This window comes from Eubalaena glacialis, chromosome 17 (genome assembly GCF_028564815.1).
Source record: "Eubalaena glacialis isolate mEubGla1 chromosome 17, mEubGla1.1.hap2.+ XY, whole genome shotgun sequence".
NCBI lineage: Eukaryota > Metazoa > Chordata > Mammalia > Artiodactyla > Balaenidae > Eubalaena > Eubalaena glacialis.
Window position 1 is genome coordinate 42,415,339 of NC_083732.1, and position 65,992 is coordinate 42,481,330.

Here is a 65,992-nt window from a genome sequence, read left to right on the forward strand (position 1 = left end):
CAAAAAGGAACCATTTTGATAAATGTCATAGCACTATTCTTAACAAGGCCTGTCCTCAGGGGAAACTAGTTAACCAAAGCCTAACCTGCTGGGGTATTATTAGAGCCTACCTGACCTGAGGGAAGGGAAATACTAATTCCAGTCAACTCTAGCCATTCTCTCCAACTTAAGGGAGAGCCTAGAAGCACAGGCCCACTAAAAGACTGACACCTATTTATAGGACTATAAATTGCTTCCCTGCTCCTGAAACCTCACCACACATGACTAAAGGCCTATTTACAGTAGTTTTTTTTTTTTTTTTTTAACACAGTACATCATGTTTGGCTATCAAGAAAAAATTACAAGGCATACCAAAAGGCATAAAACATAATTTCAAGAGACACAGCAAGCATCAAAACCAAACATGACAGGGATGTTGAAATTATCAGACCAGGAATTTAAAACAACTATAATTAACATACTAAGGGCTTCAATGGATAAAGTAGATGGCATGCAAGAACAGATGGGCAGTGTAAACAGTGAGATGAAAATCCTAAGAAATAACAAAATAGAAATGTTAGAGCTCATCAAAAAGATGAGTTTGTGCAGGAATAGTTAGAGGAATTGCAAGTCAGGGTAAGCAAACTGTAGCAAGCTACAGGTGAGCCCATTGAGGGTTTGGAGTAGGCTGTATTTAGGCAAAGGGAATGTAAAGAAGAGAAAGTTCAGTTAGAGTCCATTAAAGTAAAGAATAGATACTAGCCATGAAAACTTCCTGAGCTGACAAAATCAGTCCAGTCACACAAACCAAGCTCAATTCAGCCCACTTTGTGAGATCAACACAACCTGGGTTATCACCTATTCATGTCTCCAGCAAAACTTTCCAAAATTGGTATAAGACAACTTTGATCAATCCCCATCATCTGAGAAAATTCTGACACTATCAGTTTTCTGTAAAGCAGGCATTTATGGGAAACCTGTCTCTTAGTCCTTAAGTTTTGTCTTCCTGAGGGCACATGTGTGAGATTCTCCATTTTATATCCTCTGGTTCTATTTTAGATTAAAATTCTTTCACAAGATCAGAAACACTGTAACAGAATTGAAGAATGCCTTTGATGAGCTTATTAGTAGATGGGACATGGCTGAGGAAAGAATCTCAGAGCTTGAAGATATCTCAATAGAAATCCCCAAAAATAAAAAACAAAGAGAAGAAAAACAAAAACAAACAAAAAAACACAGATATCCAAGTACAGTGGGACAAATGCAAAAAGTGTAGTTTACATATAATAAGAATATCAGAAGGAGAAGAGAAAAAGGACCAGAAGAAACATTTGAAACGTTAATGACTGAGAATTTCCCCCCAACTAATGTCAGACACTCTGGTATGTGTTTTTTTGTTTTGTTTTGTTTTTTGTTTTTCCAACAAAACCAAGCAATTAACTCAATTCTGATGCTATCTACCTGGAGATAACATCAGATCTCACAGGTTAAGAGCTCAGTCTCACATGATTTCTCCCACTCACTTCAGAGGTCAATTACAATTCCAGGTTGTTACCTGTGCTTCTGACCTACAGGCTATAAATCAGAGGTTTCTCCAACTTCCTCCTCAGGTTCAATTAATTTTCTAGAGCAGCTCACAGAATTCAGAAAAACAGTTTACTTACTAGATTACCAGTTTGTTAAAAAAAGATATAACTCAGAAACAGCCAGTTGGAAGAGATGCATATCCAGTCAACTGGTTATAATAGACATGTATAGATTACTTCATCCAACAACAGCTGATTACAATTCTTCTAAAGCTCACAGGGACCATTTCAACAAAATAGACTACATTTGGGGCCAAAAAACACACCTTAAAAATTTATAAAAATAGGAATCACATATTGTCTTCTCTCAGACCAAAATGGAATTAAATTAGAATTAAATTAGAAATCAATAACAGAAAGATAACTGAAAAATCCCAAAACACAGAGATTAAACAACACACTTCTAAAGGACATATGCGTCAGAGAAGAAATCTCAAGAGAAATTTTAAAATATTGAGTTAGCCAAAAAGTTCATTCAGTTTTAAGTAAAAGTAAAAGACACATTTTCACCAAGAATTTTATTGAACAACATATTCATGAATCAAATGAACTTTTTGGCCAACCCAATATTTTGAACTAGAAGAAAATGAAAAAAACAAGGTATCAAAATTGTTACAATGCAGCAAAAGTAGTGCTTAGAGAAAAATTTTATATATTAGAAAAGAAGAAAGATCTAAAATCAGTAACCTAAGTTTCCACCTTAGGAAACTAGAAAAAGAACAGCAAAATAAATCCAAAGTAAGCAGAAATAACAATTAGAGCAGAAATCAATGAAGTTGAAAACAGGAAATCAATAAAGAAGATTAACAAAACCAAAAGCCAGTTCTTTGAAAAAGATCAATAAAATTGATAAGCTTCTAGCCAGCTAACTGATAAAAAAGAAAGAGGACACAAATTACTAACATCAGAAGTGAGAGAGGGAACATCACTACAGATCTCATAGACATTACAAGGATAATAGAGGAATGCTATGAACAACTCTATGCCCACAAATTTGATAAGCTGAATGAAATGAACCAATTCCTTGAAAGACATAATCTGCCAAGACTCACACAAGAAGAAACAGACAATCTGAATGGGCATTTATCTATTACAGAAATTGAATCAATAATGAACAACCTTCCAAAACAGAAAGCACCAGACCCAGACAAGTTCACTGGTAAAATCTACCAAACCTATAAGGAAGAAAGTATACCAATTATTACATCTATGTCTCTTTCAGAAGACAGAAGCAGAGGGAATTCTTCCTAACTCATTCCATAAGAACACCAGCACCCAGAAATAAACCCATGCATATATGGTCAACTAATATTTGACATGGGAGCTAAGAATACAGAATGCGGAAAGGTAGTCTCTTCAACAAATGGTGTTGGGAAAACTGAATACCAAAAGCAAAAGCATGAAATTGAACTTCTATCTTATACCACTCACAAAAATTAACTTGAAATGGATTAAGGACTTGAACATAAGACCTGAAACTGTAAAAACCCTAGAAGAAAACAGAGAGAATTTCTTGCATATGACACCAAAAGCACAAGACAAGGATGAACTAACTGCCCCTAAGTTGTTGAACACTATGTGTAGGTTGTGACAAAAATTCATATGGCAAAAAATAACTCATTTTTTGAAATAAGCCTGCTTTAGAATTCAAAATGTCACCAGGAAAGGGAAGTCAAACTAAACAAAACATTCTCAGTTTCTTTCCTAAAAATGTAACTATTTGGAATCCAACTCTGATTTCACAACTTCAAATTACCTCTATGCTTTAAAACCATTCTCCCGGAGAAAGGGAGGTTTAATGTATGTTGATACCCCATGTGCTTCTGAGTGTTCAAAAATCTACAGACATTTTGGACACCGATAGCAGCATATGATGAATTTATAGATGCAAAGGCTTGATTGATAAATAAGCTGGTCTACAAAACAAACCTGCTTTGGAGAACTAGAAACAAAGTCCTACAAGTCAAAAAGCTTGTTGTTGTTAGTAAGTAAAGAAAGGCTTTAGTTGAGAGGATATTTAACTTGATGTCATCACATTGGAATGACATCAAGAATCAAGAATTGTGAACTTGAGAAGAGCAAGTCAAAATGATGTCATCTTTGCCTTAGTTTTATAACTACATAAAAGAAAAGGATGTTCTAAAGGTCGCAGTCTGCTCATATAAGCATAATTGGAAAAGAAGAGTGAAAGAGTAAAAATATCCTACTGTGTAATGGGAAAGAAAGAAACATCATCGTTATTTTATTAAATATAGAATATTATCCAAGTCCTATTGCATTTACATTCTCCTTTTGCAAAGTCTTACACGTATGTATTTTAAGAATCTTAAGAACATGCAATGTAAGAGAAAATTCAATATCCAATAAACAGTTGAAAATATAGCTCATATAAGTTCTGTATCAGAGGACAGAAACACTATAAACATATTGATATACCTTTTTCTATTAGTAGTACAGTATTAAATACTGTACCATTGCCACTATTAGTACAATACTATTTTGGTTTTGTTCAAACAATAGCATTTATGTAACAGGAAAGTAAATAATACAGAAAAAATAGATCATTTCAAATAGACACCGATTTTTCATATTTTATGTTAAAGTAGTAATTTTGTGAGTAATTATTATCTATTGCATGATGGCTCTTGTCATGTGTGGCTGTGTCCTGTGTTAGCTTTTTAAGCCTGCCAGTCCTGAGCCCTCCCCAGGACCCTGAAGGAGGAGGCTTTCGGCAGGAGACACAAGCCCCGCCCCCATAGTAAGCCCCGCCCCCTGAACACCGGCTTTTCCCTGACAGGCCCTGCCTCCGAAGTGTACAAGTTCCGTCCTTTGTGAACCAGACAGGCCGGTGCCGTGTAGTCTCGGAGGAGGACTCGCCTTTTCCGGTTCAGGTTGTCACGGCGCCCGGGCTTGCCTCGTTTTTTCCGGTCTCAGTCCGGCGTGGCAGGGTAGACAGGCCGCCTTTAGCCCTTTCAAGCCCTTTCTGTCATGCCTGCGCCCAACCTTTTTCCGGCAGCAACCTGTCATGGCGTCGCCGTGAGTCGCCACTTCCGTGAGTAGCCACTTCCGGATCCAGCCCACTACGTGTCCCTGGCTGTTCTGATTCCGCGATGCTCTGGTGGCGCCCAAGGCTCAGCGGAAGTAAAACGTCAAAAGTGAGGCGGTGCCTCTGCGGAAACCAGCGCGGCGCTGGGAAAGATGGGGGCGGTGTTGGCTGGGTCCGGGGGCAGCGGCCTGTCTTGAGGGGCTCGGCCTTGCTAGGCCTGGCCCACCCCGTCGAGCAGCCCAAGCCCAGGTTGCAGCCGCGTACCCTCTTTGCAGCGCGCGTGCTCCTTGTCGCTGGACCTGCACTCACAGTGAGTGAGTTGGTCGCCGCCCTGTGGCCGAACCGGTGGCTGGCGCTGCTGCGGCGCCTCACGGTGCTGCCATTCGAGGGGCTGCTCTACCTGGCCAGGCTGGGCGCCGCGGCCACTGGTTGCCGGGGCTGGCAGCTGGACGTAGGTCTCCGAGGCCGCGTTGCTCGTGCTCGCCACCATGTGCCTCGCGCTCTCACTCACCGTTCTCTCGGCGCATTGGTACGAGCACGCGCAGTGCGCGCTCACCTGCACCCCGGTAAGTGCTTGCGCACGAGCCCAATCCCCAGCAAGGTCGGGCTTTGCTACTGAGCTGTGTCTGTCCCCAACCCAGCCTGGGCCTCGCATTTTCTGGGCCTAGGTCTCCAGCGGCGCTCTCCACCCTTTTGCGCTGGCTAAATCCCGACCCCACTGCTGACTTGCTGTGCCACCCTGGCGCCGGTTACTTCCCTTCTCTGGAATTCCTTCCTGGTGTGGTCATTTAGACTCGATAGTTTAGCGCAGGGCCCAGGTATATGTTGCTGTTTGATAGGATTTGTTAATGCTGGGTCCCATAGTAGCGGGTACTCGGTTTTTCCTGGAAGCGGTCCTGTCTTCTTTGTAGTCTTATCTCCTATCTTGCTTTTCAAATTGTGAGGCTAGACCTGCAGGGTAGGTTTCCCTATCTATGAAACTTTGTTTGAGAACTGAGCATTAGTCCTACTGTACAATGCTCAGAGGCTCACCCTTTCATTCCCCCACGCTGTGTGGACGAAAGCTAGTTTGAAATGCAGTTAAGGCAGCGTTTAGGATGAGCAGGAGCTATTTGTGAGCAAGTGACTTAACTGCTTGGAGTCTTCATGCCTTTCTGCAAGACGAGAGTGATTTAGTTAAGACTGCCATCAGGATACAACAGCAAGATAGTGCATGTGACCCTTAGCCCTGAAATATGGATGAGTGAGAGCTGCCTTGGGTCAGCAGTTGATATCAGGCCCTCTGGGTCTGCCTCAGATGACACCAGCAGGTTTGGAGCCATGGGCACTGAGTTCAGCCTTTAGTCAGCCTCCCCTCAGATCCCAGGCATGTGTTTGCTGAAAGAAGAGGGAAAGGAAACAGCACCAAGGGCTGCAGAAAGAGACAGGAATCCCTCACCCCCTCAAAAGTGGACTGAATCCTCTTTGTCTTCTGAGAGAGTGAAATCTTCCTTATCCCAACAAGCCTTATCCCTGGGGAGGGGCTCAAACTTTTGGGCTTGGTGGCTTCAAGTCAGTACAATGAAAGACCCCAGCGAGGGACAAAAGAATGGAGGGGAGTTGTTGGGGGGGGCTGCCTGTTGGCCTGCAACTAAAAAGTATGACTGTTAAACTTCTCTCCAAGGATGAAGAACAAAGAAGAGCTAATCAGCTGTGAGGTTAGGACAGGAAGATCTGAGTTTGCATCAGGGATCTTAGCTGGGGTCCTTAGTGAGAACTGTAACAGCTACCTCAGAGTACCATTGTGATTATTCTGCAAAGGGCCTGCCATGGGGCTGGCCCCATGTAGTGCTTTGCACTTTTCTTTCATAGGTTACCAGAGTTTGTAAATTTGTCTATTTTCATTATTTTCTGCTTTGGTGGCCCATGAACTCTCAGAGGGGCAGGGCCTTGTTTCTCAGGGTCAGAGCTGTGCCTCCCCTCCCACCCCCATCCCCCAAACACCCATGGCAGCAGAGGGTGGGATGGATGCAACTCACAGGATTGAGGGAGCACTAATTGAACTCCATTCAGTGCCTCCATGTCTTAGGTGCTTGGGAAATAGCAGTGAACAAAACAGACAAACCCATGGCTTTTATGGTGTTAGTGGGGAAGATAGAACTCATAGTCAGCAGTCAATGCTAAAGAGAGAAAATCAGGACAAGGATAGGAATGTTGTGAGGGAACTCTAGATGGAGCATCCAGGGGCAGCTTCCTGAGAAGGCGACCTTTGAGCAAAGGCCTGAAGCCAGCTGTGTGACTGTTCCAGGTGGAGAAAACAGAACATGCCAAGTCCCTTAGCTGAGTTCAGAACAATCCTCAAGTCTCATTGTCTGTCATTACTTAAGGACATAAGGAAGAATAGTGATGGGTTGGGGGGAAGAGGCAGCAGGCCAGGTGATCTGTGACAGGGCTCATGTGGATTGAGAGCGAACCTCATGCCAGGTACTGTTCTTCCTGTTTGAGTTCATGTCATAAGCAGAGCTCTGGGCATTGGGTGTTATTTGTGACCCCAGCTTTTATGATATAAGCTGGACCAGAGGCATGGTGAGGTGCTGTCCCTTGGTCCAGTGACAGACTGGGGAGTGACCAAGCCAACACCTAGAGCCCAGAACATGTTCCAGAACATGTCCCGAGAGCTGCAGCCCCAGCAGCCTCCCCACTGGGGACCATGGAGCTGGGCTTGAGAAGGGTTCAGCAGCAGCACTTTGCCTCTCAAAGGAATAGGACCCCAGCAAAGTGAGCTTCATGAAGGTGGTGCCAACTGCCAACAATGGTTCCACTGAGCTTGTGGCCCTGCACGTCAATGAGGTAGGGACTGCCTGCCAGACCCCCCTGGCATGGGCTTGAGTGGGATTCCCAGGCACTGACACCCCCAGGCCAGGGGACTCTGCCACAGCCTTCTCCCACAGGGCGAAGATGGACAGGAGATCTCCATGCCATGGAGAAGAAGCAATCCCTCCACAAGGCCTTTCCCTTGGGAAATGTGTTCTCATACTACCAGAGCAACAGAGAAGTTCAGGAAAACTCAGAGGTCTGCGAAGCTGAGTAGTTTGAGAGCAACAAGTGAGTCCTGACATCCCCATGAGTCGCCCCTGCTGACAGTGGCTCCTTTCCCATTTGTGCTTTGTTGCACTCCTGAGTCAGGGTGCCTGGGAAGTGATTTGGAGACGTCCACCTTTCCAACAGAACATCTCATGTGAATGTGGTGGGCACCCTTTGAGAAATGTGCTCTAGTCTGCTCTCCCTGGAACTTGCCTGCTGACAGGAAAGGCTGGGAGTCCTTTCCCTTGGCATGTGTACTCTTCACTGGAACCTGGCTCTTGAGAGTTGGCTGCTCATTCTGGTCTTGTTGTTTTTGTAACTCTCCTCTTCATTTTAAATTCTTTGTTTAAATGTTAAGTTTTCACCATTCCTCTCATATATATCCCAGCACTTTATGAGTGATGATGAAAAAGATGTTGGTGATCAGGATAGCTCTTATTTGTACCAGGTAGAATGCAGGTGCTCTGTATGTGCTTCTCCTTTAATCTTCACCAAAACCACCAGTGCTGACACAAGGCTGGGAGGGGAGAGGGCTGGGCTTCAGAGCCCCCATCCTGGTCATGATAGCACTCATCCTCAACCCCAAAACCTTCAGAAACTCTAGAAAATCTTTTCCTGATCTAATTGCTTTTCAAAAATTACAAATATGTTACCACAACTGGCAATCTAATAGGAAGATTTGTAAGAAATATTTACTGATCCTCCGTTATCCACCCAGGTCAGCCATGGTGGCAGCCTGGGATGTCCCTTTTCACACCATCCTTGCTCATGCAATGACACCTCACACAATACAGGGGCTCCTATAGTCGTGATTTCTAAATTGCCTCTCCTAAGCATAGTTATTAAATTTGCCCAAGTTTTCAGAAACCCTTTTGATTTTCCAGTATGTTCCCAGCGTATCCCTCTTAGTGCCGTTTTCACACTGCCTCTCTCCCCACACCTCTTTTTTCCACTTAAAGATTAAAAAATAGCTTAAGTAGATTTTTGAGAGTTATCCCAATACTTAGAACATAGTTTGCACACCAGAATGTTTAATGAATGTTGCACAATCCTATGGAGGATATTTAATCTCAATATCTGCACCAATGGCATACACGTCTCATTCCTTAGAATCTGTGAAGGAAAAAGTCATTCTGATAAAATCTCCAAACTTCCTATTAAGACATCTTCAGACTTGTCATGTAAATGTCTAATGGAAAGGACTGGAGGGCCCCCTAGATTTTATAATTGTTTCTTGTTCTTGTTATTAGACTCACACTGCTACCATTCACCTGAAATGTCTGTCAGATGGTGTTTTGTGAATTCGACATTTATGTTCTTCATGACATTTCTGCATTACTGCTCTTGAATGATTAAATTTTTGGATTTTTACCTACTTGGCTTTCAAAATACATTATGGATCATTCACATTTCTTAGTCTTAATTATGATTTTGGTATTTTACATTCAAAGCTAGTCCATTTACCTTAAACAAAATGATGTGATCTCAGAAATTCTTTTAATTGGGAAACTGATTTGCATGAGGTGAGGTACTTCTGGTCAACTCAGATACACACTTGTTAAGTTAGTCGATTCTGTAATAACAATTAACTTGTCTAATCTGAAAATCAGTAACATTTCTCCACTCAGCCTCCACTGTTTAGACAAATATATCAAAAGAATCTGGAAATATTGGTTCCCAGACAAAGCAATAAGATTGCTTCTTGCTTTTAATAGAGAAGTCTACTGAGTTCATGAAAGACAGTGTCTTCTAATCAGCATTCACCACTTCCTTTGCCAGGAAATTTCATTTCCTGTCCATCATTTCAGAGGGACATTTTTTGGTAAAGTCATTTAATGTATATAGACATAGTGGCCTCTCTGGAGTAGGATTAGCCAACATAGAGCTACTGTTGCTGTCTTTAATCTGTAGCTGCTACTGCTGATGGGTTGAACTGAGGAAGGGAATCATGGGTAAGGATGGAGCTGCCCTGGCTGATTCTCACCTGTCTGGCGCACAGCTCATGAATGCATTTTACAGCACACCAAGTGCATCTTTAACCTCCCTAATTTGTGGGAATTTTATTGTGACCTTCCAACTCTGCTGCACACAATGATTTTACCTCATACCTAGTCCCCCAAGTCCTCTGCCTGACTCTTAACTCTCCGAATCCTGCTTCTTTGGAAACACCAGGTTCCAAAATGGACCAACCAGGCCTACTGCAAGCTCCTTCTTTATTTGACCTTACTACTGATAATTTAGGATTTCCATCTATTAGAAAACAGGTTTAAGTCTGATTTGTAGGTAAACTAGGTAGCAGTTAAAGATGAGTTCTGGGTTGTAAACAAGTCTCTTGTTGCCTCCCTCCACTGCCCCCTGCCCCCAAAATAGCACAATGTTGAAAATGCAGCTTGTGCTCAAGAAATACATATTAAATGAACAGTAACAAAAATAATAATTTGAAATCCCCAAGAGATTGAAAAGGTTGCTCTTAATGTTAATGTGGAAAAAGTCTTTTAAAGTAATGAGGGAGCCTGACCACAGGCAACACAATGATGTGTAACTGGGAGGAACAGACGCTCTCATAGGTCCCAAATCTTTGGCATACTATATGTATGTTATTAAGGAGAAGCAAGAAGATACAATCTGCTAGAGATTGTGCTTTTCCCCAAATACATGGTGTGGAGAAAAACTTCACTGCTTACTAATCCAATGTAGTTTACTCCATTTTCTTAATTTGTGATTGTTGCATAACAGAAGTAAATTTCAGTCTTATTGCAGTTTCTGTCCTCCAGGAAAGAAAAATGAGGCAGAGGAACAACCACCCTAAATAGCTGGTGGGAGGTATAAGGCTGATTTGATTTTTTGGAATGGTGCTTACGGAGTTTTGTTAAATCTAAACCATGATTTTTTGGTTTCAAACAACCAATAAATACAGTGCCTCCCTTTGATGTCTTTCTACCTTGCCTAGGCCCTGCCCCCTGCTGACCCTGTCTTTACCGTCATCAAGACCTGTAGTCCCTCTGTTACCTCTTGGTCTCCTAAGCCATCAGAGCCTTTCTGACCACACTCAGTTCCCTTGTTACTTATCAACTATGTGTCTTAGGCAAATGGTTTACCACTCTGAGGTTTAGTTTCCAAATCTGTAAAACAGTGATAAATATAATATCTATGTCAGACAGATTGGGAGAATCACCTTATCCTATGGAGTAAAAGTCCATCTTTAATGCCTTGCACAAGCACCTTATAATTACTCACCTCATTGGCCTCCAGCCCTTGCCAGTCCCAGGGAGAAATCAGCCCTCTTGCTTTCTCTGCTCCTGCTCACATTGTCTACATTCCCCTAGCATCTGAAACTTTTCTGTAGACATTCCTCCAAGGGTAGAAGAAAATGAACAGATACATGTAGCAGTCCTTTGAGTGTTGGGGGTTATAATCAAGAGCAGCTTACCACAAGCACTTAATTTGTTTGAAGTTTCTCATTTATCTTAAAAAATTTACGCTGATTTTCATTCTATCTATATTAAAATATTTTAAAAACATTCAGTTAAGCACTTAAAATTTCATTCAAATGTTTCAAGTAAAACTGATACTAGAGGAAGATGTTCTGTTATTCCTACAGCTTTGTTTATTCTAGGCACACAGCTGATTTACCCAAGGGTACCTGAATTTGCAAAGCATAGCCTAGCTGATTGTTCTATTACAGACTTGTAAGATATGCAGTCTCACCCCAGCCTTCATTCCACTCAACAATTTTTTCAGTCATTAATTGACTTTCTATCATATTCACAAATATTATCCTGAACATTTCCCCTCTTTGAACTCTAGTCTTCTATCTTACTCACTGAAACAATAGATGCCATCTGACATCCCTCAATTTCCATTTCCAAATTTAACAAATTAGCACTTAGTCCCACTTTTCCCTTTTCTAAATTCATGAACGTCCCTTTCCTCTGTTACAGTTTAACCTCCCTTGAGCCCTCTTGCCTCTTATGACCTTGTGCTTCTATCCTCCTTCTTTCTTTTGTTTTTTCAGTTTCTTTCCCTAATTGTTCCCAAATGCTTCTAGCCCAAGCCTTTGTACCGTAACCTAAGTTTGCCCAACTTCTCTGCCCACTAGGCAAGCCTCTTGTCTTTTGCTCCATAGTATTTCTAGATTTCCACCGAGATTTGGAGTATGTACAACAAATTATGAAAAGGCCTCATCACCAACCCAGGGCATGCAGTTTCCTCTCTAAGGTCAATAATTGTTTTTCAATTTGTGCAAGAAAAACAGCACCGAATTGGTTAAGAACTATAAAGAAGTGATTTTTTTTTTTTTTTTTTTTTTTGGCCGTGCTGTGTGACATGCGGGATCTTAGTTCCTCAACCAGGGATCAAACCCATCCCCCCTGCATTGGAAGCACAGAGTCTTAACCACTGGACAGCCAGGGAAGTCCAGTGATTTTTAACTGATAGTTTCAAATATGACCAAAATCCCATTTAAATCAAAATGTTCCTATTAGAAAGCTTTAGATGACAGTAAATCTTCACCTATCTGAAATATTGAGGGGAAAACTTTAAAGGATTTAAAGGATTTTCAATCAGTAATTTCTGAATTACACAAAGCAACTCCTGGTCGAAATTGGAAGACTTACTGGAGTACTGTGTGTTTAAACCAGGAACACTTGCCACAAAGAACAAAATAGCATCTTGCTCTAAGTTATTTTAAATAAAGCCAGAAAACATCTTTAAGTTTTCTTTTCCTGAGTATGTTGTTCAATGAATTATTAGCCTTGCTGAGATGAACCAGATCCATGGGACCCTGAAATCACCATGGTTAAGTAAAAAGTGGCTTTCAGGTGCCTTGGGATGAGCTCCAGGCAGGAGTCAGAAATCTGAGCAGTAGCATAACTGGGTCATGAGCCTAAGAATCTGTCTAAAATATACACTGTGCCAATTCATGATCATTAGCTTCACTTTCTTGAGAGTGAAATTTGAAAAGGAAAGTAGCTGAATCCAAAGGTCTTTCATGTCATCTATTTAGAATAAGAAGTTATGAATATAAATTCCTATGAGCCACAGAAAGGTACACCAGATAGGGTAGTAATATTCTAACGGTTTTACATGGTAAACACAAAAATAACTATAATAAGTGTGCATATTTATTTGACATTCTTTGATAATTTTTCATTTCTTTCACCTTTGCATAGGGCTATTTGGCATTTTCTAGACTTATTTCACCCAGATACTAGAAATGAGCAGCTACACAGACCTGGTGTACAAGAAATAAGATCTAATCTACAAAATAAATTTGCATTCTGCAGCCTGACCCTCAGCACTAAAAGGTAAGTGGGGGGAGGAGGGGGCATAGTCAAGGACACTCAAGAACTCTTCCTACTATTTCTTTTAAACATAGGACCCCCAGCTGTATTATGCCAACTGAACAAAGAATATTAAAAGGCAAAGTTTGTGGCCCACATTAACTAACACATTTCTTGAAAAGAAGGGTTGCATATTTTTTTGAAGTTGCGTTACTGGGCTTCCAGCCCCTCATTAGTAAAACTGAGTGGAATCTCTAAGGGAGTTATTTTCTGAAAGACATTGATAAAGAAGATGGTGACATTTCAAGTATTTGGGGCCCATTCCATTTAAGGTTAAAAATATGTGTTCATTGGTTTCCTGTGGTTGCTATAATGAATTAACACACACTTGGTGCTTAAAACAACATATATTTACTTAGAATTCTGGAAGTCAGAAGTCTGAAATTTGGTTTCACTGGGCTAAAGTCAACATGTAAACAGGGCTGTACTCCCTTTTGGAAGCTCTGGGTGGAAGAATCCCTTTCCTTGTCTCCTCTATTGCTAGAGCTTCATAGCATCATCAGATCCATCACATCACCTGATCCTTTGCAGTCAAATCTCCCTCTGTCCCTTTTAAAGACAGTTGTAATAATACTAATGACCCACCCAGATAATCCAGGATAATCTATGTCAAAATCCTTAATCATAACTGCAAAGTCCCTTTTACTGTATAAGGTAACATTCACAGTCTCAAGGATTAGGAAATGGACATAATTGGTCATTATTCAGGCTACTACAATGAGTGTCAGTTTAAGTTGCTTGACTTAAATACTATAATGTAAGCTAAAAGAAAGAAAGCATAGTGTGGTGGCCAGATCCATATGCCCCACAGATGGTAAGACCCTCTTGTCATTGTCCATTGTCTGAGCCTAGAGCTGTTGAAATTTCTCCACAGAGCAAATTCAGACCTTAAATTGCTTTGACTCCAGATCTCCAGCTTTGTAAAGGGGCAAGACAACTGGGTCACACCAGGGACAAAATCAATCATTCTGAGATGCTGAGAAGAAATCAGAAGGCATACTTACAGCTGATTCCAATTAGACACAATTATCCACCCTCTCCTAAAAGACCTTGTATCCAGAGATAAGCTGCCATCAACAGCACTATGGAGGGAAGAATAAGTGACATTAATGAAATGACAAGGATGGCTGTAAAGGGGGCAAGACATTTTGTGAAAAGCCAGAAATACTCTCCTAAAGAAGAAAAATAACAATATTGATCTGGAGATTTCCAAACTGGGCAGTGACAATGATTGAGTTAGCAATAGCAATGATTCTTTGGAAAGGCTGGGTAGGAACACTTGAAATTCCAACAGACCTAAGTTTGAATACCACTCCACCATTCATCAGCTGGGTTACCTTGAACAAATTACTTAACTTTTCAGATCCTCTGTTTCCTTACCTTAAAGCAAGATTTTTTTTAAAAAATCTATTTCGTACTGTTATTGTGAAAATGACATGAGATCATAAATTATCTGAGTGCCTGGAACTCAAGGCTGCTCATGGAGCCCTAGGTACAGATGCAGTAGTAGCTGAGGGAGAGGGGGTATGACATGGAGCTGTGACACAGCTTGTGAACATTGAGCTGCATGCAGTGACTGTAAACATCCACCTACTTTGCCAGCTGCTTGGATATGTTGGTTGATGTGCCCTGGCACACTGCTGTGCATCATCTGGAGAATTACTAAGGTTCAGGTGAATTCTTGAATTTCATGCTATGCTCTCTGCACACATGTTCTGTGGCATCACTGTCGATGCTCTGTATTTCTGGACTTCTTGCGTCTTTGGCTTAATGGGCTTCAGTGCAGGGATGCAAGTTGCAGTTTGTATCACCAGACTCAGACCTCATTGATATTTGGTATTGACTCATTGACTCGCTTCATTTTGACATCAAGACACCTGCTTACTTGCAGCTCTGCTGCCACAATTATCATTCAACTTCCCTGCTTAAGCTTTTGCCACTATCAGTCCTCCTCTTAACTGTTTTTTGTTTCTTCCTAGGACATTAATATACTATCTCTGCTTGTTTCAGTTTTTACACAAAAAAAAGGTGAGCCTTTTCTAGACGTCATGAACCAATCACAGAAAGTAATGTTATTGATGAACTGATGAAACACCATATGGGAAAAATCTTTGTGTCTTTGATGCTTTCTCTTGTATAAGAGTTTTCCTGGATCTCAAAGGGATGATTCCGTGCCCATACCCTCCTACTCCAACACTTTTTTCCAAATTAATAGCTATTCAGTACTCGACTACCCAAACGCTGTTCTCCAGCTAGTAATTCTAATTTTTCTGACACTATCGCAAATTATGACTAACTTCAAAGGGCATATACTATCATTTTGTTTAAAAATTGATTTTTCTTTTCGGAAAGGCTTTGAAACCACTTACGAATTACATTCAGATGAGACAAGTAAGGATACAACAAGAGAAAACAACTAAAGGATGTTTTGCAAATGTTTTCATTTCAGGAGTAGATGTTTTCAGATACACGTGTTCAGTTTTGGGCAATACACTTGGTTCCAAGCTTTCTGGGTGCTAGAGTAAGAAGAGAAGCACATTGAGGCACTATTAAAAAGGAAAACATAAAAGCATACTAAGGCAAAACTTTTCTTGCAACTAAATCCACATGGGAATTTATTATAATAGTCTTTATCATAGTGTGTGGCTATCTTAACAATAGCTTTATAAAATATAAAGGATTATTTAAACAGAACATTTTTCATATTAACCCTCTGAAGGCATAGAGACATATATTTCATCCTAAATCAATGAAGATCTTTCTTGAAGGACCATGTATTAGTTTGCTAGGGCTGTCATAACAAAGCACCACAAACTAGGCTGCTCAAACAGAAATTTATTGTCAGAAGTCTGATATCAAGGTTATTGGCAGGATTGGTTTCTTATGAAGGCTGTGAGGGATAATCTTCATGTGTCTCTTCTAGCTTCTGGTGGTTTGCAGGAAATCTGGCATTTCTTGACTTGTAGATGTATCACCTCCGCCTATCTTCATGTTCACGTGGTATTACCCTTGTGTGCGTGTCTCTGTGTCCAAATTACCCCTTTTTACAAGGACACGAGTTCGTGTTGGATTAGAAGACCACCTTATATGACCTCATTTTATCTTAATTAATTACATGTGCAGTGACTGTTTCTAAATAAGGTCACATTCTGAGGTTACTGGAGGTTAGATCTTCAACATATAAATTTGTAGGGGACATAGTTCAACCCATAATAGACCCAGATGATGTGGGATAAATATTTTAGTTGCAAATGAGCTGTCCCAACACAGATTCAGGCCTGGGACATTTCATTGAATAGACTATAGCATTGTCCAATGTCATAAGCAAACTTTGTGAAGTCCAGGATCATATTTAATTCCTGACCAAGCTGTCTATTGTCTACTTGTGTGCAGAAAGTCTTTGCTATTGAAAACCTAATGAATCAAAGTTTAACTATGAAAGATTCTGAAGTCTTTTTCTAGTAGTGATGATTCAGTGGATACATTCATGCTCTTTTCCTTGAAGCTGTAACTCAATACCCCAAGATTGTTTGTAAGCTTCTCTAACCTATTGAATCTTACCAGATGTCCTAAAAATATATGTCACTAGGGCACGTGAAAGAGTAGGACTACATCTATGTGCAGTTACCACCACTATCAGGAAATGTAATTATTTTATGACCTCCTGACATTTTCTTCATAAGAAGACAGTATTATTATTGTGGGAGAAGAAAGATAATCCAGTTCTTCCAGGAATTCTAGGAGGACCACATATTTCCGAGAAGTTTTTTAAAAAAATGATGTCTGACTTCTAGGTCATTTCTAAAGCTAGAAGACAAGGTAACCAGGAAATAACAAATAATCAGGCAATGGGTGAATAGATAAAACAGAAGAAAAAAAAAAAAAAAGTCCTCATGAAGTACTCAGTGTCCTGGAAAGTACTATAGTGTAGTGATTTAAAGCAGGGTTGTTGCCAGATTCTGACATTGTTATTTTCACGCTGCTGCCACTATCATAATCATAACCATTGTATCAACATAATGTTCTAATTTTCTTCTTAAAAGAAGAAAGCATATTCTTTTGAAGAATATGTTCAGGGGAAGCCAGATATTCCCTGTGCTCTTCTGTAGCTGTATGTCTAGTTGAAGCTTCAGGTTTTAAATTTAAGTAGACCTGGACTGAATCCTGTCCCTACCATTTATAACAAATGACTTTCACAACTTCAGGTTTCTTAGCTAAAAAATGGGTGTAAATACCCATTTTCTATCCTGTTAGATTGTTAGCATAGTTCCTGCGCATAGCAAATGCCAATATATTTCAGGAATTATTATTTTGAGCAACTTCCTCTTCTCTAAAATAAAGAAAAATTCTAACTGTTGCAGAGGCTACTTGCCCTATTTTATTGGTGGAGAATATAGGGGGTATGTCTTCACATCAAAATTAATATTTAATTAAAACTTTTTTGGTACATAACTAGTATCACTTGCACTCAAGCAACCTAAGCGTTCTCGTTAAACATTTATTAGCAGGCAAAAAGTTATGCTAAGAAACTAAACCTTTAGAGAATTTTCTGTTTAGGGAATATATTATTCTGACTCATTATGGTAATATCTTACTCTTTAGCCAAGTAAACAGTAAACAACTCATAGAAATAAGTGAGAAAATTATTAAACATATGCTAGAATATTATATGGAAAGACTTGTGAATGTTTTATGTATTTCTACATAAGTTTATTACATTGACAGTATTTTCCCTGAGGTGCTACATATATAGTGCCATGACAACGTATCTCCATTTTATAAGGAGTTCAGTTGTAAGCATGAAACAAGGATTGCTTTGGTTAGAACACTATGTATAGGCTTTTTTATTTAAGAGAAAACATTTTTATGTGATATTCCTTGTCTTCACTACAGTCACTGGTTTAGAGAGAGGTTTTTCATCTAGCCATAATTTGGATTGACAGTTTGCTCTGTTAAACCCTGGCATGTAATCTGAAAAAAGTGTTGAACACAGTATATGATATACTGACTTCTCCTTGTTTAAGTACAACTTTCTGAGAGTTTCACAGAAAGGTACTTTTTTTACTTTACTTTGATTACTAATTTTTAGGTCATATGTCTTTTTATTCAAAGTTCAAATTATGGAAGCTTGACAGGAGCCAGCACAAAATAGAACTCAGAAGTTAATCCTTAAGATATTCTTTTATCTATATTATTCCTCAACTAGAAATATTTGAAAGGCTCTTTTTTTTCATACCTGTTATCCAGCACTTTGTTGTATAGAGATGGCTTAGAATAAATGTGTTAGTCCCTGGTGATCTGGTGAATTTGAGGAAAAAGTAACATGACAAGGGTGGGGCAGGAAAGGGATGGAAGAGAGGAAGTGAGGGTTTTAGAAGTAAGAATCATAACAAATCTCAATTTTTTTTGAAAGTTTCAGTGTATAATTAACTAAATTTTTAAAAGTATGTTCCCCAGCCATCAGTAGGACATTCATTGAGATTTAATCCATTAATATTCCATCCTCTTTTCTCACAGCCCTTCTCTACCAGGGAAGAGGGCATTTGACATAGGAAAAATAATATACAAGGAGTTCTACAGCCTCACAATTTGAAGAAAAAAATTGTTATGGAAAGTTCAGAAATGCTTTTTAAAATATTCTAGATTCTAAAACTCAAAAATGTCAAATCCTTGTGAACATCAAGTTGTCATGCCAATGGCAGAGTAGAGAGCTCATTGAATTTAGGATTGTAAATACTAAAAAACTTCTTTCGGAGTTATGTTGTAATTGATTATTATATAGAACACAATTGCTTAGCATAAAGTCAATATGGATATCAAAAAAACATTGGAGGACTTTAATGAAATCTTTCATTGGCCATGGCAGAAAGGCAGTATTCAGACTTGCATGGTGGAGAATCTGGTGTACCCATGCAATGTTAATGTCAGATAGGGGTCACACAGATTGCATGTGTGATTGCACAGCCATGTAATCAAGGATCAAAGACAAGATAATCAGGATATTTCATATGTCATTTTACAATATGCTGGATCTTTTTGGAAGCAGCAGTGTGGATTGCAATGCATATTGATATAAGCTTCAGGGGATCTGCATCTAAACCCTGACTTTACCACTTAAGAGTTATATAAATTTGAACAACTCATTTAACCTCATTAAACCTCAGTTTCTTCATTGAGAAAGTGAGGATAACACTAGACCCTTGTTTTCCATCTCATAGAATTTTTCTGAGGATTAAATGATTGCAGGTAAACTACAAAGCTTTGTAAAATTTAAATGGTTGCTATTGCTACAGGAAATATTTGTCAGATTCACTTATAAAATAACTTGATGTTTTTTACCTTTCAGTGTAAGTCCATTTATAAAACATATGCTTATTGATTCAAGTTGGTGATCAGTTTTTTAAAATTTCACCTTAATAAAGTGCTGAATCATTGTGCAAACATTTCAGACCAATGCCTCTGAGCATAATCATTCATAACAGTTTTCTTTAGAACTTTAAATTGAGTGCCACTGTCTATTTGGGAATGCAATGCTAACATCTTAATTTATTTTCAACTAGTAGTTAATTTCCTTTAGAATGTATATTATCAACACTACCTAGTCCTGAGAGTTTCCAGACTTTTAGAAACACATACTAGGCTGCCAAAATCTCAGCGTCCTTCTGTGGCAGCTCAACTCACTGATCATTTTCTCCTCAGCATCCTACAGGACAGGGGACTAAAATCATCTGCTTAGAAATAGTTAAGTTAGATAAGATGGTCCCCCCAAAGATACTATAAATAACAATAGATTTCTTATATGACAACTGTATCCAAGTAATGAGTTATACATAAAAAAAAAGCAAAAACTCATTCACCAACAACCCCGATTATAAAATATTTAGGAATAAACTCAAACTTTTTCAAGTAACATTGTAGAAGTCTTGGATTAATAGTAATACGTGATATATTACCGAATCAGAAAACTCACTGTCAAATGATGTTTAGCTGGAGAGTAATACTTCAGCATAGTTAAGAAATTTTTTAAAAAGGAGCTTCCTACTGGATATAAGAATGTAGTATAATGCTATAGACATTTAAAAATCTGGTACTGGTACTAGAATAGATAAATATATTAGTAGCACAGAATAGAGAGAACAGAAACAAACTCATATGTGTGGGAAATCATATATAACAAAGGTGACACTTAAAAACAAGTGTCCAATTACCGAAACAAATGATATTTGGACAGTTGGACCATTTGAAGGAAACCAGGTAGATCCCTACCCCAACCATTTAGAAAAATAAATTTCTTATGGATTAAATATCTAAATTCAATATAGTAGTATTTAATATGTATATAAACATTATGTATATTATATATATATATATTACTGTACAAGAAAATGTGGGTGAATACTTTTATAATCTTGAAGGGAAAATGGCATTTCCAAGTGTGACCTAGAACTCAGAAGCCACATAGGAAATATTTGGTGATGTGCTGATCTTATCTGATTATATAAAAAATTAACATTTCCATACAGTGAAAGGCAGAAAGTCCAAAGGTAAACTACATGAACTATAGCCAAGAGCAAACAGGATGGGACAAAATACTAAGCTACAAATCAGTAACCAAGGCAAACAACATGAGTAGACAAATGAGCACAATCTATGAGCAAGCAATTTATTGAAGACTACAAATGACCAATTAGTGTAGAGAAAGGTACTCGACCTCACCAGTAAAAAATAATCAAATATAACATTTCTAATCAGGCTGAGAAAACTGTCTAAGATTCTATCTGGTATTTACAAGAGATGAGAAATCTAGCACTCTAACACTCCAGGTATCTTTTTGGAGTACTATTTGGAAATATCTATTAAAATCTCAAATGCATGTGCCTTTTCACTCACCCAGCAACACCAGATCACAGAATCCATGTTAGCACAAGAGAAGAATGATACCTCTGTAAGGCTGTCCCATCTGTTACCAATGGTAACTTTTAAAAAGGGAAATAATATAAATTTCCCTTAAGTGGTACAAATAGGTAATTTAATTATGTAATTCCAAAAATGAAAAACTGAGCCCAGACAAGAAGATGGAAGAGATGAGGTAGAAGAGCATCTCCATAGGCTGGCATATAAAATGTCCTCAATCTATTGTTAATTTCAAAAACCAATTTATAGACTAATAGACATAATCATCATATCATAGTACATCAAACTGTCAGCAATGCACATCTTTATGAAATGAGGCTAGAGCATAAAGACTTTCACTTTTTTACTTCATATCAGAGACTGCAAACTGGTGACCTGCCAGCTTGATTCAACTAGCAGATGTATTTTTTACAGAGAGAGAATGTTTTAAAAATCAAAAGAATTCATGAGAAAACCTGGACTTCCAGCTCTCTTAAAATAAGATTTGGAAACCCAGGACCCATATTCCTGCCTGGCAACAATTGGCTTGAGCTGGATAAACGCTACCCCCTTTAAAAGGTATGTACCCTCTCTGTGTCAGACTTGACTCGTGTTGTTACCTGCCAGGTTTCCAGGGGTGTTGGAATTTGCTTCCTTTATTTCATATGCTCTTATATTCTGTGAATTTGTTACAAGTATGTATTACTCTTGCAGATAAAATGTAAGGATTAAAATTTATGATGGTATACCCTGTGAAACTTGTAATAAATTATTAAAGAATTTCAATGATAATATAGCAACAGTATTGTAGTGCACTTCAATTTCTAGTAGTTATAAATCCAGCATTTTAAATTAGCTGCAACAAAATTGAGACTAGCTTACCCAGAAATATCCTGAATGTTGAAATCAGATATTAAAAATAGAGCATCTGAATCCATATTTATAGAACACCTACTATATGCAAAGAAAAATGCTACATGCTGCATAGCATACAAAAAAGGAGTGTGTTATCATTCCTTTTCTTTCTAAGTCATCCATTAGGTCTACAATAGCTAACTGGTTGTCATACATTGATACTATTTTTTCATAGTATTCATCACATAACTTATTTTATAATTCCTTACAGCAGTCAGTTATTTTACAATCCTGTTTCTAAGAGAGCTTTACTACTGTTTCAGTAATCTTTTAACTATTTTTCCATCCTTCTGACTCTGCATTTCAGTATCAAATTCATCTCTAAAACATTGCTCCAATCCTGCCATTTTATTTTTATTACATATTAATTCAGTTCTATAATTTGGAAAATCAAAGCATACCACAAGTTGACCCCAAAATGTCTAGATTTACTATTTTTCATGTACTCTGTTTTTCAGCCAGAAATGGGCTGCTGATTGTTTTCTAATCATATAATTTCAGATCTTCCATTTACTTGACTGTTTCTTCTTCCTGGAATGTCAACTCTTCCATTTTAGTTGTGGTTTAAAACCCTAGCCAGCTTTCACATCTTAGCTCAGATGCTGTCTCCACCATGAAGCCTTCTGCCGCCCCAGACAGAGATCTCTTCCTCTGAACTTCTATTGTGGTTTGCCTGTCCTCCTGATACATCACACAATCAGCTGATTGGCGTCACAGTAATTAAGGCATATGTCTCCTGTATCCTTCTAAATATAAGTTCCTAAAGAGCAAGGATTGTTGTCTGCAAGCACAGAACTTTGCATACCGTTAAAAGTTTAAATTTTTCACTTGAAAAGTCATGAGATATACAAACTGATGTGAGGCAGAAATGAGGAAGCGGACAGAACTGTAATGAGAAAGATAAAGCAGACTGATAGAGGTATCTTATAGGAGCTTAGGCTGCATTAGGGTGCTTGTGTGGGTGATAAGAGGACTGCGTCATTGCCTAAGTGTAACACATGCACCTGGTACTTCCTTGACAGGATGACAATAAGGGAACCTATTCTCAGTAATAACAGGGTGTTCAGCTGAAGTCAACTGAGGATTTGGAGCAAGCTGGTTTGGTACAGCCTGTGTTGAGTGGCTTAAAAATTATAGAGTGAAGAATTGCTTAAGAGACAATGTTCTTAGGAAAGCCAGATAAAGCTTATAGGACAGAGTGTCAGGCTGGCTGTTGAAAGACGTCTGATAACTTTCTGTCATTTGAAGAGCTGTTGGTGGTTTGGAAATAAATCATGTTAAAGTAATCAGCTTTTGACTGTCATGAGTCCTCAAGGGGAAGTGACATGAAGCCTTGATAAACCTTAATAGTCATGACTATGATAGATGCCATGATTTGTCAGGCTTCCAGATTTATCAGGTAGCTGATATGAAAACTAGTTCAAACCCACCCTCAATGACCACAAACCATGCAGTTTATTTCAGCCAGGACTAAACTTCCATAATAAGCCAGTACATATGGTATGTGGCAAAGAGTGGATGCCTGATTACCAAAGCTAAGGAGGGTGTTATAAAAGCAAAAAAGAGTTCAAATAGGCTTTTTTGGAAACATTTGGAGGATGAAGGGTTTGGCATAAGGATGAGCAAGATGAAAGGTGGCCAGGAATCATTTCATTCATTCTTTTCCTAAATGGGAAGATCCTGTAGCTTGAGATTAATGCACATGAGAATAGAAGCCTAGCTTTGGACTTCTGACATAAGTCAGAGCAATTAGAACACATACCTCCAAAAATCTGCAGATGGGCAGGGACTCTGAGAGTTTCCCTCATGACCTAACAGTGTCCTTGTACTGAGCTGGAGTTAGACAAATCCAGAACTAGGATTAAACAAGACACTTCCAAAAATCATTGAACAGGAAGGAAGTTTAATCTTTGCTCCTACAGGCAGGATTTCATTTGTTTGCTCAGGTAGCATCTGGGAGATCATTAAGAAATACCTGGATGGACAAAAGGGAACCCTTGTGCACTGTTGGTAGGAATGTAAATTGGTGCAGCCACTATGGAAACCAGTATGGAGGTTCCTCAAAAAATTAAAAATAGGGACTTCCCTAGAGGTCCAGGGTAAAGTATCCACCTTACAGTGCAGGGGGCGTGGGTTCGATCCCTGGTCAGGGAACTAATCCCACATGCCACAAGACAACTAAGCCTATGTGCCACAGCTACTGAGCTTGCGCATCTCAACTAGAGAGCCTGCGTGCTTGCAAACTACAGAGCCCACACACCCTGGAGCCCACGTGCCACAACTGGAGAGAGAAAACCTGCACGCTGCAATGAAGAGCCTGCACACCATAACAAAAGATCCCGCATGCCTCAACGAAGATCCTGTGTGCCGCAACTAAGACCCAACACAGCCAAAAATTTAAAAAAAATAAAAAATAAAAATAGAACTACCAGATGATCCAGTAATTCCACTCCTCGGTATTTATCCAAAGAAAACAAAACTAGTTAGAAAAGATATATGCACCCCTGTGTTCATTGCAGCATTATTTACAATAGCCAAAATATGGAAGCAGCCTAAGTGCCCATCCATAGATGAATGGATAAAGAGGATGTGGGGTGTGTGTGTGTGTGTATTTTCATGACTGGGTAGTGAAATATTACCCAGTCATGAAAACAGAATGAAATCTTGTCATGTGCAACAACATGGATGGACCTAGGGGGTATTATGCTAAGTGAAATAAGTCAGATAGAGAAAGACAAATACCATATGATTTCACTTACTGTGGAATCTAGAAAAACCAAATGAACAAACATAACAAAATAGAAACAGACTCATAGATACAGAGAACAAGCAGGTGTTTGCCAGAGAGGAGAGGAGTGGGGAGAGGAAAGAAATAGTTGAGGAAGATTGAGAGGTATAAACTTCCAGTTACAAAATAAATGAGTCACGGGGTGAAATGTACAACATGGAGAATATAGTCAATAATAATGTAATATCTTTGTATGATAACAGATGGTGACTAGACTTACCATGGTGATCATTTTGTAATGTCTGGAAATATTGAATTGCCACGTTGTGCGCCAGGAACTAACATAGTGTTGTAGGTCAATTCTACACCAAAAACTAAACAAACTTGGGAATTCCCTGGTGATCCAGTGGTTAGGACTCGGTGCTTTCACTGCCAAGGACCAGGGTTCAATCCCTGGTCGGGGAACTAAGATCCCACAAGCCGTGCGGTACAGCCAATAATAATAATAATAATAATAATAATAATAATAATAATAAATAAACTCATGGAATAAGAGATCATATTTGTGATTACCAGAGGCGGGGGAAGGGAGAACTGAATGGAGGTGGTCAAAAGGTACAAACTTCCAGTTACAAGATAAATAAGTACTGGGGATGTAATGTTCAACATGATTAATTAACACTGCTGTATGTAATACATGAAAGTTGTTGAGAATAAATCCTAAGAGTTCTCATCTCTAGGAAAAAAGTTATTTTTCTTTTTATTTTGTGTCTATATGAGATGATAGGTGTTCACTAAACTTATTGTGGTAATCATGATGTATATAAGTCAAATTATTATGCTGTACACTTTAAACAGTGCTGTATGTTAATTATGTCTCAATAAAACTGGAAGGGGAAAAAAAACCCACTTGGAGCTGATCAGTGGAGATAACAAAAGTTGTACAGTTGTCCCTCTGTATCCATGGGGGATGGGTTCCAAGACCCCCAATACCAAAATCCAAGGATGCTCAAGTCCCTTTTGTATAATAGTGTATGTAGCATTTGCATATAACTTATGCACAGCCTCCCATGTACTTTAAATTATCTCTAGATTACTTATAGTACCTAATACTAACATGTAAATGCTGTGTAAATAATCTAAATACAATGTAAATGCTGTGTAAATAGTTGCTGGCACACAGTAAATTCAAGTTTTGCTTTTTTGGAACTTTCTTGAATTTTTCTTTTTCCTGAATGTTTTCAATCTGCAGTTGGTTGAATCCAGGAAGGCAGCACCTGGGATTTGGAGGGCCAACTGTAGTTGAGAGCAATGGATTGCGAATCAGATAACAGCCAGCAAAATGAAGCAGAAAAGTGAGAAGTGCTCAGGGCAATTTTTTTCTTCTCTTCTTCCTCTTTTTTTCTTTCTCTCCTTCCCTCACTTTCTCTCTCTCTTTCTTTCCCCAGAGTGCTCCTTAATGAGACATACCAGCTCTTGCCTAATAGCTCCTTAAAGGGGCCACTGGATACCTGACTAGAATTTCAAGACCACCAGTCTAAGTCTACTATAGATATGAACATCTCCTCATATCTCAGTAGCCCCTAGTAAATCATTGCACATTTAATACGGATAGAGACTATGAATCATAGTCTTAAATCATGTTTGCTTTTACTGAAAATAGATAAAACTAGTCATATTCAAAGGCATGAGTATATTTTTCACATTATATTTGATTGTACTTATATAATTTCATTTTTGATAGCTAACATATGCATATGGTTCAAAATTGGCATTCCTGTCCCAGTGACATAGTCCCCTTCCCAGAGATGGTCAGTGATACCAGTTTCTGGTATATGCTTTCAGAAATTGTTTATGTATGCACAATTACATATACAGGTATCTCACACACCTGTATAGTTAATGTTAATGCCTGCACATTAATGGTAATGTGTTATTAACATTAATAATACAGTCCTGAAAATCTGCAAGAGAATGTTAAGCAGGTGCCTATTTTTATCATTCTAATGCATCTCGTGTCATGTCAACCCCCAGACCCCCAATTTCCTAAATCATGTATAAACCACAGTAAAATGTTTATATATGTAACATACTATCATATTAGGATAAAAATTGCTTAAAACATCACCTACTAATCGCCAATAATAGACTTACTAACAAACCTTTACTTTGTATGCCTGACTAGGGCATCTTCAGACACTGACTTCAGAGAAGCAGATGACTTTTGTTGACACTTGTGAGCGTCCCAAAACGTGTACATTTGATTCTTAACCTACCAATTGTGTCTGCAATATAACTTGAGGCTTTCCCAAGCATTGTTTTGTTAAAATTGTACTGAGTTTAGGTGATGTAAATATGTTATTTTTCTCTATTAAAAAGTGTTGAGATATGTATATATTATTTTTTCTATAAGATTTCTGTATTAGGGCTTCCCTGGTGGCGCAGTGGTTGAGAATCTGCCTGCCAATGCAGGGGACACGGGTTCGAGCCCTGGTCTGGGAAGATCCCACATGCCGCGGAGCAACTAGGCCCGTGAGCCACAGCTACTGAGCCTGCGCGTCTGGAGCCTGTGCTCCGCAACAACAGAGGCCGCGATAGTGAGAGGCCCGCGCACCACAATGAAGAGTGGCCCCCGCTCGCCGCAACTAGAGAAAGCCCTCGCACAGACACGAAGACCCAACACAGCCAAAAATAAATAAATTAGTTAATTAATTAATTACTTTTAAAAAAAAAAGATTTCTGTATTAAAAACTAGGAAGTGTACTATCAAAAACCAAAACCAAAACAACCAGGAACTGAGAAGTTGCCTTTTTCTATCATTTTGCACAAATAGGTATGCTATATACACTATTTGTACACTTTTAAAAACTTGTTTTATACACACAACATTACCAATAGTTGTCTCTGGGTAGTTGGACTTTGGGTAATTATGTTCTTTTTGTTTATCTGATTTTCTGTATTCTCTACATCTTGCAACACAAAAAAAAGATTTTTAAGGATGTATATATTTTTAAATTTTTAAGTAACTAGTTCAACTTTTAAAAAGTCACTTATGTGGACTCATTCCTCAAGCCAGATGTCATTATGTTTAAGTCCAACTCAGCCTATTCTTAATCTATGATTATTAACAGAACGTGATTCTACATATACATGGTCTCCCGATGAATCATTTCTACTTTTAATTAGAATTAATTATTGACAATTACTGTGATAACTTTAATAATGTGAACATTAGGATGTTTATTTCATCATGTATTCAACCATTAAAAGGCAAATAATATCCTTAAACAAGAGTTTCACACTTTCACTTCCAGCTAGTTAAAATAATTTTGCCTGTTTATCAAAATCTAAAAGAAAACTTTGGACACTAAGAAATTGACAAATTAATTCTCTATATAAGGCACTTTTTTTTCCCTCCATTGATACTGCAATTTATTTCCCTGAGTGATCTGTATTCGAGTCTGTAAGTTACCCATGGGCGAGGCAGGCAGCAAAGGCTTCCCTGAGAAAGGCAGTTTTGATAGAAAACAGTGCATCACCTCCCCATCCTGCCAGTAATTTCCAAAAAATTACTCCAATCAAATTGACTACATCATCCCTTCATGAGAAGGGGTGTAAGGCACAGTCTTGAGAAGACTTTAAAGCCAACAGTATCACTACAGGCAAAATTATTGTAAAAATAAATCTTGAGAATGGTGCCTGTTTTAAGACTTTATATTTTGCTTATGATAGCACTATGAAAGGTGGGAAGAGCAAATCTACAATTCAGATCCACAAAGAAATAATACAATGAAAACTTAAAGCACTTTTCCAATCAACTAATACAAATAATATAAATCTGAGTTCATGATCCAGAAAAATGGCTGATGAATGACTATAATACACAATCTATTGCAATCAAACAAAATCAAGGAAGGTCAAATTTGAATTAGAATGTAAATGAAATAGAATTTCAAATAATTTAGCAATGTTTTTGCCTTCATAATCAAATATAATTTTGCTGATAGCATAATTAGAAACTATCCTTGCCCTAGAGTCAAGTGGATGTAAAGATAGAGAAAATGCATTTTGTGATTTAAAAAAAAAAAAAAAGATTAGGAGCTGAGAAAGAAAAACCTACCTCTTTTTCCCCAAAGTAGGGAAAATTTGCATTAAAAGACTGATTGTTGATCAAGGGTCAAATATCTACTAAATCTGGTCTCATCTAAAGTCAGCTTGGTCCTTCCCCATGCTGCTAGTGCATTCTCTTGCCTCTGCTCAGCAGCATTTCTCGACTGGCCATTCTGGATCAGTGCCTAAGTTTTGACACTGCCTAGATGAGTAAGGTTAATTTCCTATAGACAGTAGGTATATGGAGGAAAACCAGAAATATTAGCAGGGCTAACCTGTCAGTCTAATAAACAAAAGAAGAGAGGACAAGGAGAAAAGAAAAAAGAGTGAGGGAATGATTTAAGTGAAGATATCAAAGCATATAATAAACAGTCCACAAGGTATAAACCAACTGACCAGAGAGGGTATGCAGTGCCAATTAAGGGCTGGAGAAACTTCTGTGTCACTCAAGTTGGAAAGCTTCAGTCATGTGCCATTATTTCTCCACCTAGACTTGGATCCAAATAGTCCAATCTGCCAGAAATGTGAGGTGAGTATTACAAATTTAGGTTGGAAGACAGACATCTAAACATGCAATGTGATAAATGTTAAAGGAGAGGAGAGTATAGGATGCCTTGGAATACATAGAGGGGGCAACTAATATGAATTTAAAAGAAACATAGTTTAACTGAGGCTGAAAGGATGGGAAGAGGGTAGCCAGGCAAAGAGAAGGGAAGGGTGTTTCTCTCTTAGAGAGGGAATGGATTCTGCAAGTGCCCAAAGGCAAGAGAATTGTTAAAGAGAAGTGAATTTAGCATAGACTTGAGGAGAGTAGTGTTGAGCAATGAGATAGGATTGGACCATCAGGATACTAAAAAATCTTGTATGTCACATCAGGGACAATGGAGCCACTGAAAGTATCAGAAATTAACTTGAAAAAAATCACTTACCAGTGACTGGCTCTATATAATTTTACTTTTAGACTAGACACAAGACAATTTAACCTAGAGGATAATTAAGAATTTTGCAAAGCCCCAAGAACATTGTTATAGCTTTTAATCATCATTATACTTTAGATGAACATGGTATATCCTACAAATGGCCTTTTAACTTTATCATGGAGTATTTATTTATGATTTAGCTCCTTCTCATGAAAATACTGTATCTTTTAAAAAAATTCTGATTGTTTAGATTACAAAAAAATAAATGCTTATTATATTTTAGAATTGCTGGAAGCTTAACAAAATTTTGATGACTCATTTCATCAATAAAATGTTTTCAACATATACTTTATATATATGAACAAAAATACATGAATATATAGAATAAAAATACATGTGGATATATATTGCATATGTTATGTACATAATAGTAGTACATAATTTCAAATAAATTGTATATAATTATATATTTTGTATAAAATATATACATTATAAAGTATATATAACAATAGAAATTAAAAAATAATGAGCAGAAAAAAATTAGAAATCAAAATTCTAACAGAAGAAATAGAACCTTCCCAAGGGACTTGGAAGACCCACTCTGGAGACAACTGTTATAACCCACATAAAATCTTCTGAGTTCTGATTTTTTTTCATATACACAACAAATTCTGCACATGGGACTGTGTATTTCTTACTTGAAGAAATCAAATATTGTGTGAACATTCTTAATTTCAGGCACACTTTCACAGAAAATTAATCAAGTGTTCTTACTATTTTGATTACAAAAGAAAAATTCCAACCACAAGAATCACTGAGGTCACCATTTACTCTTGAATGCATTCAGTGTGTTATGTTGCCACAGGAATTTCAAACTTGTAAAGTTGTATGACGCTCTCGAAGCCTTATGTTTCTTACTGCAAGGAACAGAGAACAGATAGATTTTAGTATTAAAAAATTAAACCTAAGGACCTCAATAAGAGAAAAATAAAGAAGGTAAGAGGGAAAAAAATATGCACCATCATTTAAAAGGACCATCATTTAAAGGAGCATCATTTTAAAAAGGACCATCATTTTAAAAAAAGGATCATCATTTAAAACCCTCCAGAGGCTTCCTAGTTTAAAATAACTCAGTACTGTCTTTTCTGGACTGAGGACCTGCATTTGAACACACCACTGAAAACCCTGGTGTGGTGGCCAGACCATGGATTCTTGGGTCAGCCTGGTTTTGATCCAGCTCTGTGTGAAATTAGGCAAGATACTTAACCTTTCTAAGCCTTTGTTTCTTTATCTATAACATGGGTATGAGTGACACCTACCTACTAGGATTGCTGGATGGATTAAATGAAATAATGAAATAATATATGTGAGGTGTTTAACACAGTGCCTGGGCTGTAGTAAGCACTCAATAAATACCAGCATAATTGTTCAAAGAAATAGAAGTATACAATGAACATAGCATCACCTTTTCTGACAAAAAGCCCAGGGTTAACATAAAATATAAACACTTTTTAAGCCTTTGTTCTTACAGAATTTTGTTTTTCTTATTATCACAGTGTACTTTCAAATGTCTGTCTGAATCAATGCCATTTCATTTAGATTAAAAACTAGAAATAGCAGGCTATCAAACTTGCTTTCTGCAAAGCAGCAGGCAGAGTCCTACGGGCTCAGGATGTGGAAGAGATAAACATAATTAAGTGGGAAGGGCAATGATTAGGGCAGTCTTAGCTTGTGCTAAGACAGGTCTTGCTAGTGGAAAGGCAAATGAGGTGATAATTTCAGTTCCTAAATACTAGAGCAAGAAGCTGTGAGACGGTTGTTAGGAGAGAAATGAGAAATAGTCTCAAGGAGAAAGAGGGCTGGAAAAGTACAACATACACACATGCTTCTTTCCTAAATCTAATATTCGCCTGTGTGCCTTATCACATGCCACATGCCATGCTAGGCATTTTCACAAACTGTCCTTATCTGTCTATTTTATAGATGAAACCCTAAGGTTCAGAGATTATAAATTTCTTGCTCAAGATTATACAAAGAAAATAGAAATTACAGTCAGTGGTGGCATATGTTGTTTGTAGTGATGATTATCGTAATATGGGTCAGGAACATTAGAGAGACCAGGCTCAAAGGAGCTGAGCTATGGAGAAAGAGACTGCTCCCAGATTTTTAAGCAGCAGTTTTAGGATCTTCCACTTGACTGATAATAGCCAAATTTGCATTGAAAAGTCATTGAAGTAAAGAGATAAAAACCCTAAGAGACTTCATGTGGGTGATTTGTTGCTACAGAAGCAACTTGCTTGGTACTTGATGGTTACAGGCTGAACAGTTCTTGCTTTTTGTCCAGGAAATGCAAAACTGAAGGAATACAGATTTGCCAGGCAGGGAAATAACTCATTAAGCTCATAATATGATAAAAAGAAACAAGTTGTGAGAGAAAATTTTTAAATAGAGTTTTTTCTGAACAATCTTATTTAGGCCTATATCATTGTTTAATAATAAAGTTTTACGCCTCGTTGTCATCTATTTTGCTTACTGATTGCACAATTTACAGTCACTTTGGGACAGGGGTCCTGAGGCTGATTACTAAAAAGCTTTGAAAACTTTTATCCTTATCCACAGTTAAAGCACCCAAGCATTTGAGCTACCTTTCAGAAATATTTTCAGATTCTATAGACACTAAAAAAACTGCTTCTGTGATGCTGTGGAAATAGATTGGGTATCTAAAGCCTGCACTGTAGAGACTATTTCTCACCTACTAAGACTGTGCCTATAATTAGTAGATACTATCACCAAGATGGTGGAATTTAGGCTCATCTGTTGGGGCCTATGTAGTACAGGAACCCTAGGAATCAGTGCTAAAAAGTCTGGATTTAGCTTTTGTTATTAAAAATAAAATCTTAATTAAGCCAGACACAATAGGAGAAATGTCTGATTCCACTTACATGAGGAACCTAGAATAGACACACTCAGAGAGACAGAAAGTTTGGTAGTTATCAGAGTCTGGGGGGAGAGGAGAGATGGGGAATTATTGTTTAATGGATACAGAGTTCCAGTTTGGGAAGAAGAAAAAATTCTGGAGATGGATATTGGTAATGGTTGTACAATGATGTGAATGTACTTTATGCCACTTAGCTGCATATGGTTAAAATGGTATGTTTTATGCATATTTTATTTACCATAATAAAAAATTCTTAAGCCACAACAATAATGTCAATAATACCTACCAGTATTGACTATTGCACTGGACAATGTGCCAAATGCTTTTCATGCACTCTCTTAGTTAACCCTTAAGGTAAGTACCAAAGAAAATGAGACACAAAAGCTTAATTCATATGTCTAGGCTTCACACAAATAGTAAATGGTATAGCAGGCTTTGAACCTGGGTCTATTTACAAAGCCCATGCTATACCTACAACATTATATATATGGGACTTTAGAGAACTTTTTAAAGTTTATATAAAACTTTTATATTAGATTTATATTTTCATATCATACCAAAGGCAAGATTTAAATAAATAAAAACATCAAAGCTCAGTGTTGTAACACTAACAAGTGACTTTATTCTCAGGTGATGCTTTTTCAACTCTCCTTCATCTACAGAACTTTAAACACACAACAGAGGCAATCTCAGGGAACAGCATCCATCCTTGTCTCTGACAGTACAATGTAATTTTGATAGTAAGATGGAGGAGGGGGAGAGTGAATTTATTCTTTCCCCTTCTGTTCCCTACTGTTGTTTCAGATCACAGTGCCACTAGATGGCCTCTTTTATGATTTCAAGAATGGACTTGTTACTTTATGATTTTGCCCTCATATCGTACTCTGCTCTCAAAACTGTCCCCCCTCTGGCCTGGGTAATCCGTCAGGGGCCCAACCTCCCCTAGTTTCACAAAGGTAGGCAAATGACTCCAGCAGAGACAGAATCATTTTGAAGGAGTGAGTGTTGACTTTGCTGCCACTTAAGAAAAACCTGCCTGAAGATGAGGCCAGTACTTAGAAAACCAGAGCCAAGAAATGGAGAGTTGTCTTGACGCTACTTTAAAATATCTGGCTTTTATTTATTTATGGCTGCATTGGGTCTTCATTGCTGCTCGCGGGCTTTCTCTAGTTGCAGGAAGCGGGGGCTACTCTTCGTTGCGGTGTGTGGGCTTCTCATTGAAGTGGCTTTTCTTGTGGAGCATGGGCTCTAAGCACGTGGGCTTCAGTAGTTGCAGCACACGGGCTCAGTAGTTGTGGCATACGGAGTTAGTTGCTCCGCGGCTTGTGGGATCTTCCTGGACCAGGGATCAAACCTGTGTCCCCTGCATTGGCAGGTGGATTCTTAACCACTGCACCACCAGGGAAGTCCCAAAACATCTGGCTTTAGTTCCAGGAATGCCTGGCACACAATGAGCACTGGATTATATTTTCCTTGAAATAACATAATGTCTGACCAATTTATGAGAACTCCAAGATCTTGATTTCTGAAATGTGGCCCTGAACACAATCTCTTCTCATTCCACTTCTCCCATTCATTCATTCATTCACTGAATATTTATTATGTAGCAGGTGAGGCAACTCAAACAGAAGTCATAATCTGTGGTGAATGTAGCATCAGAAACATTTAGAGTATTATAGACGCACAAAGGAAGCACCTCTGCCTCTGTGGGAAGAGCATTCCAGGCTGAGGATGGAAGGTGCAAGTTCTCAGGGGGCTATGTTTGGTGGGTTCAAGGACACCACGGAGGCCAGTGTGGACTGTCTCCTTTGTTTCCGCCTTTCTCCCCCTGTGAAGGTGGTTATCCATGCAATGTGCCCTTTTGTTTATCTTTTTCCTTTCTTCCTTGGAGAGAAGATCTCTTTCACTCCTAAGGCTATGAATAGATGACTCCCAACACAAATCGTCAGTCTTAATCTCTCCACACAAATCCAGGCAAGCATTTTCAATTGCTTTCATGAAACCTCCACTTGGATTTCCTCCTCATTCCTTCAAATCTACATGTTCCCCAAAGAATTCATCATCCTCTCCACCCCAAACACACCCAACCAGCTCCTCCTCTTGGTAATACTTTGCTTGACAATGGTCCATTATTACTGAATCAGTGAGGCTTACAACTTTGGAATCACCTTTCCTTCCCCCTCCCTGGTATCTCACGTGTAATCACATACTTAGACCAGATGACAAACTGTCCAAATTCCAAGGATGGCCCCCACCAAAGTTCTAAACCAGAACGAACATGTGTAATTGGGCAATCATTCTCTGGCTATTGCAACCAAGAAGAAATTTTTTTTTTTTTCCTTTCTGACTCACCTGCAACATTTATCTTTACCTGAAAACTTTTATGGAGGTAAAATCTGGAAAACCACAAACCACACTTCCAGATGAGCTTCCATGGTTAATGCGTTGTGAACAAATCATTTTAAACACAGTGAAAACACTTGAGTGCAAGTGTTTATGCATCACTACACTTTGACTTAAGACAGTTGGGATTGCCAGTTGGGTTTCCCTGTGCTGTTTCTAAGGTGTCCAGAGATTCTAAACTATTCTGTCTTAATTTTATCCTGTCATTGAAGTGATGTGAAGTCTCAAAATTCACTTCAATGCTGTGCAAGGGCTTCTAAACAGCTCAAGCTTTCCTCATTAAGACAGCACTCCTATTCGCTCCATTATTTTTTAACTTTTTATTTTATATTGGAGTGTAGTTCGTTAACAATGTTGTGATAGTTTCAGGTGTACAGCAAAGTGATTCAGTTATACATATACATATATCAGTTCTTTTTCAAATTCTTTTCCCATCTAGGTTGTTACATAATATTGAGCAGAGTTCCCTGTGTTATACAGTAGACCCTTGTTGGTTATCCATTTTAAATATAGCAATGTGTACATGTCAATCCCACATTCCCTAACTATCCCTTCCCCCCATCCTTCCCCCTGGTAACCATAAGTCGTTCTCTAAGTCTGGACATATATCCAGGGAAAAACATGGTCTGAAAGGATACATGCACCCCAGTGTTCATTGCAGCACTGTTTATAATAGCCAAGACATGGAAGCAACCTAAATGTCCATCGACAGAGGAATGGATAAAGGAGATGTGGTACATAATACAATGGAATATTAGCCATAAAAAGAAATGGAACTGAGTTATTTGTAGTGAGGTGGATGGAGTTAGAGTCTGTCATACAAAGTGAAGTAAATCAGACAGAGAAAGAGAAATATCATATGATACCACTTATATGCAGAATCTAAAAAGAAATGATACAAATAAATTTATTTACAAAACAGAAACAGTCTCTCCATATTTTTTTTAACTTTCAAGCATCACTTCTTTAGAAAGCATTCCCGGCAGCTGGGCCCACGTCAGTGGCGGGCCGAGGTGAACGGTGGCTGAGGTGTGGGAAGTGGCATGGAGCCGAGCCTGGAACTGCGGAAGCGTGGGGGGACCACAGTAGAAATCCTCAGGGGCAAGAAAGAAAGGCTGGACCTCGAAGTCCCTGAGCAACTCTTCTCCTTGGATTTGGGGAGCCTGCCCCCTCATCTTTAAAAAAAAAAGAAAGAAAGGAAGAAAGCATTCCCTTATTTATCAATACTTTATTTACCCTCATGTGCTTTGTGGTACTCCAGCATTCAAGCCAAAATATTTGCCAATTCTGATTGAGAAGTAGGCAGTCCATATGAACAGTAAAAAATAATTTATCAAGAATAATTAAAATTCCATTTTAATGATTTCAAGAATTCATGGTGGTTGTTTGGCCTGATGCAACCCAACACTGGAGCCTCCCCGGCTCTTTGGTGGGGCTAATGGCAGACTCTGGGAGGACTCATATCAAGGAGTAGTTCCCAGAGCTTCTGCTGCCAGTGTCCTTGTCCCCGTGGTAGGCCACAGCCACCCCCCATCTCTGCAAGAGACCCTCCAACACTAGCAGCTCAAGCTTTTAAAATCAACATCTTCCCTGAATCCAAAATTATTGCTCAGATTGGTGACTCCATCTCACTGACTTGCAGCACAACAGGCTGCGAGTCCCCATCGTTCTCCTGGAGAACTCAGATAGTCCGCTGAACGGGAAGGTGAGAAATGAGGGGACCGAATCCACGCTGACCATGGATCCTGTTAGTCTGGGGAATGAACACTATTACCTGTGCACAGTGATTTGTGAGTCTCAGAAACTGGAAGAAGGAATCCCAGTGGAGATCTACTCTTTCCCTAAGGACCCAGAGATTCATTTGAGTGGCTCCCTGGAAGTTGGGAAGCCAGTCACAGTCACGTGTTTGGTCCCTGCTGTTTACCCATTTGAAAAGCTGGAGATAGAATTACTGAAAGGCAACCGTTCCGTGAAGACACAGAACTTTCTAGAGCCTTCAGAAATGAAGTCCCAGGAAACGAAGAGTTTGGAAGTAACCTTCACTCCTATTGATGAGGATATTGGGAAAGATCTTGTTTGTCAAGCTACAGTACACATTAATGAAATTGATTCTCAACCCCAAGTAAGGGAGACTACAAAAAAACTGCAAGTCTACGTCTCACGCAAGGACACAGTTATATCTGTGAATCCCTCCACAAGCCTGCAAGAAGGTGACTCAGTGACGATGACATGTACCAGTGAAGGTCTACCAGCTCCACAGATTTTTCTGGAGCAAGAAATTAGACAATGGGAATCTACAGCTCCTTTCTGAGAATGCAACTCTCACTTTAATTGCTATGAGGATGGAAGATTCTGGAATTTATGTGTGTGAAGGAGTTAACCTGGTTGGAAAAGACAGAAAAGAGGTGAAATTAATTGTTCAAGAGAAAATGTTTACTGTAGAGATCTCTCCTGGATCCCAGATTGCTGCTCAGATTGGCGACTCAGTTGTGTTGACCTGTGATGTCATGGGTTGCGAGTCCCCATCTTTCTCTTGGAGAACCCAGATAGACAGCCCTCTGAATGGGAAGGTGAGGAGTGAGGGGTCCAAGTCCACGTTGACCCTGAGCCCTGTGAGATTTGAGAACGAACATTTTTACCTGTGCACCGTGACATGTGGGCATAAGAAACTGGAAAAGGGAATCTAGGTGGAGCTCTACTCCTTCCCTAGAGATCCAGAAATTGAGATGAGTGGTCTGTTAGTGAGTGGAAACCCAGTCACTGTGAGCTGCAAGGTTCCTGATGTGTATCCTTTTGACCGGCTGGAGATTGAATTACTTAAAGGGGAGAGTATTATGAAAAGTAAAATCTTTTTGGAAGATGTAAGTAAGAAATCCCTAGAGACCAAGAGTTTGGAAATGACCTTCATCCCCACCACTGAAGATACTGGAAAAGTTCTTGTTTGTCTGGCTAAGTTACCTATTGATGAAATGGAACTTGAACCCAAACAAAGGCAGAGTACACAGGTACTATATGTTAATGTTGCTCCCGGGGATACAACCCTCTTGGTCAGCCCCTCCTCCATCCTGGAGGAAGGTAGATCTGTGAATATGACATGCTCTAGCGATGGCCTTCTAGCTTCGAAAATCCTGTGGAGCAGGCTGCTAAGTAATGGGGAACTACAGCCTCTTTCTGAGAATATCACTCTCACCTTAACGTCTACAAAAATGGAAGATTCTGGTATTTATGTCTGTGAAGACATTAACCAGGTTGGAATAAGCAGAAAAGAAGTCAAATTAATTATCCAAGTTGCTCCAAAAGATATCCAACTTAACAGCTTTTCCTTCTGAGAATGTCAAGGAAGGAGACACTGTCATTATCTCCTGTACGTGTGGAAATGTTCCCCAAACTTTGATAATCCTGAAGAAAAAAGCAGAGTCAGGCTACATAGTGCTAAAGTCTACAGATGGTGCATATACCATCCACAGGGCCCAGTTAGAGGATGAGGGAGTATATGAATGTGAATCTAAAAATGAAGTTGGCTTGCAATTAACAAGCATAACACTTGATGTTAAAGGAAGAGAAAGTAACAAGGACTATTTTTCTCCTGAACTTCTCATGCTCTATTTTGCATCCTCCTTAATAATACCTGCCATTGGAATGATTATTTACTTTGCTAGAAAAGCTAACATGAAAGGGTCATACAGTCTTGTAGAAGCACAGAAATCAAAAGTGTAGCTAATGTTTGAAATGTTCAGAGACACTATTTATCAGTTCAAATCCTCAATACTGCTCATCATTCCATGAGGAAAACAACAAGCTAGGAGTCCAGACTTCCTTGAATGTAGTAAACTCTTGGAAAGAAATGGCTGCCTATGCCCCTTGTTGTGAGCAAGAAGCCAAAGGAAAATTTCAGCCTAAAAAATAGGCACTACCTTTGAGATGTGATAACTGGAGTAGTTTCTTGATGTATGTATGCAATAACATGACTTGTATATATGTAAAATAAAACTATGCCATAGCAAGATTGCTTGGAATATCAGCACACTATAGTCACATTTCTAAAATTATTAAAATGTTGCTTGGACTGACTGTTATAACTTAATGCATGTTAATATTGATTGGCAGCTGAACCATGTCATCTTTTTAATATTTTATTTCCTTTAACAAAATTTTATTCCTATAAAGTTCATAGATGACAATTCCATGTTTTGTAAAGATGCTAGAGTTTTACATTGTTATAGGCAAATGATAAACCAAGAGGGCACTGGGTTGACTTTCAGGTACTGAACACTTCAACCTATGGTAAAATGGTTGATTGGATTTCTCTGGATGGTACTGACATGGTATGGAGACGTTTTATGATATTGTTTGTTCATCAGACTCTTGTGTAACTTTCCCAATGAGGTCTAAAAATGCAACTTCTTTTGATTTTCTTTTGTAAATGTTTAGGTTTTTTTGTATAGTAAAGTGATAATTTCTGGAATTGAAAAAAAAAAGAATTCATGGTAACTCTAGTCAGGATAAATATTGCCAGTTAAGAATTAATATGAAGCATAACAAAATATCAGTGGAGGAAATTATTAGCAAAGCAACATAAAGTAGAATTATATAAGGTATGTAAATTATCCCTTGTCAGAAGATTGCTGACTCTGAAAATTTAATGTCAGCTACAAATTAGGAACACAGTTAATATATTTATCTCTAAATGTTTTCCTTGCTCTAGGGCAGCGTGCTTGTCAAATTTTTCACACTATGGCACATGTAGGAAATCATCTTTGTGTAGCGCACTGGTGCTAAGTAAATGAAGCTGCTCACAGACATGGGAACAGACCAGGGTTCTGGGCTCCAGGTCCTGTCCATCAATCCCAAGGGCTGAGAGGGCCCATATCTGAACATATTTGTCACCCATTCATGATTGAGAAGCTCTAGTCTTGAAAATGGGAAAGCAGCATAGCATAGTGGGCCTAAACTCATCTCTGAAATCAAACTGTGTTCTCAAGCCCTTCTTAGCCATGAGAGCTCTCTGACTTTGTTTCCTCGCCTGTAAAGGGGGCTAATCAATTCTACTCCACAGAGTTAGATCATCCCCGAAAGTGCTTGGAATTATGTCTGATACACAGTAGGGGCTCAAAAAAAGTTAGCTGTTACCTTGTACTCAAACTTTGGTACTATCCAAATATGAGTAAGCCAGATCATATGGAGTAAAGAGGTACACAAACTTCCCAGCAGATGAATGGGTCACTAGAGTTAGTGCTACATTATAACCATTGAAATCTTCATGCTCTGCCCTTAAGAGCCGTGTCACATCTAAACTAGATTGTGGCTTACATTTTCCCAAAGAATAATTCTAGATATACAATAGAATTCACTGGGCAAACATGATCTAATTTACAGTATTTTAAACACAGAGTTCCATTTCAGAAATGAAACTATTTTCTACATTAAAGAAAATATCATTTAAATTACTTATTTTGACTATTAAGAACCTAAGACAATATGGGTTTTGCATAAGTATTCTTACCTGGAAACTTTATAAAATTGAATGTGAATTTCATGAAGTCAAGAAGTAATTTTACTTACCTTGAAAAGAGCCAAAATATGTGAATCAAACTGAATAGTTGTTAATATGAAAGGAGAGTTAATACTTAAATATTAAATAGAATTAATTTTCAGAGATTCTATCTCATTCATGTCATTAGCATCTCATTTAGCCAATTCATATGTTCCATGGCAGAAGGGTAAATTTAATCGGTACTTTTTTCCCGCTAGAACATATAATTCGTATCTGAAATCTGTTGAGAGTTATTTTGAGTTCTCTATTTTTTCACCTATGGAGAATTTGCTATAAAGGAATCTCTTTACAAAATTACACAATAATTTTGTATGGGATAGTATTTTATACTCTCAAGAAGCATAAAAAAGAAGAAAATCCAAGATGAACACATTTTCAACCTTAATTTCTAATGGCGCAGGGGTCAAAAGAAAGATACATTTATTGTTATTATTTCTAGTGACAAGAATAAGTCTGTGTATCTGAAGAAAGGGATTTCACATGCAAATGTGCTCTGGCTCACAGACATTTCGGTGACTACTTTTTATTTGTTTTGTTTTGGTTTTGGTGTGTTAATATTGGGTAGATTGTCTATGTACATTCGCAGTTACATGTATAATGATGACAATAAGCTGATCATATATACAACACTTTTGACTGAAAACATAAATGCTTTGCTGTAATTTTAATCACAACTTAAAGGCAACAAGCCACAGTAATCATAAAATGGTATTCTTAAGTTTAGAAAAATAGTTTATTTTTAACTGAGTAATGTTAAGATAATTATGTAATTTTCTTTCTCTGATTAATATATATGTACATATATTTATAAAATATAGTTTTAAAATTGAAAAACGGTAACAGCACTTTTAAAGTGGAACAAATATCAGAGGGAAAAATGGTAAATAGCTTTTTGTTACAAAAGTAGACAGACAATATTTAAATGATTAACATAATCTATATAAATTATTACTATTTCACTTACATATACTCAGAAATCATTTAGATAAACATAATATTTTTGACTGTTTGCAACCCATTGAGTTAATGTGGATTTCTGGTTCCATAAAGAATGCTTACAGTTTTAAAACACTATTTTAGGTGATGATATTTTCAGGGTAATTGATTTCTTTCTCCTTCATTTCTAAATATCTGTGTGTGTATGTCTAAAATAAATTCCCCCTTTTAAGAAATAAATTTCATTTTATTGTAGATGCCTCAGATATTTTAGAACTTGGGAAATAACACTGAGTAAAATGTTAATACACTTTACCGTTTTAGCATTTTATTAAATTAGGTATTGATAATCATGATTTCAGAGCTTTTGGACACAATCAAAAAGAAAAAATAATTTAAAAATTATAAATATAGAAATAACTTGGTTATTATTTATATTAGAGATAATAATACCAATTTTTATTTGTTGCTCTGGTGCTTAGCACTGTAGGACATAGGAGATAAAGTGAAGCACTGAAATAATTATGATGCCAGAACACTTGGTCACTACCTTAGGAGAGCTGGTGATTTTTAATTGTGAGCAGATGAATTTTTGATGTTACAATAATGCTTATCTGTTATTTGAAAATAACTAGGAAATAAATGTTTGAGTCATGGCTCTGACCTTTACTAGTTCTATGACCTTGGGCAAATTAACCTCTCAGTGCTTGGTTTGCTCATATATACAGTGGAGATAATAGTAGCACTTACTTCATAGCGTTGTGTAAGAATTAGTAAATTAAAACAGAAAAATACTTAGAACCTTGCCTGAGTAATAGGCATTCGATCAATGTTAGCTATTTTAGTTGTTTTTCATGAAAGTGTATATTTCCCTGCAGTGTTACATATGTTGGATGTTTGTGTGTTTGTTTTTTAAGCTTTGGCAGTTTAACAAAATAGTATCATCATCATCTTCATTTATATTTTCTTCATTACTAGATTGAATTCTTTTCAAATTATTTACAGTCTGCGTGAATTCTCCAGAGAATTATTCTGAGTGAAATAGAGCCATTGCCAAAAGATTACATATTGTATGGCTTCATTTATATAACTTTTTAAAAAATTTTTAAATGTTTTAATTTGTTTCAAAGTTAAACCCAAGACACACTGACTTCACAGGAAATCCAATGAGAAATGTTTTTCTAGGCTGAACACCTGTTTCCCCTTAGTCTCCCCACAAAAAACATTACATGTTAATTACTTTCATTTTACAATCACTGCTAAATAAACATTTTTAATATAATAATAAGTCAGTAAGGGAACTGAACCAGATTCAGGATTGAAATAATGCAGTTTTCCATGAAGATATCAAAGCCATATTTTTCACCTCAACTTCCAACATTTCACGTAGGTTAAGGACGTCCCTCAAGCATCTCTAAGCCCTCCTTCCCCCAGCTTCTAACTCATGGCATTCTGCATGGCAGGCCTCCTGAGAGTCTAGGGCGTAAGAGTTTTGGGGGCTTTAGAAAGCGGGCTGCGGATCCCCTGCCTGAGGCTTTGGGTTGAGCCCTGGATCCGGCCTTACTTGTGTTTCCCCGCAAGGATGGCGTCTCAGTCTTTCCTGAAGTTGGGCGGCATGCAGAATGCCATGAGTTATATAACATTTTTGAAACACTGCAGGGGGCGTGTGTTCGATCCCTGGTCAGGGAAAAAAGATCTCACATGGCGCGCGGCACGGCAAAAAAAAAAAAAAAAGAAATGACAAAATTATAGTAATGAAGACCAGATTAATGGTTGCCAGGATTAAGTAGGAGGTGGGGACAGGAGAGAAGTGGGTGTTGCTATGAAAAAGGAAAATGAGGGATTCTTGTGGTGATAGAACTGTAATATATCTTGACTGTAGCAATAGTTGTGATATCCCTAGTTTTGATACTGTACTATACTTATGCAAGATGATGCCACTGGGAGATACTGGGTAAAATTTCTGTGGTATCTATTATTTTCTTATATTAAAAAAAAGACCCAAAACTCCCTACACAGAAAACCCCAGGACCAGATGTCTTCACTGGCAAACTTCACCATTTATTTTTCCCTGAGACATGTCTTTAGTTGTAAACAAATCTGTTCTGATTTGCCTATTTTCATTTTCTTTTTTAAATTATTATTGCTAATTAATACTGTTTGTAATTCTTTTAAAAAATTTAAATTAGATTTATTTAAACTAAAATAACAAAACAAAAACAATTCACCCCACCCATGGCCTCTTGAAACCACCAGTCTGTTCTCTGTATCTTTGAGCATTTTTTTTTAAGATTCCACATGTAAGAGAGATCATATGGTATTTGTCTTTCCCTGCCTGACTTATTTCACTTAGCATAGTGTTGTCAAGATCCATCCATGTTGTTGCAAATGGCAACGTTGCATTATTTTTATGGCTGAATAATATTCCATTGTAGATATATACCACAATTTCTTTACCTAGTCACCATCGATGGACACTTAGGCTGTTTCCATATCTTGGCTATTGTAAATAATGCTGCAGTGAACATGGACATGTATATATCTTTTTAAGATAGTGTTTTTTTCCCCTTTGGATAAATACCCAGAAGTGGAATTGCAAGATCATATGCTAGTTCTGTTTTTAATTACTTGAGGGACCTCCATACAATTTCTCATAGTGGTTTCACCAGTTTACATTCCCACCACAGTACACAAGAGTTCCCTTTTCTTCACATCCTTGCCAACACTTGTTATTTCTTATTTTTTTTGATAATAGCCATTCTGAAATGTGCGAGGTGGCATCTCATTGTGGTTTTGATTTGCAGTTCCTTGATGATTAATGATGACGAGTATCTTTTCATGTACCTTTTGGCCATCTGTATGTCTTTTTTGGAAAAATGTCTATTCAGGTGTTCTTCCCATTTTTTAAATTGGATTGTTTTTTGCTGTTGAGTTGTGTGAGTTCTTTGTATATTTTGGATATTAGCCCCTTATCAGATATATGATTTGCAATTATTTTCTCCCATTCAGTAGGTTTACTTTTCATTTTGTTGATATTTTCCTTTGCTGTGCAGAAACTTTTTAGTTTGGTGTATTCCCAATTGTTTATTTTTGCTTTTTTGCTTTACTTTTGGTGTCAGATAAAAAAAATCATTGCCAAGACCCATGTCAAGGAGCTTACTGACTATGTTTTCTTCTAGGAGTTTTATTGTTTCAGGTCTTATGTTCAAGCCTTTAATCCATTTTGAGTTAATTTTTGTGTATGGTGTAAGATAGTTGTCCAGTTTCATTCTTTTGCGTGTGGCTGTCCAATTTTCCCAACACTATCTATTGAAGAGACTGCTCCTTTCCCAATGTGTATTCTTGGTTCCTTTGTTGTAAAGGCTCTATAGTCTGTTCCATTGATCTATGTGTCTGTTTTTATTCCAAAAATTATATTGTTTTAATTACTATACCTTCATAATATAGTTTGAAATCTGGAAGTGTGATGCTTTCAGCTTTATTCTTTCTCAAGGTTGCTTGTCTCTTTGGGGTTTTTGTGGTTCCATATAAATTTTAGGATTGTTTGTTCTCTTTCTATGAAAAATACCATTGGAATTTTGATAAGAATTACACTGAATCTGTATATTGTTTTGGATAGTATGGATATTTTAACAAAATTAATTTCTCTAGCCTATGAACATGGAATATCTTTGTATTTATTTGTGTCTTCTTCAATTTCTTTCATTAACGTCTTTTAGTTTTTAATATACAGATCTTTCACTTCCTTGATTAACTTTACTCCTAGGTATTTTGTTCTTTTTGATGCAATTGTAAATGGGATTATTAATTTCTCTTTATGATAGCTCATACACTAATAAGCATACACAGCATATTTTTGCATATTGATTTTGTATCCTGCAAGTTAATTGAATTTCTTTATTAGTTCTAATAGTGTTTTGATGGAGTCTTTAGGGTTTTCTGTATATAATATCATGTCATCTGCAAGTTTCTTCTTCCTTTCCAATTTGAATTCCTTTTATTTCTTTTTCTTGCCTAATTCCCCTGGCTAGGACTTTCAATGCTATGTTAAATAAAAGTGGTGAGAGTGGACATCTTGTCTTGTTCCTAATCTTAGAGGAAAAGCTTTCAGCTTTTATTATATTGAGGTATGTTTCCTCTATACATGCTTTGTTGAGAGTTTTTATCATACATGGGTGTTGAATTTTGTCAAATTATTTTTCTGCATCTATTGAGATGATCATATCATTTTTATCCTTCACTTTACTAATGTGGTGTATCACACTGATTGATTTGCAGATGTTGAACCATTCTTGCATCTGGGGAATAATCCCATTTGATCATGGTATATGATCCATTTAATGTATTGTTAAATTTGATTTGCTGATATTTTGTTGAGAATTTTTGCATCTATATTCATTAGGAATAGCTTGCAATTTTCTCTTTGTGTGTGTGTGTGTATGGCAAACTCGTCTGGTTTTGGTATCAGGTTATACTGGCCTTGTAAAATGTGTTTGGAAGAGTTCCCCACTATTCTATTTTTTGGAAGAGTTTGAGGAGAATTGGTATTAATTCTTCTTTGAATATTTGGTGAAATTTCACCAGGAAGCCATACAGTTCTTGATTTTTGTTTGTTGGAAAGTTTTTGATTACCGATTCAATCTCCTTGTTAGTTATTGGTTTGTTTAGATTTTCTATTTTGTCATAATTTGGTTTTGGTAGGTTGTATGGCTCTAGAGATTTATCCGTTTTTTTCTAGGTTGTCCAGTTTTTTGGCATATAATTGTTCATATTGGTCTCACGATCCTCTGTACTTCTGTGGTATCACTTATAATATCTCCTTTTTCATTTTTATTTATTTGAATCTTTTTTTTCATTGATTCTAGCTAAATGTTTGTCAATTTTGTTAACTTTTTTCCAAGAACCAGTTTTACTGGTCTTTACTATTGTCTTTTTAGTCTCTTTCATTTATTTCTGCTCTAATCTCTGTTATTTCCTTCCTTCTAACTTTGGGCTTTGTTTGTTCTTCTTTTTCTACTTCCTTAAGCTGTAAAGTTAGGTTGTTTATTTGAGATTTTTCTTGTTTCTTGAGGTAGGTGTTTATCTGTATGAACATCCCTCTTCAATCTGCTTTTATTGCATCCCATAAATTTTTATGTTACACTTCCACTTTCATTTGTCTCAAAGTATTTTTTGATTTCTCTTTTGACTTCTTCTTTGACCTATTTGTTATTCCATAGCATATTTATTCTCCAGTTTTCTTTGTGTAATTAATTTCTCATTTCTACCATTGGTTAGAAACAATGCTTGACACGATTTCATTCCCCTTACATTTATTAAGACTTGTTTTGTGGTCTAACACACAATATAGCCTAGAAAATGTTCTGTGTACACTTGAGAAGAAGTTGTATCCATTGCTTTTGGATGGTACCTTTTGTAAATATCTGTTAAGCCCAACTTGTCTAACATGTCATTTAAGGCAGATGTTTCCTTATTGATTTTTTTTGTCTCAATGATCTATCAATTGGCATAGTGGGGTATCAAAGTCTCCTACTATTATTGTATTGCTGTCTATTTCTCCCTTTGGGTGTGTTAATATTTATATATTGAGATGCTCCTATGTTGGGTGCATAAATATTTTAAATGTTATATCCTTTGGTTGGATTAGCCCCTTTACCATACCCCTTTTTGTCTATTATTATTTTTGTCTCTTAGTCTTTGTTCTAAAGTCTATTTTGTCTGATATAAGTATAAATACTCCAGTTTTCTTTTGGTTTCCATTTGCAATGAATATCTTTTTCCACCCCTTCACTTTCAGTTTGTGTATATCCTTACAGCTAAAGTGTGTCTCTTGTAGGCAGCATGTAGATAGGTCTTGTTTTTTTAATCTACTCAGCCACCCTATGTCTTTTGATTGGAGAATTTAGTCCATTTATATTTAAAGTAATTATTGATAGGTATGTGCTTATTGCCATTTTGTTAATTGTTTTCTTGCTGTTTTTGTAGTTCCTCTCTGTTCCTTTCTTCCTCTCTTGTTCTCTTCCTTTGTGATTTGATGACTTTCTGTAGTGGTATGCTTATATTCCTGTGTCTTTACCTTTTGTGTACTTTCTGTAGGTTTTTACTTTGTGGTTACCATGAGGCTTACATATAACAACTTATATCTAAGTCTGTTATAGATATCTATAAAACTCTAAGAAAAATAAAATGAAAATAAATTGGGAAAAATACTTCCTATACAAATATCAAAGGGTTAATTAATCAATTAATCAATAAATTACCCCATTTTTATGGAATATGAAAATTTCTAAGGTATTGATAAAAGATTTAAGAAAATAAACATTGAATTACTGAAAGTAAAGAAAGAAACTAATTTCTAAACCTTAATGACTGTACTTATTACACTGAGCTCTACAATATCCCTCAGTGAATTTATGAAAGTATTCAGAAAGTTTCTATTAAATTCACAAAAAAATTAAATGTTCTTGTTTTCAATAATGCAGAAAAGGAAAGAGCCTCTGGTATAGTATAATTATGAGTATTAAATTATATTCCCTAGCATTTATATCACATATGAAAAGTGAAAAATTATTTACAGTCAACATTTTTTTGGGCCACATCACGCGGCTTGCGGGATCTTAGTTCCCTGATCAGGGATTGAACCCGGGCCCTCAGCAGTAAAAGTGCAGAGTCCTAACCACTGGACCACCAAGGAATTCCCTAGAGTCAACATTTTTGAATATTTATTAAATACAGTGAAGTAAGCAAATCATATTCCATCTACACAAGGTCATATTAATTTTAGTATTCAGTAAGTCAACAAATGTTTGTAATGTATCTACTTGATACCAAGCACTATTCTAGGTGTTGGCAATACAGTGATGAACAAAACAGGGAATAAGACAAGTGCCTCTGAGAGAATGAGGGTGTTGAAGTAAAATAATTAAATATACATTAGTACCTATGACTAAGACTCCATGAAACATCTGGTTTCTGTATTTCTGCTTCAGCTCAGCCCTAATCAGGGTCCCTGGTCTATTCTAAGAAAGAGAAGAAAAGCAGTTGTGTACAGGCTAAGGAAGAGAGACTTTCTCCAGCTGGCCCCTTCTTTTACTCTGTGCAATGGCAAATACCATTCAAGTAACTCAATATGCTACTACTACTGATTTTACTATTAAAATTTTGGAGGGTTAGAGCCAAGAACTCTAGCTATGCTTGTTCATAAACATGAGAAGGACAGAAAACACGAACTTAGGGAAATGTCAGGGCCAAACTCCATTTAGTGAAGTCTTTCACAGGTGAATGGCAGAGTTGTGATAGAACTCTTTCTATTAAATTGACAGATCAAGTAAGATTCTTCAAGTCTTTCAACATCAGCTTTCTAAAGATCTCTCTTAATACAATTTTGTAAGGGTGTACAAAGTACATATCCTATGGACACTGGACCAGATATCTTCCTTGGAATCACTATGAATATCTGTGACATCTTCCTAGAAATCCCCCTGCCAAAATGTCATCAGGATCATCCATTTTATCCTGCTCCTAGGAAGAACTGTTTTTTTTTTTAATTTACTTATTTTTATTATTTATTTATTTTTGGCTGTGTTGGGTCTTCGTTTCTGTGCGAGGGCTTTCTCTAGTTGTGGCAAGCGGGGGCCACTCTTCATTGCAGTGCGCGGGCCTCTCACTATCGCAGCCTCTCTTGTTGCAGAGCACAGGCTCCAGACGCGCAGGCTCAGTAGTTGTGGCTCACGGGCCTAGTCGCTCCACGGCATGTGGGATCTTCCCAGACCAGGGCTCGAACCCGTGTCCCCTGCATTAGCAGGCAGACTCTCAACCACTGCGCCACCAGGGAAGCCCGGAAGAACTGTTTTAATGGCTACTTAGTTTTGTTTTTCTTTCCCATTCACCAGTTACTGGGGTACCCAAAAAGCCAACGACCTATCTTTAAAAATAAAAATGCCAGCTATTTTTATTGAACTCGTGTAATAGCAAACATGTAAAATATATAAAATCAATCCACATATGTTTTGTATCTTTCAGAGACAGAGTTAAAATTTTGTGAAAGAGTACTTAAGTAGTCTCAAGCTAATTATATTTCTTAAGAAAACTCTCATTTACAATCCCCTTTGATGATTATACTGATAGTGAATTGAAAGTGAGAGTAGTTTTCTCTCCCTTATATATGTAATAAGGCAAATAGTTATGATTGTTAACGCTAGGAAGCTTCTCAATGAGCCCCAGGAGAAACAATAATTCCCAAGTTCTTATAAGGAATGAGCCTATTATTGCATGTGCAAATTTAAAACCAGATTTAGAGCTCATCTGTTTTCAGCTACTATTGCAATGGAGGATAATGCTGGAAGGAAGGAATGGTCAGTCCACGTAGCCTGAGGGAAAATTACCATAGAGAGAGAGGAGCTGACAAACCTAGCACTCTGGCATGCCTTCCTCTTGGATAAATATGCAGATCCTATCTACTTTGCATTTTAGAAGTATGGGACAGATGAGCAATTATTTAAATAGGTTCCATCAGAATTGGTCTACTTAACGGCTTTCCTCCTTTAACTGATATGTAAATGTTGGAGATCATCCAGGTTTAATTTATGGACTTTCTTTCTTCAATGTCTACTCTTTCTCTGCAGGTGATCTCATTCATCTCAATGGCTTTTATATGCTAATAACTCCTAAATTTACATCTCTGCCCCAAACTTCTACTCTAAGTTCTAGACCCATATAACCAATTGCCTACTAATACTAGGATTCTTAATTATAACATGTCTAAAACAGAACTCATGAATTTCTTCCCAAACCTGTTAACCCCTCCATCTTCCTTGCTACACTGAATGGCTAGCCTCCACTCAGTTGCTAAAGCCAGAAACAAAAATTTATTTTTAATAACCTCTTTTGGAATTCCCTGGTGGTCCAGTGGTTAGGACTCGATGCTTTCACTGCTGTGGGACTGGGTTCAGTCCCTGGTTGGGGAACTAAGATCTCACAAGCTGCCTGGTGCAGCCAAAAAAAAAACACACCACCAACAACAAAAAAAAAACCCTTTTTTTAACGCCTCCCATATCCAATTTATTAATGAGTCATTAATTCTATCACTTAAATCTACCTTGAATCTATTTTTGCTTGCCAAATCTGCTGGCCCACTCTTTCTCATCTGGGCACCTGTGAAAGTCTGGAGACTTTACTTCTTGGCCTCTTCTAATCCATACTCCACATACCACCAGATTTACTTTTTGAAAAATGAGAATTCCAAATTTACAGGAAATTTTCAGGTATAGGGCAAAGACAAAGGTCTTCCTGAACTCAGTTTCAGATATGATGATGCATTCATAGTCCCTAAATTCTTCAGTGAGTATTTCCTCTGCTGCCATCAAGACGTTTTTACCATCTAATACAAAGAACTCATTCAAGTTTTCCGGTTATCTTGATAATGACTTTGTGACTAAGAGATTCAATCCAGGATCACATGTTACATTTTAGTTGTATTGTCTCTTTAGACTTTTTTAACCTGGAACAGTTTTTCAGTCTTTTATTTTCATACTCTTAATACTTTTGGGGATTACAGGTCAATTATTTTGTACAAGATGCCTCAGTGTGGGTTTGTCTCGTGTTTCCTCATAAAGAGATTCAGATTATGCATTTTTGGCATAAATATCACAGAAGTGATGCTTTTTTTCCCCTCATTGCCTCATATCAGATTGTCTTCCAAGAAAAAGATGCTAAGTTGAATTAAACACGAAAGAGACTTATTGGGAGAAATGCCTGTGAAGAATAAAGGGGAAGAAGCAGGAATTGGCAGAGAGAGGGTCTTTAGACCAATATTTGGGACAAACACCTGAGAAAGGTGAGAAGGAGGTAAGAACTCACACTCTAGTGCAGTTCTGAGAAAACCTCAAGATAGACTGATGGGGTGTCCCCAAGAAAATGTTTCCTGTTAGAGGAATCCCACATCAGGCAGGAATGGACAGGCTTAAGTATCCCCACCATGCTCAGTGATTGGCTGGGAGTAGACTAGGAGAAGTGGACCTCAGCATTCATAGGGATAGTGGCTGGAAGTGTCAGCAGCTATTCTCTCCAAGGTATGTTCTCTCAGCAGGGCACTTCCATGGCCACCGTATAGGTGGTATACAATTTTGATGATACCATTTCTGGTGATATGCACTTGGTTAAAGTTGGTACCAGCCAGATTTCTCCACCACAAGTATGGTAGTTGCTGAATGGTGATTTTTTATTTCCACAATATCTTCTAGATTTATTAGTTGGCATTCTGCTATAAAGTAGAGCTTTCTCTTTTCCCAATTCTTTACTAATTTTTTTCAGTATTGACTCATATACTCCTATTTCACTAATGAGCTATGACTTGTTTTTATCTTTATTTACGCTGGTGATCAAATTGTTTCAGATTTGGCCAGCAGGAGTCCTTTCAGGCTGGCTCCTGGTTTTTTTGTTTTGTTTATTTGCTTGTTTTGAGATGTCCTATCATTCTTCGATCACTTCCTTCTCTTCACCACAAAAAACCAGCTCCAGGACCACATTGTCCTGCTCTGTTCACAACAAGAGCGAGACCAAAGGAGGGACAAAGTGGGGTGGGAATGAGGCCGGGTCATGGTCAGGCTGGGTGAGAAAGTGTCTGAGAAGGAAGAACACAGCTGCCCTTGCCTGGTGAAAAAAAAAAAAAAGCTAGGATTAGCCATTTGTCCCAGCTAGGATTAACCATTTGTCCAAGGAGCACTGGTTCCTTCTAGCAGAGAATGGCATTTTGAAACCAAGATCTGGGTACTAGGTGTTCTCATTATTATTGGAGTGCCATTGCTCCCAGACCATCTCAGTGAACAGAGATAGAAAAAAAAATCTATATGCATATAGAACATATGTGTACACACACATACTTATATATAAATATATGTTTATATATCTCTATCTCTGTTTAGAAAATCAAGACTGAAATTCTAATCCAATGTCAAAAAGTTCATTCTGACATTCCTGCTTTCCATATTTGTAGCTCCTTCCTATCACAGTGAGAAACATGACTTCCATTATACACAGTGTGTTTATTTATTCCTCATGTATAAAACCAATCTCATGACCTCATTAGGTCACCACTAGACTTTGTGCTCCTTCCTTGAGCAACCCCAGGCTTTCCTCTGGGACACTGTTGCACTCCATCTCAAAATATTTTATAAACACCAGGCCTTTGAAACAAGTTATTATCATCATTGGAATAAATAGTCCAATCAAGAAGTGAAAGAGTGGCATGGACTTATATATACTACCGATGTAAAATAGATAGCTAGTGGGAAGCAGCTGCATAGCACAGGGAGATCAGCTCAGTGCTTCGTGACCACCTAGAGGGGTGCGCTAGGGAGGGTGGGAGGGAGACGCAAGAGGGAGGAGATATGGGGATATATGTATATGTATAGCCGATTCACTTTGTTATAAAGCAGAAATGAACACACCATTGTAAAGCAATTATACTCCAATAAAGATGTTTAAAAAAAAAGAATCTGTACCTTTTAGAGAAACAAACAAACAAACAAAAACCAAAATTGAATTTTGTGAAGTAGTATATAAACTTAAGGAAGAAATACAAAATACGAGGGGAAAATAACAGAGAAAGAAAATGACAGATAAGCTGAGAAACATTAAAGATATTCATTTATTTAATCCTTTAACAGTTAATTATATAGCACCTACCACGTGGCAGGTGCTGTTTTAAGAGCAGGATATGCACCAGTGAAAAGAAAAGATACAGACACAAATATTTGAGGAATAGAAGTGCTAAGTAAAGAATTCACACACAAAAAAAACCCCAGAATCACTAATAAGGGGTACAACTGTAAACTGAAGATGCCTTTCAATATATTAAGAAATATGATTTGAGTTGGGGAGGAAGTAAAGAAGAAAACCAACAAACAGAAACCAAGATCAAACATGTCCTGGGAAAATTTTCAATGTCAAGGATGAATCACTGACTTTAACTATAAAGCTATAAAACTTTTAGAAAAAATAACATAGAAGAAATGATTGATACATCCAACATCCTGGATGTATCTCCAGAGAATTATACTGGTGAAAAAAGCCAGTCCCCAAAGTTTACATCCTGTATGATTCCATTTTCATAACATTCTTGAAATGACAAAATTATAGAAATGAAGAACAGATTATTGGTTACCAGGGATAAAGGAGGAGGTGGGAGGAGGGAAATGAGTGTGGCTATAAAAGGACAACATGCTGTGGCTATAAAAGGAAAGAAATTTCCTTTCTTGTGATGGAAATGTTTAGTTTCTTGACTATATCAGTGTCAAAATCCTGGTTGTGATATTGAGCTTTAGTTTTGCCAGATGTTACCGTTGGGGGAAATTGGTAAAGAGTACACAAGACCTCTCTCTTATTTCTTACAACTGCATGTGAATTGAATTTACAATTATCTCAAAATAAAAAGTTGAATTAAAAACTAAAAGTATGTAGTCAAAGATTAGTCTGTTTACTCTAGCTATCATCTGTGTATAAAAGTACCTAAAAACATTTTTAGACCTGCAATATTTATTACCCAAGTATATGTTTCCTGTAAAGATCTCTAGAAAACTCAAGCGAACCTGTGGACAGGGGTAAAGCGGCACCAACAGAGGCAGTTCAGTATTTAGAATAAGTATTATGTAGTTTAGAGACGAGTAAAACAACTTTACTATAACTAGAAATTGATGTAATTACTGACAGAACAAGAGTAATTATGAATACTCTAGAAGGGTAAGGGATGTGATATTACTACTTATTACGAATACTGAAACATTAGTTAAAACTAACAACAAAAAGACTTTCCCATTTAACTAATGATGAAGAATGAGGGAACAGAAAACATCACCAAAGAGCATAAAATTATTTTTCTCTCCTTAAAAAGAAACAAAAATATAGGATGCTTGATTAGATAGTTATAAATTGATAATTGCAGTATCATGACTGTGAATTGCTTTAACTCATTTATAAAGTGTTAAAAGTAGGATACTTTCAAACGTTATTAAAATATTAATGTAAATAGAGTGCACATCGTACAAGTAACACCATAATGGAAAAAGGAAAAGGGAGAAGTATAATTTTTAAATTATAAAGTAAAATAACAAAACGTGCAAGTGGTAAAAATTAATCAATCAAAATAAGTAGAATCTCAGAGAAAAATAAAAATAATTTGAAATAGTATATTCTTTAAAATAGATAACAAAGTAGAAAAAATCTTAAATGCAGCCTAGAAATCAATTTAGAAAAGAATGATTTCTTTACAATTTGGTTTCCAAATAAAACCACAAGAGGTCTTTTTGTTTTGAACTTCAAAATGAGACAGTTTGAGTCTAAAGGTTATGTCGTTTCTAAAATATATTGTGTAGAGAAAAAAAATTAAGGATTGCGATAGTATATATAGTATGTATCCATTTTTGTCAGTGAGATAAATGCATACAAACATATTTAGACACATATTTATAGAGAAAAAATCCAAAAATCTTTACACTAAATTATTAGTTGTGAATTATATATACCTGTTAAAAAGATAAGATGTCATTAAAATAACTAAAAATACTAAATAGACCTAAGACAAATCATACAACATTAAATAAAATGTAATGTAAAACATAATGAACATACATTTCTGCATTAAACAATATGTATAGGACAATAGTTGAAAAAATTAAACATTTTAGGGAGGTGGAATTAAGGCTTGAATTATTTTTAGAAATTTAAAATTTATCCTTGTTCATTAATTCTGAGGGTAGCACCTTGTATTTCATTTTTTTTCCACTTTGAATCTTAAATTCACCTTAATTTTTTCAAAAGATAGCTTGTTTTCACAATGCTATTTATTGATATCACCTTCTTTACATAATATATTCTTATGTATACATGGGTCTGATTCTACACTTTCTCTTCTGTTCCATTAATCTAAGTATTTCTTCTGATTTCAATGACTTTACATATGACATTTTTGCACAGAAAGTCCTCTTTTGTTACCTTTTTTAAAAAACTTTCCTGGACATTTTCACACTTTTATTATTGCAGATGATCCGTGCATCAGTTTATTAAAATAAAAATCAAGAACAATGCTTTGGAATAATTATTGTAAGAAGACTAACTTGACAGGATAATTTGAGAGAATTCAATGTGTGATTTAACAATGGGATGAACTGCCTCTTTCATGTTACAAGAATAGTACAGTCCCGCTCACTCATTCCCAGCTAACAGAACAGCTAAAAGTTTAAATATATTATAATCCCTGCAAGAAAAATAGTACAACATGCTATTTATTTTGAATGATGATATGAAAGAGTAAGTCAAAATGAGAGAGGTGTTTCTAATTTGATTATAAAATTTTAAAATGTTTTATCAACTTTGACTTTGACTTCGAGTTAAATCAACACGAAGAGTTTTCAGCTCATTTGTCAAGAGTAACAAGGCAAGAAATTTAGTGTACTTATGTGATACTAAATGGTAGTAAAAGCTGCATCTAAATAGGCTAATTCTTAACTGATGAGCCAAGAGTAGCTCTGATACCCAACAGAGACATAATTTTAAATTATTTGGTCTCTTATATCTCAGTGAGACTATTAGGGCCTCCCTTTTGCCCATGGAGCCTCTATACAGTGTCCCCTGCAGAAATGGTAATTAAGTCTGTCACTGAAAAAATGGGGAGCAGTGAGGGAAGGAATTCACATTTCTTAAATGTCTGTTATGGGATATGTGCTTTGCTTTTAACTTTTTTGGGGGGGATACAGTACAAAAATTGAATCAGAAGCCAACTACTGTTCACTTTCCTCTCTGCAGAGTTAACTCATTTAAATAATTCAGAACTTTAGGTTAAATGATTTGTCAAAGTAGTTTCTATAAAATTTCAACTTTTCTGTAGTATTACAACTAAAATTGTTTCTTTCAATCAGTTTGAATAAATCCTATTTTAGTTCTAATTTTGTCTATCAAATCAATAAGTACAAAAAGTCCATAAGCTAAGTCTGATAATAAGCTCAGTTGATAATATTTACTCCTGAGTGTTTAGTGCACATATTTAACCTTGAAAGCATTTTATAACCATATGCATACTTAGAACTTTCACTATCATTTCTTAAGCTTGAGACTAATGCTGGAGCCGAAATGATCTTATAACTGAACTGATTCCCTACTTCTACATCCAGGAGATATGATAACACTTGCAACTGCTACCTAGGAATACTTTTCCTTTTCCTTTCAATTACTTTTTATAAATTTCTATGTATTTTGAAAAAAGATTTTGCTTCTTTTGCTTCATGGGAATTATATCTATTTTTACACATAACAAACTTTTTTCTGAGTGACACTGTCTAACCTAAGTGCCCTAAAATTCATTTTTCTTGATCTCAATGACAAATATTTAAAACTAAGAGATTGGAATACATATTTTTCCATTTGCCTCAAACTATTTTGATAACTATTTGTTATTATTATAAATGCAATTTTCTAGGGCTTGATATTTTCAAAGTGAGTTTAAAATTCAGCCTTAATCAAATTATATCAAGTTTAAGTGGATATGTAATAAAACTTTCACTTAATCAGGGTGATGGTCCCTGGGCTTTGTGGTGCTTCTGAAGCTTCCCATATCACCAAGGCAACACAGGCTGGATGCTTTTGTGTCACTGCTTATGTAGGCTTCCCATCTGCCAAAGAGTGGACTAGTATAGAAGGCACAGAATGGGGGAATAAGATGCTCCATTGCTAACTTTCTCTGATCCTGTGTCCTCCTCTTTCAACATGAGAATGCAGAACTAGATGCATCTTCATTCCTTTCAGCTTTAAAACACATTTTTCCAAAATTGAACAAACTAATTTAAAAATAAATTTCCCTGGAGTATGAATGTTGAGAGTAGAAGAGAACGCAGTAAATGCAGTATGAGTTTCCTCTAAGCTGTGCAGTTCTCTTAGGATGTGCTTCATCCTGTAAACATTTTGAAATTTTTATTTCAGAGATGGAAGAAAAGGAAAGTTAAGGAAATATCCTAAGATTAATTAGAATTGGAACTATATTTAACTGCAGATACAAATTAGATACTTACTCTAGAGAGCCATGATTCTGCTCAAGAAGTAGATGAAAAATAAAATGAAATTGAGATGGAAATGGTCCTTAGGTACAGAATCATAGCCTCCACACTGTATACATGTGTGGATATTTTTTGACTTGCACAAAATTATACAGCAAATTGGTGACAGTCAGAAATAAAGTGCATATGTCTCTTAACCCCCAGGTCAATGATCTATTTAATTCTCTAATATCAGTATCTTCTTATATAAGCTAATGGTATCTCATATCAATAAATTATAACATATAATCAATAAGCTATATAAATTATAGATTGTTCATTTTCCTCAGTATTTAAACAGTCTTCAGTCACTCCCATCTTAAGAGAAAAATCTTTTCTCAGTGGTTTTCAACCTTCAGTGGGTATCAAGGTACCTGGAGCTCTTAAAAAAAAGCCAATGCCTAGGCCCTACCCGCAGAGATTATGAAAATAGGTAAGGGCAAAGCACGGATATTTTTTGAAAGGTGTCCAGGTGACTCAATGTGAGAGAACCACAGTCCTACCTCCTTTTTCCCCACTCCCCAGCTACTGCTTTCTCCTCTTTAATTCATAGCCTTTTAAAAACTTTAAATGACATAATTAATGTAGAAACTATACAAGCAATGCAAATTTTAGAGTAGGTAAAGAAATGCAAATCTTTTTGAAAAGCAGGTCCTTTTCTAATTAATTTCAACGTCAATTGTAATTTTCCATGCTCCCACTGCCAAGTTTATTGAGAATGGTCTACATTTACAGTCTTCATTTACACTTTAACACACTTGCACGTGGCTTGCACACCCCCTACTTGCTTGTAATTACTGCCACCAAGCTACCAATGACTGCCTAATTGTCAAACCCAATGAACACTTTCAAGTTTTTAACTTATTTGGCCTCTCTGTAGTATTTAACAGCCTCCTATTTCTCAAAACTTTTTCTTTCCATTGCCTCTGACACTCCCTCCTGGTTGCTATTCTCTCTGGCTGCTCTTTATCAGTCTCCTAGTCACCATCGTATTCACTTGGTACCAAATCCACATCAAAAGCCTCAAATACCATCTATGTGTGTTGATAATTTCCAAACCTCTATTCCCAGCCCATATCTCTGGACCCACATATCCACTTAAGCAGTGTCTCTTGATCTCCATGCCTCATAGACATTTCAAACTCAACATCATCTCCCCCACCTGCAAACTGCTCATAAATATGTCACCATTCACAGAACCTGAGGAGCCATCACAGCTTCTCCCCTCTTTTTGGCACCCTCATCCTATACTCACCAAATTTATTTTCTATACCTCTCAAATGTAACACTTTCTCATTTTTAATTTTTTAACTTTTTATTGTTATGTCTTATTTGTGGCCTTCATCATTTCTCCCCTGGTCAGTCTTCAGAGTGAGTAGTAGTCTTGACTCTTCAATTCCTCCAATATTCTTAGTGTCATATAAAATGCAGACTCAATTGCCACTTTGATATCCCCTCATCCATGAACATAAAATCCTAACTTCTTACTTTTTAATATTCTACATAAATCTATTCATATGATATATATGTGGGTATATAACACACACACATACACACACATCATATATGTAATTCTCCAGCCTTAATTCAATATTCCCCACTTGCTCTCTATATTCTATTCTAGCTGTATTTAATTATTTGCCATGCTCTTGTGCTTTTGTCTTTAGAATGCTCTTCTTTCTCTTCCCTTGGACAATCTGCACTTATCCTTTCAAACTCAATTCAGTTATCACTAACTGTGGAATACTTCCCTACCCTGGTTCATTTCCCTCCCCCTCCCCCCACCCCCCCCACCCCACCCCCCACCCTTTAGTTCCCTCTGTCCTTGCTGCAACTCCTGATTCTAATTTAACCTTCTGCCTCTACGGTATAGACATTTATCATGGATCTGATCACATTTTATTGCAATTGTTCCTTTACTCTTCTACCTTTCCCACTAAATGAGAGTTCCTCTAGTATTATTCCTATCTCTCTAACTCCAAAGCCTAGCAGAATGTCTGATATCTAGCTAATTTTTTTTCAGTATTTTCTGAAAAAATGACTGACAATGAAAATTCAGAAAATTCAAATCTTGATAAAAGGGTAATATTGGCATCACAAACCACAATAAGGCAATAAACTTAAAGTCAACTGTTTATGAAGGAAATAACTTAGGTTCATAAGATATCAATTCAAATAAGTCTAAGTTATATTATGTTGGCTTAAAAAATTAAAAGAGCTGCTGGTAGAGAAAGCAGTCCATTGGGGAAAACTTACTAGACTGAAAACTCCTTCATTTTCCAAAAACCAAACAAACAAACAAAACCAACCCTCAAATAGTATAAAGTAGGATAAATTACAGGTTTCTTTGGTGAAATTTGTTTTCTTATTAGCATTTAGAAAGTGGCTAGCCTCACAGACATGAATAGAGTCTATGAGGTGTAAAGGAAGAGGAGAGACATAAATACACTGATGCACCAATTCAAATGATGTACACAATAAGGAAAGGAATAAAATTCCTATCTGCACAACTTTCACCTTTTACCTAAAAAGACTAAGACACATAACAATGTGTCTTAGTCTTTTTTAGTCACAGATCCCTTTGAGAACCATGTACTTTACAGCCCCTATCTGCAAAAATACAATAAGCTAAATAAATCTTTAGAAAACTTCCCCAACCTCTACCTAAATTCAATGATCTAAGTACTCCTTTCACTAATTACACAATTTGTGCTATAATTTTTCACTGATATTTTACCCTGTACATATTATATAGTAGTTATTTTGTGTATATGTTGTCTCTCCAACTTCACTGTGTGCTCTGTAAACACAGGAGCCAGGTAAAAATTTTAATACTCTCCCCTATTCTGGTCCATAAATGATCAACTCAATGTAGTCTGCCAAATATACACTCAAATAGTCAAAGTGCTTCTCAACTCCTAAAAGGTTGGTTTTGGGTAATAATACCTAACGCTTATTATATACTTACTACTTACCAGGTATTACTCTCAGCACTTAACCCATTTTAATCTCTTTAATTCTCACAATTACCCCACGAGGTAGGCTATCATCCAGGTGAGGAAACTGAAGCACAGAGAGAAGTTAAGTAACTTCTTAATGTTTCAAGGTCATGTAGCCAAGAAGCAGTGGTATTGGGATTTGACCACTGGCAGTTGGCCTTAAGAGAGCCAACTTCAATATTGTACTATATGACCTCGAGTACTTGAACAGAATAGCTATCAATTGGGATGGTTTAATAAGAGGATGACTTCTACCATGCCAAAGAAAGGAATATAGGTTCATTTTACCTATTTAAAAAAAATTAGTGCAATTTTTCCCACTTTCCTTTTGGCTTTATTACCTTCATTCTCTCTCCTCTTCATTTCTTCTCTATTAGTCCCCCACACCAGCTCTCCACCACCATCAAAATAACCCATCTTAAGCTAGTAGGTTTCTTTTCACATTTTTCTCTCTACTCATTTAATCCGATATGGAGAGATGCACCTATTCACATGCACACAAATTCATGTATAGAAAGTCACATACACATACGTACTCATGCACAGGAAAGTGAGATAGGACTTTTTCTCAAAAATGTGGCATTTTTACTTAGTTTTCTGCATCTCATTTATTTCACAAAACAATACTTCCTGGAAATCCCTCTAATTTACTGGCATAAATCTGGTTCTTCCTTTCTAAGGACGTGGCTAGTCAATTTCCCATGGTATGGATGGAAAATTATTTATTTAGCCATTCCCCTATGAACTGTGTTCACTTTGTCTCCAGTTGTTTGGCACTAAGAACAATGCTGCAATTAATATGGGGCATCAGAAATGCCAGAGGTGGAATGTGAAGTAGGCTCGCTGCAAATTCCTTCGAGGAAGTTTGCAGGAAGCTTCTCTGTATATGGTATTCCTGAATTCTCTCCTCTTTGAGCAGCGAAGAACATTAAGGTCATTCAGCTCCTTCTCAGCCTTTTAGAGGTCAGGGAGAACTGACATATTTTTGTGAGACCGATATCAAACTTCCATTCGGAAACCCACAGATTTCAAAGCTGAAGTCTCCCCAAGATCTGCAGCTTTCCAGTCTTTCTTACCAGCATTTGCCAGCCCATGCAGGAGAAACCCCTGCTCTGGTTTTCTATACCAAGACCCCCACAAACTCATAATAGAGTTGATCCTAGCAGCCAAGTAGAGGGAAGCAAAGACACTCTCAGGTTCAATGTTACCAGAATCTGTTCCAAGTCCATTTAATAATTTAATGCACTGCTGTGAAACCTACTTAGAATGCTGATTCCAAGCAAAGCTGTCCTATTATATGTTTAAAGTAGAAATATGATAACATAAAACCAGTTAGTTAACTTAAAATCAGAATAAGTAACTAAAAAACCTTAGTGGAAAACTACTCAGTTCCCTGTCCTCCCAGCTGTGGTCAACTTGAGTGCAGGATTGTAAGAAATGAGCATGAAACAGGTCATGCATCAAAACATTTCTACTGAAAATGGCTTTATAACTAACAAAGACAGAATCAAAGAATTCACTCTTATGATGGTTATGAGTTTTATGCATCCTCAGATAAATATACTTACATTAAAACATACCACTCTAATTGTATACCTACTTCAAGAATTTTATAATTTTCAAATTACTCTTTTTTTTGGTTCAATATATATGCTACTCACTCTTTTCTATTCAGCTTCGTGCATATTTTTTGATTTTTAAGGCTTTCAACCAACAGGTTATCCCACAGAATATTAGTCACTGTTAAGACAGTAGTATCAGTTAGTAATTAGTTAATTCAGATAATCAACTTTGTGGAAACATGACAGAATGATTAAATATAAATTTACCACATACATATATCCTGTTTTAACACTATCACACATATAATGCTTTCCCTAAAAATGTTCAATATTTAACTCATAATACTGTATACTATTAAAATATGTTTTCCCCACACTCTTGAGTGCTGACAGGCACCCTCAGCCAAGGAGGATGAGCATGGCAGAAAGTACTGTACAATCTTGGGTAATGAACACACTGCTAACACATTTATCCAGTGAGTGCTCCACTGCACCACCCCAGCTGAAGGCAGTCTGCAACATGTGGTGTCCCATCTTTGGCCTGTTTTATGTTCTAGCAAGCAATTTTGACCTAAAATGTCTAGGAAAAGTATACATGCAACAGGATGGGATCTGCTACATATAAACAAGGACAAGTGTCTTTCTAAGTATTAAGACAAAAGTTTTATGGCAGCTGGAATGGGCCCTCAAGGAAACAGTCATAGAAACAGGGTAGAGGTCAACAGGAAATTAGATTTACCAAAGTCCTGTAACATTATGAAAGGCATCATAAACATTACTGCAGCCTGAGATAAATGACTAACAATTGTTTGACTGGCAGGTAGCATTTCATGATTTGGGGATATTAGAAAAAAAAACACTGAAGATCGAGTGTCAATGTAAGACATCAGAACCATTTCTCCACAGGGCCTCTGCTATAACCATAACCACCCCCATCTAAGGTCAATTACCAGCATTCCCATTTTTAGGAGCATGTCCTCATTTGCTCCTGAATTGCTCCCTCCCCTGGCATAACCTTTTATTTTCTCAGGCACATAAGTGACCTAGGATACCAATTATCAAGAGATTTTACTGATTTACCTTTAGAATTATCTATTTTAAATCTTCAGCTACCTTAGAAAACAGTTTGCAGCAATCACTTTGCAATTCAGAAGTACCAAGTTATTATTTAGTTGTTGAATTATTTAACAGTTTTCATTCAACATATGTGAGGTTATTGGAACTCCTTAGCTTATCCTGTGGAACAAGTGATTCCACTCCCTTCTTTTAAGCTTTTCAGGTTAAAGACATAACCTTTAAAAAAAATTATATCCTAAACAGTTTATTATAACAGAAATTAGCAATGTCCAATTTAAAAACCAGATAGTGTTATTCAGACCACCATTCTGGTACACTGAGTGGCCTGTGTCTGAAACAAAATTCCATCATTGAAGTCATCAACCTAGGTCAGTATCATTGCTCCTGAGGTCCTCATTAAACCTCTCTTATTCTCTGCAAATGCTGACTGGTTTTGAACAGCATGGATTTACCATGCATTTCAGGATTTATCTGCATCAGCCTGGCACATACCTAGCAACTTTCAGCATTCTAAAGAAAGTCCCACAAATATTGACGTATGTAAGCCATAGCACCTTTCCTAAGAGTAGTTCCAATCAGCATTGCACATTAACAAACACATACTGGTATATGCTTGTAGCTCCACCACCTAGCTCAGTTACAGCAATGGTAAATAAGAGTAGATACTGAACTTAATAGCTTCTCAGGGAGGGAAATGTTTTATAGTCATAGGCTTGATCCTATCAGGGGAAAGTCTTCTTAAAAGGTTTACAGTTGGTTACAAAGTGCATAAAAGGAGAGTATGGTTGGTTCTGAACAAACCCACAAAGTCACGTCTGAACATAAACTCAAAATACACATTCTAATGACAGAGATTTGGTTCTATTATTTTCACAAACCAAAGTACAGATTTCAAGTTATTTCATAAATCAGATGATCAAATGAAAATGGACATGAAAACATTTAGTAAATTATTATGTAAGTGTTTTTAAAAAGAGGTGCTGCTGTTTAAAAATAATTTACATGACAGAACTTGGCAAAGAGTAAACAAAATCATTAGTAATAAACCAGAAAATGTGGAAAACTAAGAAAAAGGCCCAACGAATTAAAAATAGAACATATCTTTCATCAGATTTGAGATAAGGTATATTGTGTGCTTTTAAAAATATGCATAAAGTAACTTTATACTGCACTTAAATGATTTGAGAAATCCAAAATATTTTCTCTTATAAATATATACTCTACGACTGGATGCAATATTTGGGCAACATAAAAGGATCCTGTAGAAATTTGTTGCTGCCAGAAATCTGGGATACAGGGTTAAAGATGGAGTGAATAAGGCATGGTAATGCTTTGTACAATTTATAGACAGCTCATATAAAAAAACAGCTATCAAATAGCATGACTATAAGGGATAGTAGTTTATGTGGAGGCTAGAGATGATGAACAAAAGGAAAACTGCAGCTTTAGATTAGTATTTTAGAAATAGTAAATCCATACTATTTTAAGTAAAAATGGATGATTTTATTATATAAAATTATGTTGGCAGAATACAGAAAAATTACTTCTCTTTTACCTTTACATATTTAAGTACTAAGCAAAATGCAACAGTTGGAAGAACTCATGACAAACTACCAAAAGGTATTCATTTGGCAAAATTATTCAAGTTACAAAATGCTAATTAAATAAATGCACTTCAAAATACATGAAGTGTAATACAAGTGTATGAAAGTAGTAATCTTAAATTATTGATTTCTTTACCAAAAACTAAACACAAACAAGAAGCACAAGAGAAATACTGTCAAGTTAGACAGAAAAGAATAAATCAAACATATTGTTTATTGGGATAATTAAACTAAATAATTTTTAAAGATAACCAAACAAGTAATTAGGATTCAAAAAAGAATAATAATATTCCATTACTATATATTTTTTTCTACCAATAAAAGAAGGAAGGATTTGTAGGTCAGTTGAATGCTATAGACCCAGGTGCCTATAAGATCATTTGCCCTGAGTTCTTCTTGGTATGGACATATGAACTTCACTGTTACTCAAAGGTGAGCAAATTTAGGCATTATGAAGGACAGGAAAACAATTATACCTGCAACAGGGCAAAAAATTTACACATTAAAGTGGCCAAATGCATCTTTAGCATAAAACTAAAATAATCTGCTTACAAATAATTATTTTGCACTTTAGTAAATCAGGGCAAAGATTTTACCCTAATGAAAAGGCAAATGGGAGGTCTCTGATAAGGTGCCATCTTCATAGCTAAAAAAGAGATACCTATCAGAAAATTTGCATTCATATCTATAATAAGCTATTGTAAATAATAAGCTATAAGCTATTGTAAAAAAAAGAATCATTAAGTTCACAATTAAGCTATTTTAAAAATATAAGGTGATAAATGAATAATATGTCATACGAATCATACTGCCAAATCATTATATTCTATACACATAAGTGCTATTAATAAATACACTCAATTCATTCTACAGGAGAAAGAATTGCGAGACTTAATTTCACATTTCAGAATTCCTGAGTCTTATCAGAGAAAAATAAGTACCAAAAACCAAACAAAATAAGCCTACTCTATGGTACGGCAAATAATACAAATCTGGGCATTAAGTTAACATTACTTATAGTTTTAAAGATGAAGACTATGGGAAAAATATATATGTACTTCAATGGAATTATAAACATGATTTTAAAGCTTAGTTTTTTTAGAAAGGCGTTTTGATCAAACAAGGTCACCTGAGTGACATCTTCAATGATGGTAAGCCCACCACTTTAAAGGAATAACATCTTTATTTCAAAGTCTAATTATGAATATAAAAAGAAAAAGAAGTTTATTTTAATAAAATGTTTTAGTAAGACTGC

The 65,992-nt window shown here is 36.8% G+C and overlaps 2 protein-coding genes and 1 non-coding gene across 11 annotated transcripts; 2 read left to right on the forward strand and 1 right to left on the reverse strand.

The window, feature by feature from the left end:
- Positions 1 to 4,379: 4,379 nt before the first annotated feature.
- LOC133076819 (endoplasmic reticulum transmembrane helix translocase-like) lies at positions 4,380 to 27,346 on the forward strand. 9 transcript variants are annotated; one of them, XR_009697621.1, is made up of 5 exons: positions 4,667 to 5,177; positions 7,542 to 7,695; positions 12,846 to 12,980; positions 25,805 to 25,907; positions 26,966 to 27,346. XR_009697621.1 is itself a non-coding variant. In XM_061171400.1 (3 exons), the coding sequence occupies exons 1-2, from the start codon at positions 4,676 to 4,678 to the stop codon at positions 7,679 to 7,681; spliced, it is 642 nt and encodes a 213-aa protein (XP_061027383.1). In that variant the 5' UTR covers positions 4,667 to 4,675; the 3' UTR covers positions 7,682 to 7,695; positions 25,805 to 25,993. The 9 variants fall into 9 exon arrangements, 1 of the variants encoding a protein (XP_061027383.1); XR_009697622.1 differs by lacking the exon at positions 26,966 to 27,346 and adding an exon at positions 26,001 to 26,155; XR_009697620.1 differs by lacking the exon at positions 26,966 to 27,346 and adding an exon at positions 21,288 to 21,488 and having other exon boundaries at positions 25,805 to 25,993.
- Positions 27,347 to 35,966: 8,620 nt separating this feature from the next.
- Positions 35,967 to 38,640, forward strand: LOC133077035 (vascular cell adhesion protein 1-like). Its single transcript, XM_061171727.1, is given in 5 exon segments — positions 35,967 to 36,037; positions 36,467 to 36,603; positions 36,606 to 37,186; positions 37,188 to 38,231; positions 38,233 to 38,640. Coding segments are annotated over 5 exon segments (2,241 nt in total).
- A 9,394-nt stretch (positions 38,641 to 48,034) lies between these two features.
- TRNAK-UUU (transfer RNA lysine (anticodon UUU)) lies at positions 48,035 to 48,107 on the reverse strand. The gene has a single exon. It is a non-coding gene; the product is annotated as a tRNA-Lys (tRNA).
- Positions 48,108 to 65,992: the final 17,885 nt, after the last annotated feature.

Coding starts and splice junctions, on each gene's coding strand:
- LOC133076819 (XM_061171400.1), top strand. CDS start 4,676: ATGCTCTGGTGGCGCCCAAGGCTCAGCGGAAGTAAAACGTCAAAAGTG. Junction 5,178..7,541: donor GCGCGCTCACCTGCACCCCG/GTAAGTGCTTGC, acceptor CTTCTCCCACAG/GGCGAAGATGGACAGGAGAT.